Here is a 70701-nt window from a genome sequence, read left to right as displayed (position 1 = left end):
GAGTAGTGGTTGCTTTATGAGGGGATTAGATGGAGGGGGGGGGGGGGGGGGGGGGGGGGGGGGGTTAAGTTCTGGGTTGGCAGTGTGTGTGTGTGTGTGTGTGTGTGTGTGTGTGTGTGTGTGTATGGAGGGGCTTGCAGGGAGCTTCAGTTCTGTCCTGGGGTAACTAGTGTTGAAGAGAACCAACTGCCAGGTGACACAGCCGGCCCTGCCATCGGATTTGGCTGAACCTCACATTACAGGAATGTAACAGCCGTCCGCTACCTTGGCACTCGCGTCACTCTCAGACTGGCCGAGTGTGTGGGGGTGGGAGGAAGGCTGTGACTGAGGCTGAGGTGGTGCGATCTTTTCGTTATGCGTGTGTGTGTGCGCGCGTTTTGAGAACAGCTGCCTGGATGACGACCGGGCTGAGGATGACTCTTCATTCCTCATCATGTGTCAGAGTCTCTTCAGCGTGATATCAGGGAGAATGAGGGATGAAGGCTTTCACTCCCCTCCCGCCCACTCCTCTGTTCTCATGCAGGATAATGATTCTCATTACCTTAGAGCGAATGTGTTGCTGTGGATAGGAGGGTTTGTTTGGGAGCTGTATGTGGATGCAGTCCTATCTCAGAACATCACAGCCATACAGTGTTTGGCCTTGTGCTTAAGCTTAGGCAGTGCTGAGTCACCAGTTTAGGCCTAATCTAACAGCTGACTGCTGGGAACACTGGCTCTTTTACTCATGCTCCCCCATGTCCTTAATTTCTGTTGATGCTAATGTTGTTCCCTCCACATCCTGTACCAAGATGAAAAACACATCAGCCATTTTAGAAACAGCAGCTACCGGTAAACTTCGAAAATAGTTTGCTCTTTTTATTTATTTATTTTTTTGATTTTTTTTTTTTTAAGTACAGTGCACAATGCCGCCACTATGATGTTAATTTTCTGTTTTGCCAGAAGCTCTGTGGGTTGTCTGCCAGCAGAAAGCCCCCTGCGGCTAAGCTTAAACTGGGAGCTTTAAGCTTCTGAGGCCCGTCTTGAATGTGCGGGGCGCAGAGGTGTGCAGACACAGTCCAGACGGCAGACTCCTCGCGCAGGATTAGGGCGGGAATTAGAGCATCACAGGCTTTTGGGGCTTCAAAGGGCTGTAGTGTTGCAACACACACTTCTGCAGCGCATAAACGGAGAGCCGACAAAACATGTTAACATCAGCTGGAAGTGTCAGAGACGCTGAAGGCCTTGAGCTTCGTGTTACAGCTGCAGAGGAGGGGAAGGGCCATAAAAACCACACACCTTAATCTGTGGTATTAGCGTCATGTACGCCGCACCGCAGGGCAAGAGTGGTAAAATAATTAAATAACAGAGTAAGATGGCCGGGGTCCTCCCTCCCACTTCACCGTCTCCTCTGAGCAGCTTCCAGTACACGCAGACGACAAGGGCTGCAGAATTAGAAGCAAAGCTCAAACAAAAATAGACTTGCTGTAATAAATCCCATCTAGAGACGCGGGGAGGTGTTTACATATCAACAACACGCACTCCTCGGCTTTTTTCAGCCTTGCCAGACGCAGTTGTGCTCCGCTGATACTTTACATCGCAGAGCCTGTTTGTTTGAGTATCGCCGGGTGATAGATCGCCCATCAGCAAGTTATAATTAAATGGATTCCCGTCTCGCTGTTATAAAAGATGTTTTCCATTATCCTACATTTTCCCCCTCCCGAGAAACGACGAAAAAAGCAGAGGAAAATATGGTGTCACCTCTCCTCAAAGCCCTCTTGCTTCATTTTGTTGACTGAGCTGTGAAATACTGTCTGTACTGTTGTCAGCAGGACGCGTCTTCAGACATCTGTGCAAAATCTTAAATCACACAATTGCACCATGGGGCACGTAGAAAATAAAAAACACACCGTTTCTCACACACAGAACGGTGTTGTAAGTTTTCTGCTCGCACCCGAGACAGACGGGGTAATTAAGAGCTCATTACAGTGCATGCAGTGACAAGATTCCTGCACGCTGGCAGACGCTTCATTCGCTGCTTGTTTTTGTTCTTCGGTGGCCACAGGTAAGCCTGCTAGACATGTGGAATGATTCTCAGCCAGGGTGGAGGGCTGCGTGCGTGTGTGTGCGTGCGCGCATGTCTGCGTGTTTGAAAATGTGTGGTTCGCCGAGTTCAGCCAAGCAAATCTGACACTCAGACAATCAAGCACTAAATTGTTATACTGGTTTTCAAAACCTCAAGCGAGATACATGTGTAGCCGACTGTGTCTGTGGGTGGCATCGTTTGCTTTTTTCCTCCTCCAGGTTCATGCGAGTTTGACAGCATTTTATAGTGTGTACACAGGTATTTCCAGTCTGTAAGAAAAGCAAAAACCATGATTGAAGAAGTGAGTTAGCTTAAAAAGTGGAAAAAAAAAGAGGAAAACAGATTTCAGTTTTTTTACCTTAATCCAGACAAAAACTCAACCACCTCCTGGCACGAGCTCTAACAGACGGCCGAGAAGAAAGAACGTTTTTTAACTTAAACTCGCTTTAGCAGTTGAGAAAAGGGAAGAAAGGAAACGCAGCACCAATTTAATCATCCAAACAGAAAGTGCTGGCACTTTTGAGGTGGTATCGTTTGACATGTTATTTGTTCCAACACCTGTGTGTTCCCCCTCTGAAGATGAATATCAGACCCAAAGCATAACGTTCCACCATCCAGCGCTCTGAGCTTTGATGAGGGCTCAAAAGCGCCTTTCTGGGTGTCTCACAATGTGCGGTGATGGTTTTAATATCAGCTGCTAAAACTTTACAGAACTGATACATTCTCCCCCCGGTTCCTTTTTTTTCCAAACCATACTCACTTTTTGTCCTTACAATGCCCTGCAAAGAAGACATTTACTCAGGTTTCAACCACAAACCTGAACGTATTTTATTTTCACACAAAATGGTGCATAAATATGAAGTGGTAGGAAAACAAAATGGGTTTCAATGATTTTTCCCTTTTTTTTTACATAAACCTGTAAATGTGGTGTGCATTTATATTTAACCCTTTTTACTCAGGATACTACTAAATAAAATCAACTGGAACCAAATTACTGAACAGACATGGTAGGTCCCAAACTATACAAAACTATATTAACTGGGGAAGTAAAGAATTATTCAGAGATTCACTCAAATCTGACCTTTTAGTAAGAATAGCAGGAAAAAAAAAAAACTCCACCTCACACATGGCCACAAACATCATTACCACAGTTAAACATGGTGGTGGCAGCATCATGCTGTGGGAATGTTTTCCTTCACCTCAAGCAGACACAAATGGTAGATTTAGAAAAGAGTCATTAGAAAAACTTGAAAAGCTATGGAAAATTTCCATGTGTGGTTGAACAAAACCAGCAGAAGTAGGAGAGGCAACAACTCAGGGCGCCTTAATATTAATGTGTCTTTACAGATTTTTATTTGAAACCCATATATAATTTTTCTACCACTTCATAATTTTCAGCTACTTTGTGTTGGTCTATCACATAAAACCCCAATAAATCAGACCAAAGTATTTATATTTTGTAAAGCATTTTACATAAAAAAAAGAGCAAATCCATTCCATGTATGACACTTAATACAAATGTTACTTCTGGCTTCATTTCGCTTAACTGGCATTCATCTGCTGCAGCTGTGCCTTGGCAGTCTCTCTCGGTATCTTAACGTCGTGGCCTCTGGCCTGGACTAAACTTGAGAAGGTTTTTAATGCAGCCGTACCCCCTCCCGGCCCGTCCACAGCGACCACACTGTTTACTCCGCATAAACAAGCCAGCTGGACCCCCTGGTTTGAGGAGGCTGCGCTGCCGCCTCGGCTGGGAGGCGCACAACTAATTCACACTCTGAGAGTGACATGATAAGCCAATTAGAAGCGGTAGCGGGGCAGGAAATTAGCGCCGTCCGGTAGCGGCGGGGATGTTTGAGAGGAGGCGTCATGTTCGTTATGTTTCTGCCAAACCAAAGCAGGAGGCGCTGAGGCTAATACTACAGAAAAGAACAAGGAATCTGGAACAGCCTTTTAGGCGCTCCACTTTACTTCTGCACTTCAATATTTACATAATATGCCAGTGGCTGCCAGAGAGTTTATTTGTCATGGTACCTGAAAGTTTTACTTGTGGTTAGTTTTTTTTTTTGTCACCCAGAAATGAATTTTCAAACTGAAAACGTTTGTCCAAAAGGAAATCTTTTGAAGCCATCAACTTTGTGAAAAACAATGAAAAAGGAGAAGTGAGAGTGAGTGGAATTTTTTTTCTTTTTCTTTTAAACCAGACTCGGCTGTTTGTGTAAGTCATAACTTCACATCAGAGTGAGGCCGAGTTTTACATTTCAGCAATTACAGAAACTACATGTATCCCATGAACAGTCTCTATTGAGTCCGGGGTGAGACGGGAAGGGCGGGCAGACGACCAGCTCTCAAAGAGAACGTAGGATTTTTCAGCCCATGTGTTTGTTTTTGCTCACGTTATAAGTGAGGGCTCAAAAGACATATCAAATGTCCCGCATAGCTGAGCCAAGGCCATGTTCCTCCCCTCAGTAACACGCTCTCTTTCTCTCTCGCGCGCTCTGCTTGCCTCGGTTGGCGTCTTTCTTTCTGTCTTCCTCTCTCCCTCACACACATTCTCTCCCCTGTGTGACGCCTAAGGCCTGAGCGAAACAGGAAGTCAGCACAAGGACCAGTATTCACTGTGTCTCAATGACACGCTTCATTACGCCAAATTCATTACATGTCTCAGAGGCGTTGCTAGATCCGGAGTCATGAGGACGGGACGCCATTTTGGCTCAAGCGACATCTCAGCCAACCCTTTCATCTGCACATAAACTTCAAAAGCAGAAGGGTTTATTCTTGTCATCCCCAAAATTGCACTGGAACCGTCCCAGAGTGGCCTAATTAGTGACGCAGTCAACACTTCACCATTCCCCGCTCCGCAGCTCCTCCTAGGGGGCTGGTCCTCCTATTAACAGGGGTAATCTGTGCCTCTGGTATTGATGTTGTCTGCTGGCCAATCAAAATATTTGAAGGAAATGTTTATTTTCTTGAGCGAATCGCACCAGCTGCTTGCAAGCTTTTCTGAATAAGGCCATTTATGTGTAAGAATTTGCCATTGTGAGGCGTAGTGCGGGACCTCTCGGTGGCTGAGTGCTGATTTGGACATTTGCAAAGGAAGTGAAGGGGCTCCAGGGGAAGCAAAGATCTTACACAAGCTGTGGCTGAAAAACCTAGTGCCACCCCCACCCCATCCCCATCTCTGCCCTTTGGCATCATTCGAAGAACTACTTGTCACATTGAGAGATTGGAAGTGTACTTAATTGTTGCATCAGAGTCATGGCTGATTGCTTGTGCCTTAAAAAGAAAAAAACAGAAAACCATGTGATACATTTGTAAACAGAGCTTCGTGCAGGTTGTCTGGTAGCAAATACGCCATCTCAGACTTTGAATAAATACTAACTGTTTGTCCCAAGTCCGCTGCGGTGTAGCCTACAGGTGTGAAGCCGGGTCCCACGCGTTGGGCCAGCAGGTCCTTGACCTTTCCTTCGCTTCCTGACAGCTCTGCTGGACAGGCTACCGAGTGTCCTATGCAGAGATCTCACCTCCTCCAGTGTCTCGCCTGAAGGGCCCAAAAATACCTCATATGCACCCATGGAGCGTGTTTTTCCAAGCCTGGTCTCACAGTGGTGAGAAACCCACCCCCTTCTCTTCCCAGTCTTCACTGCTCGGTCAGCAGAGGCCAACTTGTGACAGGAACAAACATCTGAAAACCACCAGGTGTCAGGACAGTTTGGACCAGTCAGTCATAAAGAAGGCTATTTGGATTGTGTTTTAGGTTCCCAAGCCAAACACAATGATTTCATTACTATAAACATCAAGTATTTACAACCCATACATGTGTTTGTATATTCAAATTTTAAAATCATCCAGAAATTGCTACAGTTTCTGACAAAGGGCATAAATACCAGTAATTATTTTTAGTTTTTGATTAATACAAAAAAATAGCAAAAAAATAAAAAATTAATTCTATAATTTTACATTGTGAATCTTCTCAAATCTAAGAGAAGATTCCGACTCAAAATTATACATATGGGCTTAATTAAATGGATACACCAGCTAAGTGTGCTGGTGCTTGTTGCAGTCTGACTGGACACATTTTATGCCACCAACTAGATTCTGGTATCATTCTGAATGGATATTTGAGTTGTAGGGAATGTTTGTGTGCACAAGAATTGGGTACTAAAGTGTATATTACTCATATAAGCAGATCCCAGTATTGACCTGCCGGTTCCTTTGTGTTTTGCTGCAGGTCTGTGGCCGGAGCAGATGGATACGCCCACTCTGAAGACCTGTAAGGTGGAGGAGGATCTGAGATCATGGCCAGGTGAGGGACTGATTTCTCCCTTTTCGTGTTTCCATATCAACGCAACTCCTTTGAGATTCTGGATTTGGAAAAACAAGCATGCATGTAACGTAAGGGGTGAGGTCTGTTTTGATTTTGTCTGAAGAGCCTTACTACATCCCATTACATTCCACTAACACCACCACTGAGTCTCCCTCCTTCATCCCCTCCTACTCAGTCTTTCTTTCCTTTGTCTCTGGGTGATGTGGATCTTTGCTGCTTTCTTAGCAGCCCCCACTGCCACTAATCCATGCCTTACCCAGAAACCACCAACCCCACACCAGACGTGCTGAGTCATCCACTCACACTGTAAAGAGGACCCACTTTCAGACACAAAGAAGACTTTCAGGACAGGGTTTAGTAGTCTGACTTATGAAAACAGATATATGACTTTTTAAGCTGCTATTTCCAAGATTTGAAACTAGTCATAGACACAAAAGACCGGTAGTGACTGCAATAAATCACAGGGGAGAATCAGCTCCGAGGAAAGGATTTACTTAACAAATAAACATTGTAATCGTGCCACTGTGCCTGTTGATACATTAGTAAAATCTCAGGTTTTTCTACAATCACAAATTCCACTTCCCATTGCTTGTATTGCATGTCACAAGTGGAGAACATGCAAAGAGGCTGTGCTCTGGCATGATGAAGCGTTACCATAGATGAAGCTTTTGGTGCTGTTGACCGCGGTTCCACAGCAGAGAGGTGATTGTCATTTGCATTCAACTTGAAGCCCCGACTGCAAAGGCTTGATGCTTAAATAAACACCTGGAAGTCATTTGTGTTCATTTGAGTCTCCTATTCTTTGGCATGCATAGCAGCAGCAGCAGCAGCCTTCTCATGCCTGTCTACAGTGACTGCTCATCTTAATGGTATCCACTGTTCAAGTCACCCAAACCAGACAGTGAATCAGAATTGTTCTGATTAATACTGAGACGCAGCGAAGTCCCTTCAGGAATATCACTATAGCACGTAGCTGCACCAGCTGGAGATCTCTTTCCCTTTTTCCTTCCCTCCACCTTATTTGCCTGAGACACCATTCCCTGGGCTCTGCCTGTCACAGTTTGCATCAAGCCTGAGTAAACATTTCACAGGTGAGCGCCTGGATTTGCATCTTCCCATCACCAGCTACCACAGTCGGATAGACACATACACACGTATGCGGCCTGATGCACAATTAAACACACATGGAGGCGATCGCTTCAATCCTGCCCTTATGTTAACAACCAAAATCAGTTTCTCCTGTAGGCAAATGAGACAAACCTCTGGGCCTATCTGGGTTACACGCTTCAGTGTAGACTAGTGGACTTCTTGAGCTATGTAGAAAGGAGGAAGGCTCCGCCCTTAAAAGAGTTTGCAGGACTCGGAAGCAGCGGAGAAAAAGAAGGGGCGCTGGAACACAATGTTCTCAATAAAATCCCTGATTCCCACCTACCCACTTCACAGACTGGGAACATCACAGACGGGAGACGGTGCCAGCGAGCCCTCTGGGTTCCATCCCTTCTCCTCCTGTCCCTGCAATTTAGTCAACACGTTTCAGATGAGTCTAATGGAGATCATGTGTGGGGTTTGTGCCGCAGAGGTTACAGGCAACTACTGCGAAGCTTGGTTGGGAAGACCCTCTCAGTCAAAGATGCACTGCTGTTACCACAGCCACAACAGCAAAGTCTGTACTTACAGTGGGGTGGGGGTGGAGGGTGGAGATGCAAAAAGGTACGCAGGAGAGAGAAAATGCAGACCTCCTCTCAGTTAACGCAGCAGTTTGTTTAGCTCTTTCTCTCCTCCAGAGGGAGCTACTGGACCATGGAGCCTGGAAGGTGTCTGCAGACACCTTGTGGCTCGCAGCCAAGAGCCTGAGCCTGAACAAGCCCATTAAAGTGTTGTGATAAGTGTCCAATCCAGTTTCCCCTGACAGAATGCAGGAGTCAATCCCTGCCACAGTTTAGCCAGCATGTTTCCACCAACTCCAATCAACAGGGAGATCATAAGCAGGGTGGGCACGCAGCAGCCATAGCCTGCATGTCCCCTCCCCAGCTCCACCCTGACGCCTAAATTTAGAGCAGGCAGGGAGAGACGAAGAGACACACACACACACACACGCAGAGAGGGAGCAAAGGCTTTTTGGGAGTCCAGTAGGAAATAATCTGACTCCACTTCACCCGAATCAACAGCAGCTGATGGCTTGGATTTTCCTTCCATGAAATCAGATATGGAGCCGACTGCTGTCCCTGGTAGACTCTGGAAAAAGAAACAGCACCCCCACCATGAACAAACTCTCTGCTTTTACACGAGAAAAGTAAAACAAAATATAAGAATGTGTGAGGAAGAGAAAAAAAAAAAAAACATCACAGAATAGCCGAGCCCATGGAAATTACAAAGGCGTATTTTCTATTTTGTTGCTGAAAATGGATCCTGTTCTCCAGACACACGGAAAAGAGATTTGAAAAAACATTGCAGCACGCAAGCTTGGCATCCCCCCCCCTTAGGGATGTGGCGTGCAAGCGCTTGCCATTTCATAAATACAAGCTCTCTTTTCTCTGCCATCCAAATCACTATTTTACACTTACAGTCATGTGGGCACATTGAGCCCAAGAAAGCCACATTAGGAGAAACAAATAACCAAGAACGGAGCTCTGTTTGGATAAACTAACGTGTGTGCAGGTGGCAGGTGTGGATGCGGTGCTCACTACGCTAACAGCAAATATGAGGAACTTTCTCCAACAACCAAAGACATTAAGAGGGCGTTTTCAGTTCTTCCGTGTTTAAACGTGACTCTTAGTCATCAGACTTTCTTCTGAAATATCCGAATGTCACAGGGACTCAGATGCAGCTTCATAGGTACAGGTGCAATTAAGTAAATTAGAATGTAGAATGAATGTCAAATAGTTTGCTTATTTCAGTAAATAAACAATATTTAATATGCGTCTAATGGTAAATATATTTTTGTAAATTTTAGTACCTTTTTAAGTACAGGCAATGAAAACTCAAAATTCACTCTCATCAAATGGGGACACAATATATTGCCAACAAAGGCTTTTTCACAGTTTGAAAAGTTAAGGAGGAGGAAAAACTGTGGTAGGAAAAAAAGACCATGTAAAACCCAATTAATAATTTTGACAAAATTCACAAAGTGTGAACTACAGGTGGAGTCAATAGTACATGTGTCATAACACAAAAATGAAATTGGTTGTGACCGTTTTAAATCCTCGTTTAACATCACTCTTGAATTAGAAACACCAGAAGCGTCTTATCTGGGTGAAGGAAAAAGAGACAGCTCTTCCTTTCAGATGAATCTTTTAAATTAATTAAAATTTTCAGTGTGACGATTCTACAGATGCTGATCATTTAGGGAGTCATGTTGTCTGAGTGTGCTGCTGTTTTGTCTAGTCCCAAGTCAGTGTTACCGTCTACCAGGAAATTCTAGAGAAATTCATACTTCCCCTAGCTGATGAGCTTTATGGGCATGTGCATTTCATTTTCCAGCAAGACTTGGCACCTGCACAATGTACCAAAACCTGCCTTAATTACCACACTGTCACTGGGATGGAGCCAACAAGCAGATAAGCCAAAGGCAGCTATTAAAGTAGCTGGCATTCCTCAACACCTTAGTAGTCGCCTCCAAGATGATTGACTCCCAGCTATGCCACATTGAATGCAAAGCAAAAGGAACCTCAGACAACCCAGAAACCCATGCATGGGTATATTTTTCAGTCGGCTGACATTTCTGTATTAAAACAAGCTTTTCATTGACTTTTCAGTGATTTATTGTGAACATCATCATATATTTCTTTATAAATAAGGAGGGAACTAAGGAATGAAGACATTTCAAGCCTGCTTAGAGGCTTTCAACTTTATTTATATTTCCCTCCTGGCTGTTAAATTACATGGACCCAGAAGGATTCAGCTTCGTTACCTGTAAGCTCACAGTTAACATTTAACTTTGACAGGATCTGCACTGCGATACACATTTATACATGAACAGAAAACGTCTTTCTTCCTCTCGCTCTCTCTCCGTCTCCAATTGTGAACGTCCGCCTGTTTCACTGAAGTATGATTTATGACATGTTGCACAACAGTGCAACAAGCCGTCAGTGTTTATACAAAGCACCCCTTAGCACCGACAATGCCTCTTTTCATTGCTCAGAGGACAGAGAGCTGTACGTTGATTTCCTTTTGAAGGACCGGTAGGAGGGCGCTGGCGAGGGGGGCCTTTTCATAACTTCGGTCTTGTGCACCAGGCTGTGGGATGATGTGCTGTCAATGCTTGATGACTGTTACCGAGCCAAAAAATGTCTCAGTTCATTACTTTTGAGCAAATATTTCCATAGAGTGGTTTATCGCAAGAAATTTGAGAACAGAACGAAGGTTTAGGAAGGTTTGCTCTGGAAATGTGTAATAGTGCAGAGAATCCTGATGTTTGTAAAAGGGAAATGTTTGAGCCCATTGTTTCATCACGCCGACAGCGGTTTTCCATCATGGATGAATGCTTCTAACGGTTTATTATTTGTCTTTGTGTCTCAAAACAGGGACTACAGACCTCTTCCCACAGAGGAGTACCTTCCCGTCTCTGTCCCCGCTGACAGACCCTCGCTTCTCAGACCCCCGCATGCACTACCCGGGGGCCTTCCCTTACTCTGCCAACACCTCCAGCACCGGCATAAGCGGTCTTAGCATGTCGACCTCCTCTAGATACCACACCTACCTGCCGCCCCCTTACTCAAACAACCAGTCTCAAAACTTCCAGTCCAATTCTTACCTGTATTACGGCACGGGCTCCGGATCCTACCAGTTCTCTATGGTGGCGCCAGGAAACACTGGGGGTGAGCGCTCCCCCACCCGCCTCCTTTCATGCTCCGGGGCCACGGGCACCGGAGGGACCAACAGTCTGATGAACCCGGGCCTGAACACCCAGAGCGAGGGTGTGGAAGCCGACGGCAGCCACAGCAACTCCCCGACGGCTATGAGCGCTTCAGGTCGTTTGGATGAATCCGTCTGGAGACCATATTGACTGGAAGAGAGCTAGAAAATTGGGAGATTGGGAGGAGAGGGTGGAGAGTGAAAAGATTGATGAACAACAAAGCTGAACACTGAAAGAAAAAACAAAACAAAAAAAATGTTGCATGTTTGCCTTTGTTTTCTTGCTTTAAAGACTTTTGCTTTTACTGTTTGAAGACATTTTGTTGTTTCAGAGTGAACTCTTGCACTGCGCTGAAACCTGTACTCTCAAAGACCTTCCAAAGCCATACGAGTCAAGGTGGCACTCAGTGGAGACTGTAAATAATTGTTAGAAACCCATCGCAGTGATGTAGACAGGTACTCGAAGTCAAACGAACAACGGCGCGGAGATGCAAACAATTAGTGCGACTGCTGAGATGAAAGCCACAGCAGACAATCATCAAACAGACTGCTCAGACTGATCCAGCCCACTTGGCAGGTGGAGAAGAAAAGTCAGACTGGTTTTCTGCTCCATGACTGACTCCTCGCTAAGCAAGGCTGCACTGCTGTAGCAATCGGTCCCTTTAAGCTTTCATTTCTGTAAAAAATTTGCATCAGATGTAAAAATGTTTTCAGGAGCATACAGGGCTGTTTCATGTGCTCAGAGTACTTCTGCAGAACCTTTTGGTCTATTTATTATCCACAGAGAGACATTAGCCCTTGGTTAGAGAGGAAATGTCTCCGAACAATTGCTGCATTATCGAGAGACATGCGTTTTCAAGTTTAGGAAATTAATTCTCTGCTGTTTCATCATGTTCCAGCAGGACAATGGATGAATAATGAAGGAATAAGACAAAAACGGTTTGGTTTATTTTCTGCAGATAAGTGGAGTCCTGTTGTCTGTATTCCTTACTTTTCCTACTTCTTTATTCAAGCTTTTTCGTAAGTTTTAAAGTCCTCGCCAGAATTTATTTTTATTTTCATTATTTTAACTGGACAACGTGGTTTACTTTTGATATTTATTTGAGCCAAACCTTGGGGAAATGTATGCAAATACCCCAAATCCTTAAGCATTTCATGTTTCCTTTTTTTTTTTTTTATAAACATTTATACAGTATATTTACCATGTTTGTTAAGTATGAATTTGGAGTTTTTGTAATATATTGCAACTAAATTATGAAAGAAAACCTTTTAATGTAATTTTGTTGCCTTCCAATGTAGCTTTGGTGCACTAAAACCTTTATTCCAAATGGACTATGCCCAAAAAGATCCTAGAGCCATGATCTTTTAGATTACTTACAATTTGCCTTCCTGCGCTTACAAAACAAAAAAAGCTAATTTTTGCACTATTTTTTTGACTTTCCTTATATTTTGCTTGATTTGAAAGTGTGCAGGGCGAAATATGAAATATTCCTGTGCATGTTTAAACACACTTCAAGTGTCCTTTTGAAAAATATTACACAAAGATAATAATCACAATCCTGCAGCACAGGTGTGTCTGCACACTCCCCCCATCCTGAGTGCCTTTTTTTACAGAGACAGAGGGAAGAGGAGGGTCCAGAGTGGGATCTTCTTACCAACTGTCTCTTGTTCTGCACAGGTCCCTTTGTTCCGAGTCATCAGTAGTGCTTTGAAGCATTTGTCTTCTAACTTACTAGCGTTTGTTCACTCGCCTGTACCTCAGCACTCCTGTGCCGAGAGCTGAGGTATTTGCAACAGATATTAGGTGTCTGATGGCTACAAGACTGTAGTCGTGACTCAGAAATGGTTGCCACACAGCTGAGGTTTGATCTCTGCGTGAATAGTGACCCAAACACGCTTGCATTTGGAGCTCAGGTGAAGAAATACACGTATGCAAGACGTTTTCAGCTTTATTCCACAAATGTCTCATTCCTACTAAGGAAAAGCATGTATTTTTAGCCACTCGAACCTCAACTCTGTTAAAAACAGGACAATCATGCAGCTAGAGAAATCACATGATGTTTGTGTGGTTACCTTCTATAAAAACCAAAGATCTACACAACTGCCTGTAAAACTGTTTAAATGTTGAGATTTGTGGAAACATCTGTGTTGAATGAATTGAATTGTCCTTGTTTATGCAAAACTATGAAGCCAAAGCGTACAAGTCAGTCCTATTTTGTATGTTTAATTAAAGAGCACAATGTTCCATCAGTTTTCTTTTTAAAAGAATCCTAGTTTCATTTTAGGTCATTCTTCTCTCTTCGTTGCTCTCTATGCTGAAAGCATGTACATCTGAAACTGATATGTTAATTTAAAAAACGTGTATGTGCTGAAACCATTACTGCTTCCATATGAGTGCTTGTAAAGTTTGCGGATAATGTAGTTTTTAATCATTTTAATTAAAAAAAAGATGCCTCACTTCTGTCTTCAGAATTTTTTTTTTTTTTTAATGGTAAAACTACATATATTGCACCTTACAAAAGTATCAATACCACTTAAAATTTTTCACATTTTGTCATATAATTTTATGTGGTAGACCAACACAAAATAGCACATTCAAAATATTTTTAAAATTAAAATATCTGGAAATGGTGGCATAATGTATGCATATATACCTCAGTTGAGGTCGAAATCATTAGCCTCCCTATGAAATTTATATATTTTTCAAAGATTTTTCAAGAGCTACTAAATTGATAATTTTTCAATACAGCCTTTCTAAGCAACCTTTTTCTCATTTTTGGATGCTTAGATTAATTTACTGAAACACAGAAACTCCATCATTAACACCAAATATTTTTATACCCCTAAATAAGGCCCCACTAAGGCCAATGTCTTTAAAAAAAACAAACAAACAAAAAAAACACTTAATTAATGGCAAAAAATGCAGGTGGGACGCAGTTTGCTTTAAGTGTAAATGGCAATTGGACAATAAAATATAAAAATTAAACATAAATCCATAATAACCTGGATAATCATCGGAATAATCGATGCATTCAAAAATGTAAAAAAAAAATTCTAAGAGGAAAAAAAAGTCCATGAAGAATGGTTAGTCTTTACAGATATTTACAATTTTTCATCATGCAAAATAATTTTTCAATCTGAACTTTTTAAATGACCCACTTAGAAAAATAGTATACATTACTTACAAATACAAGCAGAATTTAACTATTTGGTATGAAAGTCAAGTAAACAATAAATCAGTGCACCAAAGTTAAATTAACAAGGACAATTTTACCCCCTTGATTGTACAAGTCATCTGTGTTTGTGTCCTTCTCTAAAGCCTTTTCATTGTAATATTTATTTTTGTTTTATTTTGAAAATTAACACTCATCCCAGTCTTGGAGGTTATTTTAGTTTAACTGTAGGAGGTGTCAGGACTAAAAAATGCTAAAACAGAGACAGTGTTTGATTCACCTCCACAAAAACCATCAGATGAGACATAAAGATGGGAGGTAAAAAAAAAAAAAGAAATGCCAGAATATTCATGGGACCAATTTCATTCCAGAACATTCTGACCCAACAGTTTGTCGCAGATTTATATTCATACAATAAAAATACCACAAATGTCATTTGTCCCACTCATAACATTAGGAAGTTTGCTGGATTTTTGTCCCCAGTAACTCTCTAATAAAGACCTTCTTTGCCATCAGTGAGCCTCTCGCTGGGACCCCGCAGAGCATTAAAAATGCCTCTGCTGTCAACACAGTGGTACCCAGAACGTGCATAAAAACGCATCCCAGGAATCCAACACTGCCCTGGCAGAGTCCGTGTTAGCACACGTCGGCAAGTTGTCACTTGTTAAAAACAATATGGAGAAGCTTGGAATGTCGGCTGGCTTTCTCACCAGCTATGTGGTTGTCAATTCATGCCAAGATTATGGCATCTGTTTGGATCATCTGAAGCCGAGCCACAAGATTAAACACTTGAGATGCTACCTTGTGGGGTGGTCTGATTTTAGATGTGGTTAACCTGTAACAAAATACTCACAGTTCCTCACTCTTTAAACTAATGCCACCTGTTGGTGTGGCATGAAAAGCCTGTCTAAGCGCTTTGTTCTTCGTCAATTTTCACTGTTATTTTGTGTTTATCCTCTCTTGTATCTGTTCTTTTTATCCTTTCTTCTTATTCAGCTTCTTTTCTTCCCCTTTATGGTTTCTCCTGTGTGCGTGTCTGCATCAGGACTTCTATGGGGGCAGCTTTGGCAAAACAACAAAGACTCAGGAGGAAGCCTTGATACACACTGTATTCAATTAACTCTGCACACTCAGAGCCCTTCCACACTCACACACACTTAAAAAATCCTGTGCTGACAGATCTCATCCCCCCCCAAGCCAGTCCACCCAGACAGTCTGAGCTCCACTTCACACCCTGAGAGTATGACGGTATTCCCTGCAGGTCTCATCCCGGAGTCGTTCTGCATCGCCCCGCCGCTCAGGAAGCACAAAGAAAAGATGATAAGCTTTCAATTAGGCCAGGCTCAGGGGAATTTTCCAGCTGTCTTCACACACTCTTTGAGGCCCGAATCTCGTCGTCCACATGTGGGGAGCACATCAGTTTTTGTTTTGGATGTAAAGAAGTGCTACTTTTTTTTTCCCACCCCATGTCCTTTGTTCCCACTATGTTGCTCCTCTTTCAGAAACTGTAACTCTGCAGGAAAGACAAGAAATCTTTGCCCACATAGTGAGGTTCCCGTCTGGTTGCAGTTGTCATCAACTGTATAACCAGGTTGGCAAACACAATTGTTTAAAGTTGATGAAAAGTACTGGAAGTTACAGCAAAGAAAAAAAGTAAACAACTGGGAAAAGAACAAAGTGTCTTGTTTGTATTACACAAATCATATCCTGTTCCAAATAAATCTCCGAGATAAAAATTAAACCAGCTTTGGAGACAAAAACAAGAATAGACAAGACAGACAGAAGGAGAGAACAGAGAAAAGGGAGTGTTTTGGAACAAACACACAATTGCTAAAACACTCATTTCTCATGAAAACATGATCCCGTGTCGCTTTTGCGGTACCTGCATGCGAAACTCATTAAGGCCCCTTCTGCAGTCGCTGACCTCTTCTCCAGCGGACCCCGTGAGAAGGAGCAGGCAAGAACCGGCTCGGTTTCAGCAACTGGTACGTGAACGCAAGTCTATTTTCTAACCAGGCCGGCGGTGGGAACAGAGGCTACCGCCAAAAATCAGGGTTCCCACAGAATGACCGAGAAATACAGGGGCTAAGAAACCACGAGAGCTGTGATGCAACTGATTTCACACAAATGACTTGTGCTGCCTCGCTGACATGGTGTGGGATTTGAAGAGAGGGCTCTCCCAGTTCAGAGGGATCCCAGTGAAGGTAATTTCTCATCCGTACTGGGTCTACAGAGACTATTGTTTGTTACGATACTCCAGCCAGTTCTCAGTTCCCACAGTGCAGCACATATCCAGCCTAAGAGGAGTTTTAACAAGAAGTGGGTCCACTAAAGCAAAGGGGTGACCAAAAAAGAAGGGCCCTAAAACTGTTATCCAGACTTCTTAGCCAGCTACAAAATTGTTTCAGACACACAAAACATTACACCAGTCCTACATCTCAAATTTCAACTTGATGTAAAAATTAAATGGATTTTTACTACCTTTTTACACTTGCTCTAAAATCACTTTGTTACATATTAGTAGATAATTACCAACCTGGAACTTTTACATGCATCCCTTCTCCCACACACCTGACTCCAATGGTTTGTAAGAAGGCCTCTGCACAGCTGAGATCAAAACGTATTCCTAAGACACATACATTGTCCAAAATAAAAAACAGAACAAGAAGAAGACACAATAAAAATAAAATAAACATCTACTGCCATATAAACTAAGGCGCCAGAAATTCCACAAACTAGAGAAGAACCTAAAGATGCTTTTCCACTAGACTGACTGTAATCGGTGCGGTCCAGGTTCGTCCTAGCCAGATTAATTTTACGTTGGCAAATCCAGTGCGGCTGTAGGTTCTCAGATCTAGGGGTAGTACTAGTTTCACCAAGACGGGTACGACACTGAAACGATTTGACAGCTGACCACATTCAATGATTGGCTCGTGATTTACATCTGAAAACGCCAGACATTATAGTTTAGCTGTGGACCGTTGACATGTCGTCTGCCATCAGAACGCTGCCGAGTATGAAGAAGCAATTATGAGTTTAATCAGGAACAGGAGCAGGAATACATGCAGAAAGTAACGACCATGATTTAACAGTGCTAGCAACAAAGTGTGAATGACGCCGTTTACAGTCCGTCATTAAGCTGTGTTGGAGAGGGGATGCATCTAAAGGTTAGCAGCTGAATGAACCCGATTTAAAATGACAAATACAGAAAATTACCAATAAAAATACCACCATGCTACTTACAGTATATCATTTCAAAGAAATGCCTCAAAGCTCAACACATTCTTTTGTTTTATGATTTATTACATTCCTTGCTAAAGTATTTAAACCCTTAACATGAAACCACAACGGTTATGAATTTTAACACTATTTTTTAGGGATAGGTCAACATAAAATGGTGTAAAACTGTTAAAAAAAAAGAAAAAAGAAAAGATGTGCTGCTTATAAAATTGCATTTATGAGGTAAAGCTTATGCGCAAATACAAGGGAACTTGATACAGATAAGCGTCCATATGACTGAACTCTTCTCACTGTGAATTAGTCAGACACAGACGGTGGCTTTTTGAGAAAGCCAACAGACTGCTGCATGGCGGATCTGTGGCCCCAAACATGGTTAGAGGGTATTCTTGCAAAGACCACAGTGACTAACTTTCATTTGGATGCAATAATGGGCTCAATTTAGATTCTTCTCATTGTATAAAGACCACAGTTATCTGTGTGTAACCAATCTGACCCTAATTTAATTAATCTGTCAAGGAGGAGAGCAAAACGATGAAAAAGGATAATAGTTGGAAGTGATGAAGGATATTTCTTTGCGATAATAAAATGTCATGCTTTTCAGATCCTGATTTGGACACTGCGTTTGCGCTTTACCAATGAACTGAAATATGTTTTTACTAAGTAAATAGGCCAGCTTCCCAGAAAAAATGCTCGCTGTTTCCCATACAGATTCATGAGAATTGACACAAATCTTTTTTTTTAATCCCTTTTTCTCACAGAGAAAATCCGAATAACGATCTGCACACGCAAACCCGGTTTCCTCTATAAAACAGGAAATTAACACACACACACACACACACACACACACGCGCACACACACTGCAGCTCTTGCCAGGCACTCCCCCTTCATGGTGGGGTACTAGGTGGGTGGAGGGGGAAACAAAAAGGCTAGAAGGGGAAACGGGGGATCCCTGTGGACCAGGTCTCCTTTAACTTGAGCAGGGGAACTTGCTAAATAGAAAGTTCACATACACATGTTCTATCTTTCTATCTCCCTCACTGTTTTTCCATCCGAACGCACGAGCGGCAAGTTAAATGAGGATGATTGCTCAAGTCTGGTTTGGATCACGTGGGAATGTGGATGGTCATTAAAATCCACACTGTCCCTTTCTTTTTCCCACTGGCTGCATTGGAAGCAGAAAAGTCAAATATTCTTGCAGTTGTCCAAAGTTTCTATGTGCTGGAAAACGTAAATATTATTCTGGGACTGATTACCAGACTACTTTTATAAAATGTCTATAAAAACCCCACAACTTTGTGGCAGTACCTTATTAAAACCATTTTCAGCACCATCTTCAAAATAAATCTAAATTAATAAAATCTCAAAGAATGTATTTTTTTTTTTAACAAATTTTTTTATTTTTTATATGGCATGCATTAATTTAATCTTAAGTGTTGCTTAAGTGTTTTCTACTTGTAAGTGTAAAGTCATAATTGCGTTCTGGTGAGATGACTGGGTTGAGTTTTGGGTCATGACTGACCTCAGAAAGCATCGTGTCCAAACATCCCAAATTTTCTTGTGCCCAAAGAAGAAAAAGAGAAAAGAAAAGGAAGAAAAAGTTGACAAAGTATATCTGCGTGCCAGGCACAGTTACTATAATATTGGAAACTGTCTCGCATTTGGAAAAATAACCTGCATTAGTTGCCATGGAGACAGACCCAAGCAGGAAAAACTTGACACTAATAACCTAAACTGGACTTGAATTTTCTTAAGACAGAAATCCTGCTTCAGAGAAGAACCCTGGAAACAAGACCACTATTAAAAGATTAACGGTTAAACTTCATATAAATAAGTATATGTTAGGTCTGTTTTTTGAAAGTCTGATTATTTGTTGGTTTATTTTTGATATTGATTTAAAAAAAATAAAAGCATTCCCTGCAATGTTAAGACAAATGTTAAAATTATTACAAATAAAATTTCTTCTATGAACATTTTTTTTTTTTAAATCATTTTCTATTTTGGCTGCCGACTGTTCTCCTCAAACAGGCGCCCGTATAAAATTAGGCTACTTGCATTAAAGTTTGAGCTCTTGTTACTCCCAGACAAACTGAAATGACTCGCAGCCATTTCTTTGGTGTTTCTGTCTCCAGTAGCAGTGTGTGTGTGTGTGTGTGTGGAGTAGTGTCAGACACCCACATGTCTGTCCACGGATGCCCTGTGGGTCTTTAGTAACTAGTTCCCATGGTTCCACTATAGCAACATTGGACTTCCTCAGGGGACACCTCCCACATGCTGGTTTGTTTTCTGCTTTAATGGAGGATCATCTTTCTTACTCCTCATAATGAATGCATGGGAGGTAAACAGATTGCATGATTTTTTTTTTTTTTTTCCCTATGCGCACCTGTGTAACAAAGGCTTTCGGTCCATTGGAGGGCGTGTTTTAGTTTGCACAATATTATGCAACAAAATGATACATTGCATTCGGCTGTAGAAATCAGATACTTTGATTTTGATGTCTGCCTTTTTATTTTTACCCAGGAGGCGGAGAGGAACATAAAGCGAGGGAAATATCTTTCATGCATCTGGATGACTATGATGCTCAGACAGAGGAATAATTGCTGAAATTTAAAAGCCAAATGGGCCACAGAACAAAGACAGACTCCGAGGTGATGGAAAATGAAGAACTTAGATTTGAGAGCTGGTAATGAGGGGGTTTTCCTGAAAGATGACAGTGAGGAGGAGGATCACAGGCAGACAGTGAAGGAGGGAGAGTTAAAAGGGGCAAATACATTAGATCAGGAGACAGCAATTACCCAACTTTTTTTTTTCTTTTGGCTGTCATGACTGGCTGAAGGTGCACACACAAGAGACATGATTCATTCTGGAAGGCAACAGGTGTTTGTGCTTTAAAAAGGAGATTTTATAACACCTCAGCAGGAGCTGCTGCAGCAGAGTGAGCACACCAGGATTTGGGCGTATAGGATGTTTTTGCACATTTCTTTCACACAAGTCCTTCTGACAGGCCACTCTCAGCAGGCACATCAGATCTAATCATAAACATAATCTGTCTTTAAAATCCATCCTTCAAACAGATCCACCAGGGATCAAACACCATCAATCTCTCTGCAAACATTGACACAGAAACAGATTGTTACAGACAAAGTAATGAACTATAGAAGGTTTTTGACATGTGGTTGGCTGGTAAAAGTACAGTATCTAATAAAAGTAGTCATGCCCCTTGAACTTTTGTGCATCGTCAAATTAAAACCAAAAGATTTCAGCCCCTTAAAAAAACCTGAAAAAGCGTCAAACAACATGAGGGCCAAGAAATGCAGAAGGCAAGTCAGAGGAAAAGTTAGAGAAATTTAAAATGGGGAGAGGTTATAAAAGACTATCCCAAACTTCAGACAACAACTCAGTAAACTTGTAGTAAAGCTGCAAACCAAGACATGGCCATCAACTTTAACAGGCCAGCAAGGTGAGTAAAGTCATGTAGAATATTGATCCTTTTCTGGACCAGCACACCAGTAAAATGGTTAAGTGCCATTCCCGTCAAGCAATAAAGTTCTACAGGTCCCTAGTAATGACGTAATTTTTTGTTTTAAGTGTGTGAAGGCAAAAACGTATATAACGGTAGCAGACACTTTCCACACCTGAAAAATGGAGTTTGAGACTCCTGGTTTAGATCAAAACATACATGAAGAATGGGTAAAAATGTCACTCAATGTACAAAGCTTTTAGAGGGTTTGAAAAACGCATACCTCTGTTTGAAGCACAAGGTGATTATAGAAAGTATCAGCTTTGCTGAATACCACACTTTTCAGATTTTGGTAGCTAAACCCACAGAAAAACATTTATTCTAATTTTTCCAATTCACAGTTTTGCACTTAAAACCCCCATTAACTGCATTGAGACTGTGGTTGTAACATGGAAAAATAAAAGAATCTCAATGGGTAGAAATCCCTTTTACTTGATTTATATGTATAATTAAGATAAAATCTCAAAATAACCCTTCAAACAATATCTTTCTCCCAGAGTTTTCTGAATTTGCCTCTGCCCCAGTCAAAAGTGTTTTGCAAAAGAGTGGCCCTGCAGTTTTCTTTTTGTGTTTTTTGGAAATGCCCCCACTTTTCCGGCCCTGCTCCAATTTTCTTTAAATACGACCGTAATTGGTTTGATTTCCTACCTCCGGCCTCGTGGTGAAGAGGAGGGGGGTGACGAACGGTGGCGGGAGCTGCAGCGAATCTAAATAAAGGGAACCCAGCTTTCAGCTGGCGAGCTGCTCGCTTGGGTGGCGATGGAGTTTGACCCGCACTCCTATTCCCCCAGTTAAAAGCTGTTTAAGAGTAAAGCTTGGAAACCCATTAGGGGAAACTATCTTAAATCCACATGGCAACACACTTCTACACACAAAGCCACAAAACACTCAGATATTTCTGGTACCTGAATGTGAGTCTCAGTTCATTTTTTCCAGAAAACCTTGTTGAATTTTTACAAAGGCATACCAACCGCCAAATCAAAACCAGTCTCAAACAACAAAAAAGTATTTTTTTTTTCTCTCATTGGCTGGCTGACAGAGGAGTGGGAGTGTGGCACTCATCATCCAGGCGTGAGTAATCAAAGAGGAAATAAGACATAGTGTCTGGATGAAGCCAAGTGGGCCTCCACTGATCTGCAGCCAGCTCATTGTTCCTCACTTCCATTGTTTCCATGCTCGGTTAGCAGAGGGCACCAATCCAACAAAAGGCCAGTCTAGATACACCCTTGTCAATTTCTTAGATTGCGAGGATAATAAAGGACAATCCTAGGAAATCACAGCCAGAGAACAAGGGAACAAAGTATTGTACAAATTTGTGAATCTTATTTCTTCATTATGCTTCCAATGAGACTTTTTTCTAACATCTTAAAGTTCTCTTGATCTAAATCTGTTCTAAATTTTTAAATGACTTAAATATTTATTTTCTGCTTAACCCTTCTCATATTTGGTTGCTTAACTGTGACCTATTCTATACAAAGTCTTCTGACAAATAAAACTCCTAACTTCAAACTGTGTTAAAGTTGTTTAAAACCAGCAACTTGTCACAAACACAATCAGATCCAATTACTTTAGCTGGATCCATTAATTATGCTAAAGTTCCAATAGTTTTGACACATATGAAACATGGCCAGCTTTTCTCAGATTTCAGCTTTCACCTACAAAACTTATTTTCCTCCAGAAATATCCACAGGTCTCATCAAAACAATGAGCGACAGCATGGGATCTTCAAAATATGAGAAGCTTGTGACCCAAGTTGTTATGCTCAAATTTGTTTTTTTTTTTTATTTTTTGCTAAATGCATTTCAAAAGACTTTTCTTTGAACCCCAAATTATTGAAACTTCTGGCAGATTTGGGCTATAAATAATTCTTTAATTTGATAATTTTTTCAAGCATTAAGCAATTAACATTTTGGAGTGGCCTGATATAAATCAACTGGAGGAAGCAGATGAGGCCTTCTAATGTCCAAGACTTGAAGATTATCACCAAGTAGGTCATTAAAATATACCAGTGGCAACAAGTAAAAGGTTGGTCAGCAATTAAAAGAAAGATGTATTGCTGTAATGCCAATAATAATCTTGGCTGTGACAATTAATTTAGAAATTAAGGAAAAGTTCCAATTAACTTATGACCTTCAGTATTGTTGATGGGGTCAACTACTGATTGTGAATATGTCTTTAAAGTGAAAAAGAAAATTCTGGATATTCTGTAGCAAAATACACTGATCAGCCATAACATTAAGACCACTAAGAGTTGAATAACACTATGTCTTCCTCATTGCACCGGTTAGTGGGTTTGACATATTAAATGTGCTTTATCCTAAGAGAGAAGAATGTGTTAGAACTGAGGTCACCATGTGTCTGTGTGAGATATATATATATATATATATATATATATATATATAGACTTTAGACTTTAGACTTTAGACTTAGACTTTATTATCATTTTGCATGCACAAAGGTGTATACAGAACGAAATTTCGTTGCATTTATACATATATACACACACATATATTTCTGATGGGATAGCTATGCTAGTGATGGTGATATCAACTGTAATAGAGATGACTGAAGTGCAGATGTGTGTAAAGTGTCTTTGCAGGAAAGAAGTTGAAGGCAGAGATTTACATTTTTCAAAATAAAACACTCCACAAACTGCAGGTAAAATGAACAGTCAAGTAGATACGAGCCACACAGGAGAGAGAAAAGAGCCGCATGTGGCCACTCCTGCTGTCACGTGTCCCCACAACATTACAAACGCTTCTGACGCCCCTTCTGTCATTCATGCGAATGTTACGTTTTATATGTACCACCAACCTAAGTAATGTTGCAAATCACCTACATCTCCTGATACAAGAGGAGATCCCTTGTTTTTATTGCCTAATGGTGGTGGTCTCTTTCAGTGGGATAATGCAGCCATTCACAAAACAATTGTTTGAAAACCACAACAAGATTGCGCTGTTGATTTGGCACCCAAACTCCCCAAATTTCAATTAAATCAATCATCTGTGCTCATTGGCATGTAAAGAAATAAGGCACGTCTGAAAATGCAAGCGCACTAAATAAGTAAAGAAGACTGGACACATTTTAACAGTAACTTAAAATTAAGTCAAAGAGAGTATGAGCATCAAATTATTTACTTTTTTTTTCGTAAAAAGGTACAAGTTCTTATCAGTAACAGCTTCTGATGTCTGTGTTGGCCACGTGCACATAGCTGAAACTAAATCCGCCTGTTGAAAAGTCTCCATCTGAAGTAGTTGAGGTGTTGATTTATACTGTATCCAGAAGCAGTATAGAAGGAACCCGTTATGGTTAAGGTCAGGGCCAAACACAGCCTGTTAACATCGGATGGGGAGACAGTAGGCGAGTTTGTCTTCATATGATGGCTGGAAAAAACAACAGATGCATTTCCAACCAAAGCAGGATTCTGGGGTATGTGGTGCAGCCCGCAGAAGAAATAGGCCCAGGAGGCTTCCGTAGCCCAAGCACTGATGCAGAGAGAACACAGGGACTCGTCCAAAAATGGCACAAGACCATGCATGCATGCACATACACACAATGGAGCGCTTTCCCGGCAAGCGACAAGTCATCCTGGTGGAAAAGCAGGGTAACGAACGCATTAAAGCCTGGGACTTTGAGAGATTGCAGGCATGCGGTGGCGTTAAGGACACACAGACTAAGCAGAACATGCCATGTAAGATCCAAAGAAGAAAGACGTTTTCAGGAATTGGTGCAGCAGTGAGACTGCACACACAGAATATGGAAAAAGTACCAATAATGTTGGTTCTGTTTGCATGTGCATGTATATTATCAGCAGCCAGAGTGTGCAACATCAAAGGTAGGCCTAAACAGGTTCAGGCCACAGAATCTTTTTCCCAGAAATTGGTTTAAAAGAAGTAAACATCTGACCACCACAAAAAAAAAAAATATTATATATATATATGTATATATATATATATATATATATATATATATATATATATATATATAATGAATCTGTTGCTGCCATCCAACACCAAATCTCATTTAAAATTGAGCTTTCTATTCCAGTATCAGGCTATAATTCTCTCCTCATCAAATGAGTCGTACAAACAGTAGAGCTCCTGGCAGCGTTTCACTCGTCAGAGTGAGACTAAGCTTTTACTGTACATAAGTTTTATGGGGTGAGCAGCCCATTTCTTTAACAGCTCAACTGAACAAATTCCCAGAAGTCTATGCTTTAACACGCCTCATGGCTAAACAATACAAACCAAAACAAAGGTTGCCCAAACTCAGATCTCTTTAGGCAACGTAATCCAAACTTGTGCATTCCTGATGAGCTGGCAGAGTAGAGAAATAACACAGGCCATCCTATTAATGCTTAAAGCGCTCTGACAGAGCATTTTGTTACTTACTTAAACCACACTGCTACAGCAACCCAGCAACCTAATGGAAGACTAAAAGCCATTAGAGGAGAAGGCTTAGCCAATATAAACTAGGCACACAAACTATGAAAGGTGAAGATTAGGGCAATCAATATCTTCCTTTATTTTCTTCTTCCTGCTCTTGCTTTTTTCCTCCAGTGTTAAAACTGAATGTCAAAGTATCTTTATCTGCTGAGTAAAGGAGGCCCCCGTTTACACAAGGAGCATGGACAGAGGGTACATCAGATGCAGATATAAGGCATCTCCATTTACGCAAGCTGCAGCTTTCACCCTCGGCTTCTTATTCAGGTATACTGTACACCAACTGGCCACTTTACTTAGTCATACTAGGTACACTCACTAGGTAACACTGCTAGAAATGAATGAGGCCCAATTTGCCTGCAGAAGTTCCCCATTGCATTCACTTTTTGATCCATATTGATATGACAGTATCACACAGTCCATCTATGATATAAAATCTCTTGTTTCGTCTACATCCAACAAAAAGGAGATCTGCTGGGTGAAGATCTGATAGATAATTTGAATCTCTTGGCCTGGAAGTAGCCATTAGATGATGGGTGCAGAGTGGTCACCAAGGGATGGACATGATAAGCAACAATATTCAACTGTATTAAGCATTACCTACTCCTTTACATTGCCCCGACCACCAGGAAGCATTGTTACTACCCAGGATGGCTCAAAGCTTTCATGTAGTTACACCAAATTCTGACCAAACAATTTGATTGTTGCAGCTGAAATTGAGACTGATCGACCAAATTTCATTTCTCCAATTTCTTTGTCACATTTTGGTTAAATTCTGTAAATTGTAGGCTTCGTTTCCAGTTCTTAGCTGCAAAGAATGATACTCAATATAGTCTTCTACAACCATATCTTTGTTGTACTGAGGGGTTATTAACCAAGGTTATCTACCATTTCAAACAAATATGATCATTCTTACTTTCCTACTTTATCAACCCTCCAGAACCATCTTTGAAAACATTTTATGGATAGCTAATAAAGTATACCGAGTACAGAGTTTAATTGATTGATTAGGTTGTTGCCATGTGAATGAATGACTAAGGTCTACACAAGTAAACAATTCAGCAAGTGTACCCAATAAATTGGCCAGTGTGCGTGTCTGTTGGACATCTTGCCTTTCATGTCAGGAAAAGCAGAAAAGCTCTTGTGAGACAGGACGCATGAGTGTAGTCTGCAGTCATGTTTGCATGGCGACAAAGCAGGGAGGAGCATGCTGAGGGAAGGCACAGTGTGTCTTTTTACAGGCCTGCTGAGGCTGGCATGAAAAGAAAGCCAGAGAGTCGAAGACGGATGGTAAAACCAAAACTTCAAAGACCTCTTCTCTTCCTCTCCTTTAGATGTGCTGTACAGTAGAACACTGAAAGGGAACCTGCTGGTTCACTTTAACACAAAGACACATAGAGCCATGTTGTCTGATACTCCCACAAACACACCTGGAACCATCAAGATAGACGTTTCCTAATTCTACAAGAACTATTGTGCATTTAGAAAACTACACAGAGTACCAGACTTATGATGTTCGACACATTTCTACCTGTAAAGCCAGCAATAATCCAGCACATACAGACAAATGCTCCAGGCTCTGGCACCGCAAGGTAAAAGGTTCGGGTGTGTTTGCTGAGAGGACACAACTCTTTCATGTCTACTAGTATTTTTTTTCCTTTTTTTTGTTGTCACAGACAAAATAAAAACAAACCACTTTTGTCGTCTTACAAAGAGACTAAACAGCTTGGAAAAGGGTGGCTAGAGGCATCGGAGCTGGCGTCACAAGTTGTCCTTCAATAACATCCTTTTCCTCACTATTATATACTCGTTTATGTTCAAGACGATTTCAATTGCATTATCTTGAGGAACTTTACAAAGAACATGTTTGTGCCCAATTAAATACATTAAATTCCATTTCAGTTCGTTAAAATGAGGACAATCCGGTCTAAATCAATTCAATTATACCCTATAATGACATCTCATCTCCCATAAAAACAACAGCTCTAATGCTTCTTGTAAAGAAAATGAGCCGACTGTGTGCAGGAGGCAAGAAGACGCCTCCATAAAAACAGTCCCAGCTCCCACTTACGTCTTCCTGTGACTTACTGCCCTCTTGTGGCTCAGGAGAGAAGCAGCATTCGTGTTTGAATCCCAGAACCCTCACAGTGCCTCATCACCAGCCAGCAGCTGCAGCAAACCACAACTCTGCCACAGGGTGTGACTGCAGGACCCAGATGGAGTGAGCGGCAAGGCAGAGGGAGGAAAAGAGTATGGCTTATTTTTACCCCCCTTTTTTCTGTGGGTCGCCCAAGGGGGTCTGCCACAGCCCCCTATCTTCCCACCACAGTAGCCACCAAGCCCTGGAGAGAGAAAGCCAAGGCACCACATATTAACAGGGGCTAAAATAAACAATGTGAGCACACACACAAAATAAATCCACCCTGACTGGTTGACTGCAGGCACTGGAGCGCAGCAGATAAGCCGGTGCTGTTGCTTGGTGGTCTGTGGGGTTGATGTGGCTGCTGGTGATGCCACAGTAATCTCCCCCTTCCATATGCAAACGTTGGGCCCTCATAACGAGGAGGCAGTGTTGCATGTTCAGGCTGAATACACACTCTGCAAACAGCTGAAGTCAAAGGATACATTTGCACAAATACTTCACATACCTGTGGTGGGATACTGCCATGCACATAGTTAGTGGCAAGTTTCGAGACATCTGGATATCTGCCCCAAACACACAAAAAAAGGGAGGTGAGTGGAAGGTTAAATGCTTCAACGTTTATATGTACATATAGTGAGATTACTGAAACCACTAGAACTTTCTCACATTTTTTTTTAAATGGCAACAAAACTGCTCATAACTGCCAAGTGAAAAAAGCGACACATGATTTTTAAACTTTTTTTTTTACAAATACAAAATTTAAAACTGTATTAAGACCCTTCACCTCCATAATAAAAACAGTTCCTTTCAAAATTCACCTAATTATTAAATACAGTCCACTTTCTGTTAATTTAATGCTCTGCTCAAGTGAAAACAATATTGGCATTTTTAGCCAACTTGCAAAACGTTGAGTGTAACAGAAAACATTTTTAAATAATATCAACCGGAACAAACCATTTCTGCAGTGAAGCATACTAGGGATGCTTCTATTGAGCAGGAACTGATTTGGACTTTAACAAAAATGTAAATTAAATTCTACTTTTTGTAAATTGATACTCCATCTTACATTTTTCACCATCTTCTTGGAGATGATCGTCTCATTTATGATCAGAAACAAACTTTCTTGATTTAATTTTAAAAAATTATAATAATCATTTTAAAACCAAGACTTCTAGGGGTATGGATAATTTTGGCCTCAAATAAGATTTTCTTCCAGCTGTTACACTCCCATCTTCTTCGAGTAATACAATATATTTCACAAGAGATATGAAACTTGAGAGGTGTAACTTTGGTGAATAAAGCCCTCAAGATCTCCTCCTAAAGTTTTTATTACACTTTCCAATGGATAAATGTGAACACTGAAAGACAAAATTCGAGAACATTCTGGAGATTTAGGTCCCCCCTTCACGTATTAATGGGTATTTTACTCCACCTCATTCGACAAAAAAATAAAAAATAAATAAAAAAAGACATTTTGATGGGGCAGTGACAGCTTTCACAACCAGAAGCTTGGCAAGAAATACACCTTGTTGGATTTGCAGTTTACTGAATTGGTGCCAACATTTTCTCTCTGCACATAGCTCGATATTACTGCAGATGTAAGGAGCAGATACTGAGTATGGGAAGCTATGCGGCCTGTAAGTCTAAATGCCTAAACCTCACCTCTGTCCAACAACAACAGCGCTGCGGTCTACAACAAACTGGCAGCTGCTCCTGCTGCCACAGGCCTCCAACATGCTCATTAGTTGATGAGAAATAGATTTAGCCTCATATTACTGAGTGTTTACCGAGTAGCTCCTCGAGAAACATTCAGGCGAGAGCAGTCAACTTCCAGCTGGATCTTCTCACAGGTGGACGAGGCAGAGCTGGCGCAGGTGGAAGCGATTAACTTAATTATGGTTTAGTCCCATTTAGTTTTGCCCGCGTCATGCTACTGGCCTTATAAGACTGCTTTTCTCCTTCTGTTAAACAATTTGTCTAGACTCTAGACAGTAAAGTAGATTTATTTTGGTGTGGCCAGTGTTGTAACACCCACCAATAACAAAAAGCAGCAAAGACTAAGGATGGTTTGTTACAAAAAGTAGCTAATTTGTATTGGCCAAAGTTGTATCACTAGCTGGCACAACGCTATATTGTAAAATAAGTGTCCCATTAACCATCTTTGTCAAGTGTAAGAGGAGAAAAAAAACCCACACAAAATATCTCCAAAGAATGGTTTAAGTTTAATTACTTTTTTTAAATGACTAAGTATTGTCACTATAAAAAGTAGTTGTATAAATCAGTTTTTTGTCATTTTATTTGTCAAAAAAGTTGTGCTCTGTTGCTCGTGATTGATTTGTAAAAGCAATAAACAGGATAAAACATCCAAGCGAGTGAATATTTTTATAAGCACTGTAATTATTTGGACTTCAAAAGCCACCGTAACACTGAAAAGCAAATACTGCAGTTCATTTTAAGTGTAAAAGAAAAGAGGTAAAGTAAAAGAATAAATAATCCCCTTCTTAAACTGATTACAATATGTGACTGCATGTGGCTGCTCCAAATAAGTTTGTTTTGAGGAATCACTTGAAACTAAAAAGTACTTTTTAAAAAAAACAAAACATTGTTCTAGTTTCTGTTGTCTGAACCGTAGTATAAACAGCTCTTGACTCAGATGTTCAGTGACTCATTCTGCCTGTTTTTTCCTACTGAAAAGCTTTAAATACGTCCTTTATAACACTCTTTACTGTCACAACAGAAACCAGACGATGTATTTACATGGCATATTATGCGCATGAAAATGATCGCTAATACTTTCTTGAGCGTCACAATGGTGTTATTGTTTCGCTCTGCTAAGTCCTGTGCACTGTCAATCAGCGTGCTAAATCAAATACAAGCAGCCCCCTAACCACATCAAATGTCAGGTGCACAGAGTTCATATGAAAAGAAAGTTTTTCGCACATTGTACGTCCAAAACCCAGTCGGGATATCGCTGTGTACCCTTGAGCGAGCTACTTTACCAGAGTAAATATTTGGTCAGCTGTATAAATGGGTGTTGTGTAAAAAGCTGCAAAGTGAGCTGGCAGTGCTGGGAAAGAGTCAATGCCAAAGAGAAACGCCTCCACTCAACTATTGAGTGATGAAAATACATGTGTGATTAAATTACACTGTAAAGAGAAAAAAAGAAGAAGAAGAAAGCAGAATAAAAAAAATTATTTAGATTGAAGAGGCAGTTTTATGTATTTTTCAGGCCATTCTATAGCACAATCATGTTAACTTCAGTTGGCATACAAATGCTGTACATATCAAACATGACTTAAAATAAATTTGACATTGTAATCTTTCGCCTTGAAATTGGATCTTTGTGTCTTTAAGAAGCTCCTACTCTTTCGAACACTCCACCTTCAGCACATCGTCCCAACACTTTTTTCTGAATCACCCTAAACAGTTAGGCTCAAAATAGATTTGGTTTGGATGCCTCTCACAACACATAGAATTATTTCTTGTATTAAAAATTTTATTGACCTGATTTAAATATTCAGAAAGCTTTGACAATTTTCATTCATGATTTCTTGTAGTTGTCGCATTAGCTATTTGTATTTATTATTGAGTGAATGAAAATGCATTAGGGTTAGGAATAACAATTCATGTCCTTTCTTCAAAAGAATGATGTCTAAAGCTTTGAATGTGAAAACAACCTTAATCGTGTGATTGTATTTTAAATTTAAGGATAGTTTTGTTAGGTTTCCCCATCGCTTAAGGAATGTAGGTTAGAAAAAGGAAATCGTAGAATACAGCCTACACTTAATTTAACCTTTGGCTTATCAGGCCTTTGTGATATCTCCTCTCCTGGCAGCAGAAATCCTGTGCTATCGGAGAGTTTACACTCTCTTCAATTTTTGTGCACACGTTGTTTTTTGGGGAGCAGAGAGTGAGGGGAGGTTGCTTAATGTCACTTTCTTTAAACGTGTCACTCAGTTTCAAATGCAAAGTAAAGAACCACAAAGAGATCTGAGGCAGAGTGTGAAGATTGTTCTTTAGATTTATTTTAAGTCCTCCAGTGTCTTTTTATTTAATTAAATACATAATAAATATATCTGAGATAGATTATCAATAATGGTAATTCTTGACTGATTTCCAATTTCATAATTTTTCTTATAAATTCAGATTTTTTTTTTTAAATTAAAGTGAATTTTTAAAGCTGATGAAAAATAAATCTTAATCTTAAGAAATACACAGAAATCTCACTGCTTCGGTTATTTGTAATAGAGTTTGCTCATTAGATAAGTAAATAATTAATTATTCAAACTAGTTGTAATGGATTGAGTCTGATTTATTTATGAACATAAATGTGAATTAACACAGCGCCTCAAAGCTATTTTACACTCCTTTTAATGGTGTAAAATAGCCATGATATGTATTTTTTATCCTTTACTAAACTTTAACCAAGATGTCACCCATCATATAGTCTAAACATAAACCAGTAAAAATCATTTTAGTTCTTAGGAGTCTAAGCTTCAACATTTCTGGAAAAAAAAAAAACAAAAACACATAAGCACACACACACACGCAGTCAACATGTTTATGAAACAACACTCGGCCCTCCTGGCTCCACCTCTATTACCCAATTACACTCGCCCTGCTTGTAATGATTGTGTGGTCTGAATGATAGCCAGCCTGTTTTGTTGTTTCTTACCACATTCCCTCTCTCACACACACACACTCTCACGCATGCACACAGTCTGTTTGCGTCTGGATGGATTTCCTCTAGAAGAATTACAAGTAAAGGCAGCGTCTCAGTTAGTAGGGAGTAGGGAATGTCTGAGGCTGAAACACGAGACTTTAATGATCTGGAGGAAATCCAAAAAACTCTTCGCCCCCACACCTCTTTTTTTTTTTCCTTTTCCTTTCTCTTCACCCTCTCTTGTGAAACTTTGGCTGCCATAAGCCCTGTAGAATAGACTTGTTTGTGTGCCGAAGTAGCTGAGAAACAGAGTCAAGACTCACTGTAAAGCGGGTGTCTCGGGGCGGAGGTGGAAGCCACAGTGGGAGGACACCCACACGAGACATTCCTGACTGACAGTGAGCTGTAAACAAACATGTCTTGGCTGAAGGGTTTTCTTCAGAAGCAGAACGGAAAACATTAAAAATATGGATGGTATTGTGAGGTACTGACCACCAGCATTGTTGATTTTGGAATGGAGTTTCTACAACTCTGAGAAGTGGGGTATGTTGGGTTTTTTTTTTTAGTCAGTCACCCAGAAAATAATAAAATGACTGTGTTAAAAAAAAGGTAAAACATTTGCATTGAAGCATTCAGATCAGACATAACAACCTTTGAAAAGTAGTAATATGGAGTTATGGGAAAAAGAAAGTACAACCTCTTTTAGTTTTTACATATTAGCATTGGTCAGTATCAGGGATAAGTGTCTTGTAAATATCTGTTGATATTTCTAACTGCAAGGGTGCAAATATACATAGCCATTTCAGGATAATTATATATTGAACAGAGATAAAACTAAAATAGGAAAAAAAAAAAAAAAAAACCTGGAGCAGCAACCCCCAGTAGACATTTTCTCATGGTTGAATTGTAACCCAGTCTACTTTACAACAGTTTATAACTCTCTTAAAGTCCCACCAAAGCTTTTGATTCAGGCCAAGTTTCAGATAACTGAACCAATAAACATCTTCTTGTCTTTCTATACTCGAACCCATGACTGCAAGGCATCTAGTTCTTAAAGCTGCGAGCAGGCCTAATGCCTCCGCCACCATGCTTAAGAGGTGTTTGTGCTGATTTGCCAAGTTTACTTTTTGGACAACAGTTTAAGATTTTAATCTTTTTCAGCTCATGTCTGAAATAAACACAATAAGAGTTGCTTAAGTGGAGAGATAAAGAGAATGAATCAGATGATTAAATGTGATTCATTCTCAGCTTGGATAATTACAGCTGTTATCCAAATTGTAATTAAGAAGAGTCCAAGGATTTTAATATTTTTCCATACTTTGCTTTTTTTCTATACTTATATTAATAAAAGATATAAAATAATAAATTTCATACATTAAAACTGTGTAGTAACCCTGCTGAAAATGAATGTATGGAATCTGTCATTCCTTTACACTTAAAGTTAGATTTAACCATTTTTAAACCAGAGATGGTTTATAACAAACCATCTCTGCATCAGATCCCTGATTGTCCCGATTAAACCCTAAAAAACAAAGTAAAAAGTGTACTTTCTTTTAGTCTGTAGGGTCAGCCAGCATCTTAAACATCCAGATAAACTGTTATTTATCCCCTCTGCCACCTCATCCTTCCCAAAGAAAAATCTTTGATGAATGTTCCTTGGATATCTAGAGGGAAGTTGTTTGAGTTGGCGTTGGACATTGTTTGGGCCTATGCACAGTAATTTGAGACAGCTGCAGAGAGCAGACCTCAGCACCAGAGGCAAACTGTTTCTATTATTGTTAACAACTATTCAGATGTGAAAGAAAACACACAAGTCTAAGTGCCAATAAGAAGTTTATTTAAATTCAGTCAATATTGTTAAAAAAAAAAAAGCCGTGAAATACCTTTGATATTTCTTTATACAAACTCTAGTTGCTTGTAGATCTAAAAAAAAAAAAAAAAAAACCTTCCTGCTAAACAACTGCAGAGAAAACTAGTAAGGCAAACTGGAAAATGTTTCCTCAGAATTCAAACCAGGTGAGAAACGGGCCTGTTTTTCCTCAGAATTCTGATGATATGCAGTAAATTTACATATTGAAATCAGAGCAATGAAAAAAACGAAACAATATTTACAATTCCTTTTTAAATCAGATTTGTTTCGTAACAAAAGTCTGAAGAGAAAAAAACAAAACAAAAAAAACAAAAAACGTGACAAACGGGAGAAAAGCATTTTGTTTCATCCACATTAAAGCACTTTCCGGAGCTACTGTATCGATGCGTACATTTGCTACTTCAGATATGCCTTCATACCGGAGGGAACGTGAAATGTGACCAGGTTCTATTTATTCCAACGCTCCTCAGTTTCCTTTTTTACTTCATAAATATCTTCGGTTTTGCTCGATTGCAGTGTTGTCTCCTTCACCGTGTACGTTATGAAGCAGCTGCTAATCTGCCTCTTTTTGGTTCAATGTGCATCACCTACATCAAGAAAAAAAATCAAGAGGTTTCTTTGCTTTGACAAGAGCTTTTTTGAATTACTGCAGCAACGAGGCAATAAAAATACTTTACTATGAGCTACATGTGTTTGGATATTTGTAAATCTCAGGGTTTATTAGTCCTGAGACGTTTCCTACAATTCTGAGCTGAGCTACTCTCCCCCAAGCATTTGAGGCAACGAGGGGGAAAAAAAAAAATCAAAGTTTGTTTGCCAGTCTGTTACAATTTTTTTTTTAATATATATATTTATAACAAACCATCTCTGCATTCCGGTTTGTATTATTTTCAGCTTCTAGTCTAACCCTGTTAAATACTGTAGGCAGAAACACTGAAGCTTCAACACTGTTCACAAGATCTCTGAATCAGCCGAAAAAGAAAGGAAAAAGTTTTCAGTTACAATCCAAGAAGAATCCAATTTAATATTCCAGAAACAAAGGCTTGTGACATTTCCTCTGCTGGCAGAGACAAAGTCAACCGAAAGGTCACTTATCTAACTCTGAACATTGATAAGCTCCGCTATAACATGTCACACATACAATAGTGAGTGAAGAACAGAAGCGATTAAATGATCAATGTGGAACAAGGGTGACCTCTACTGATTCAACTAAGAGAGACCTTCATAAGACCAGAGGGGGGAAACGACAACAGGATGAGCAGAGAAGGAAAAGAAGTCCAGAGTTTGTTTTTTTTTGCTTCTGTCTCAAAAATGAGGCACATCAGTCCAGATGCTGAGGAGTGGGAGGTGTAAGGAAATGAGAGAGGACGGCGGAATGGGTTAGGATTTTAGTGGGCAATGTGGACCGTGAAGAGACGTTTATTTGACCAGCCTCTTGGCTACATCTCCATAGGCGATCTCTATCTCCTTGTCGCTGGGGCAGGTGTTGGTAAACTCCTCACGTGTGTAGGCGTTATTCAGGTACTTCCAGATGGACGTCATCTCTTTGGGAATGTCAAAGCCTCGGTACTTCTTAGTCACAACCTAAAAGAGAAAGTTCAAAGTTCTCTTGAACAACCTGTAACACGCGACAAAGAACTGCAGGCAACTGAGATGAAGATGCAACTGTCTGGGGGCATTTTCAGTCTTCATAAAAACCTTTCATCACAGTCTGTTTAAAGTTAAAAGTTACGATATACACGGCTGTGTGAGGAAAAATTCCATCTTACTCCCGAGAGGTTGAATCAGGTTCAGTAAAATTCATCTAATTTGACTCAAACTTGCTTAAACCATCATCAACGTTTACCTTCACTATGTGCAGTTTGGGCAGCAGGTTGCAGTCCGCCAGGGTCATTTCATCCCCGTCCAGGAACTTGCGGCTGGAGAACTTGATGTCCTCGATGCTGTTGTGGTCGATCTCGTCGGGCAGCGGGGAGCGAAGGTAGTCGTCCAGCTTCTGCAACGTCTTCAGCAGCCCACGCTCCAGAGCTGAACACAGCGACAGCAAACGGAGATCATTTCACTGAAGCTGCTTAGGCTGTATGCTTTGCAACCACACGGGGGCAGCATTTATCAAGTAATATACAATATGTACATTAATTAAAAAAAAAAAAATAGCTTTTATTGTATGTATTTTTGATTATAAAATTTTTTTAAACAATATTCTGCATTCTGTTAGGATGGAAGGCAAATTCTACACACAACACATTTTATCATCTGTGATTGTTTAAGAGATTTTATTGTTAGAAAAAATGCAATGAATTTGAGGGAATGAAAGCTTCAGGGGTTCAACAGCTGCTATGTTTTAGAGCGCTTATCAGTGAACTGTGAGATTCAGCCTCTCATTGTTGACACAGCCAAGGCCCTCGTCTAAACTCACTGTGGATCAATATTTCCCCAAGGCGGAGCACAGGCACCTGAAGCGAGATATGGACTTCTCCATAAAGAGCCATAACAAGAAGCCTAACCTAGATTAGGTAACACCTAAAAGACTTGATATTCTAATCTGTAGTCTTACTGAGAGATGCTTTACTTTGCAGGGTTAAGGTAGAACAGGAGCAGACTGTGAGCACTGGCTGCTGAGAGGTTTTTTCTGGAAAGCTCCAGGTGAGATGAGGAGCGACACAAGAGGAGGCAGCAGAACAAAAGAGCTGTGTTCCTGAATCAGGGCAGAATCCGCCAATCAGGGCAGGGCTACAAAGGTTGCCTAGTGACCAGACAGCACTCCCTTCACAGCTGAAAGGTATCCATGATGCAGTTAATCTTACACACCTGTGTGAGAATGCGAGTGTGAAAGACAAATGCAGGTAATTTACCCTCGTTTGCGTCTGGCTTGGAGTTCTTGATGTAGGCAGAAAACTTGGCGAAGATGTCCATGCCGGCTGTGTTAGACTCGGGGTGTTTGGCACCAAGCTTGACGTATCTAAAAAAAAAAACAATAGATAAAACAAAGTCTGTGCTTTACCAAAGGAGAATATTTTTGTCGTTATGGCAATCACAACTGACAGCAAAGAAATAATCTTCAATTGCCCAAAAATACCCACAATTCTGAGTAAGGCAATGTAATCTAGAGTCTAAAAGTAATGTACCCATGTAGAGCATAAAACTAACTGCACATCATCCTGGTGAAATTAAGGTGGTTTCTTCAATGGTAACAGGCCAGATGGATGCAGCCAAATACAAAGCAACTCAAGAGAAAAGCTGAGAAAGACTTCAGACAAATGTAGGATTATCACAAAACAAGACAAACCCCAACATGTAACCAGATCAAAGATATGATGTAGATTAAAGCAGATCCAGGTGTTGAAATGACTTCCTTGAAATCTAAACTTAAATCCAGTAGAGAACCAGTGACCAGACTTGAGAAATGCTGATCAAACACACCCACACAGACACACACACTACATACAGCTAACTGAGGTTGTTTCTTTGCAAAGAAGAATGGTGAAACACTTCTGTCTATAAACAAGCTGATAAATATACAGACTCAGGGAAGTTGTGATTTTACTAGTAAATTATGTTTTACAGCTTGTATAGTTTTATTTTTATTTCACAATTATGGACTATTTTGTATTTGTGTATCACATGAAATCTTATCCAGGGGCTTTTACTCAAGAACAGACTGGTGCAACAAAATTTGCTTTCAAATTTATTCATTCAACTTAATGCAGTGAGCGCTCTCAAATAAATAGTGACCCAAACTTTGTTCTTATAGCTGAAAAAAAAAAAAAGAGCCCTTTTCTTCTGTTTTTCAAATCGAGCCCAAAATAATTTGCAAACTTGTTTCCCCCTTTTTAACCCTTGTGCGTGCGAGGACTGAGGCAAATGATACAAGTTTTATGGGTGCGGGGTCGGTTGGACCCCATTTGTAAACACAAGGGTTAGATAAAAGGCAAGCATTCAAAAATAAACCTTTTATTTTTTTTAATGTAGTGATTTACATTTCCTACAAATAAGTCCAACGACTTGTTTTAATAAAATACTGCAAGCCTAATTTATTGTTGATGCCAAAACATTTGGACACCACTGGTGCAAATCCCTTTTCCTAGACATGTTGTGGCATAATTCTCCAAATGACTTAAGTTGAGGTCTCCACTCCCGTTTTATGCTCAGTGTTTTGACTATAATGAGTTACATTTGGTGCATAGGTGTGGTGTGCTATTATAGTATGGGTTAAAAAGGACTCACTTGGGTGGGCTGAGAACATCCTCCAGGAACTCCTCGATCTTGTTGACATCAGTTTTGACCTCGCCATTAAACGTGATGAAAGGCGGGTGCGTGCCGGGAGCCAGGTTCTGGAGGTCTGCGGGCTTCCTGTGAAAACAAGGCCATTCGATTCAGTCAAAGCCGTTTTTTTTTTAAACCAAGTCGTCCAGGCTTTTCTCCCACTGCAGCTCCAGCTGCTGTCTCTCTAACCGAGTGTTGTGCTCTTGTGTGCGTCCTCCGTTCTGCGGCCTTCGCAGCCAGCACATTCTGTACCAGATGGCAGGCAGATGAGGCCGAGACACAAACAGAAATGAGCATGTGCTGAATGAGGAGTGTGAACACAAGTGAGTGGTCAAACACAAACAGCCCGTTAAATCCTCTCGCTAGAAAAGCAACACGAAACACAGCAACGATGTTGCTGTGGGCTACAAAAACAAACGTCCACAGATCCTCAATGTTTTTATTGCGACGACGACGGCGGCCGCAGTTTGAGAAAAGCCATTTAAGGGCAAAGAAAAAAGGGGAAATGACCTCAACTCTTTGGCATGTTAATGGGGTGTGGTACAGTCCCCGAGAGATATCACTGAGGAGCGGGTACAGAGGTGCCCTCACAGTCCAGGAGAGCAAAGACATGTCAACCAATCAGAAGATTAAGAAATTCCAAAGAATTATTATTAATAGATGTAAAACATGTTTTTCCAGGGAAACGAGCTCAACACGGCCTCCACTTCTGGTTAAATTCTACAGTAAAACCACCATAAACAAAAACATGCATTTCATGTTGACTTCAAAGGCTCCCAATGACAAAGAAAAAGGCAAATATGAGTTATTCATTCAAAAAACTAAAATATAGCAACAAGAAAGAATTACAACTGGATGAAGGGAGAGAAGGAGGTAAAGAAAAATAGTGAGCAACATCAACTGCTTTACACGGCTGAAATTTATAGCATCCTTGCAGGAGCCACACAGGGAAATATATGTAAATACATCTAAACCTCTGAACTAATTATGAATACGCAGGCATGCGAGTAAAACCTGACAACTAGCAAAATAGGCATGGCTTTAATTTCCAGCACACTTATTGAGACTCAAATTCCAGGTTTTGGTTGAACTTTTGAGTTAAATTATATGAATGATAAAATGGTGGATGAATAGAAGAATAAATTGATGGAAAGGTGGAGGAATGAATTGACAATCTGAACAGACAGGTAGATACAGGGATGGATGGAAAAAAATGGATAGATTTGTTTAGGAAGCAAGAGGAATGTGACTCAAAGTTACATTGTTGTTTTTTTCTTTCTTTTTTTTTAGGGGGTAGCCCAATCATATTTCTATTGCCATATAAGCAAACAATGTTTCAAAACAAAGTGGCAAAAATTACGTAGAAGACGTAAATCATCCATCAGAACCCTGGATGGAGGTGCAGATCATCGGGCCCCTGGAAAAAGTACATGTTCCTGAAGCTGGTAGGCAAAACTAAAGAAAAATTCTGAAGATCACAGTTTTCTTATCCAAGTGGTTGGAAAACATGTTCCGCACCAAACAGGAAGGGAGTCGAGTCAAGGAGCTTTAAATAGTTTCTCTGGAGCCTGCATGTTTATTTTTCTCTCATTTTCTACAGCTTGGGAAGGAGTCATGGGAAAACCAAACAAGGAGTGGGGAAGCAGCGAGCGTGTTAAAGGGTGGAGCTGGATCAAAGGGCTACAGCACAGCTCCACCCAGGAAGAAATCAAAAAGATGCATTTTGTCTGAAATTAAGCAAGGTTTAAAAACAAGCAGGCCTCACCTTTTCAGGTCCACTGTGGTGACGTTAAAGACGACTCCTTTAAGCCAGAGTATCATGAAGAGCCTCTGAGAGAAGGGGCAGTTTCCGATGCTCTCGCCGTCGCTTCCCGCCTTCAACAAACAGAGTGAGAGTTAGAGAAGCAAAAGAATAACCAAAGAACTTCACGTATCTTTCTTTAGAAACAAGGGGACAAAATGGGTAAAAAAAAAGAAAACAAAACAGATTTCATCACTAGAACCATGGAAACCCTAACAGTCAAGATCTAAACATCTCTGAATGCAGTCGGCTTGCATTTTAGGGCTGCAATAATTCAACAAGTAGAGATCATATCTCTCTTACACAACCTTTACAAAGTTCACAGCTTTTCACTTCACTCCCCAAGTGAGGGTCTGTTTCAGACAATGACTCTTTCAGGCTCTCCGCCTCAAAAAAGATAAGTAGGAGTGAAACGCTGGACACCGACTCTAAAGTCCTAAAGACTTCAGCACATTTTCCTCTTCATCAATCTGGAAAAACACTTCAGAGTAACGGGAAACTTAAGAACAAGACTTTTCTTAAGTAAGCCTGCACAAACAAGCTGAGCAGGGTGATTAATCGACACAAACTCTTCCAGTCTGATGAATACTGTTTAACGACGTGATCAAAACAAACCGGGGGCTTGAGAAAATCAAAGCTAGCCAGTCACAAAGAGTTTGTTTCCTTTGAAATAAATGTCTGAGTGATCCGCCCTACTACAAAAGAGAAAAGTTAAAAGCAGTGATTCGTTTTCTCCTTCACACCGAACAATAATCACAAATAGACAAACCGTCAGAGCAGTAAGAACTTTACCCGAGGTATCCCAATAAAATCTTCTTAAATGCACATTTAGATAAATACCAATATCAAATTTAACAGCCTGAAATTACATTAGTCTTAAAAAAAAACTTGTATAACTCCAGAACAATTAAAAAAAAAAAAGTAATCTAAAAAAGGTTTTTAATATGTTTTAATGATGTAAAGCCCCTCACCCCGGAAAACGTCCCAGTTAAACGACATTTACCTAAAATCCTACGGGGTTTAGAGTCCTTGTCAAACGGTGCCCAGAGGGTTAGAGACTCAGTTAAACTATGTTTAACTGAAGTCCTAAAAGGGGCGCAGGTTTTAATGTTTTTATCTTTTTAAATCTTTTTTTTTTTTCAAAATCTCTTTCTCACTGTTTATTCAATGTCACATGCTGTTTTTATTTTAATTATGTAAAGCAATTTGAAATGCCTTGCTGCTGAAATATGCTATACAAATAAAATTTGATTGACTGATTAATACAAAAATGCGAGCCTAAATATTCCCGAGGAAGACTGATGACTCTCTCTACAAGGAGGGTAAGCAACAGATCACCATTGCTCTTTTCAGAGTGCTGCATTCAAGCATGTCAATGGAAAGTTAAGTGGAAGGAAGAAAAGTGGTGGGAAAAGATGCACTTAGTAGCAGTCAGTTCTTCAAGAGAGCACAGAGTTTGATGTTGGACATGGGCTTGACCGGTCACATGTTAAGGATCCAGTTCTTGCTTGGCAGTTCAAACTCTATTCAGATGAATGTAAATTGTGCATTTCACTTGGAAGTCAAGGAAGATGAGTCTTAATAAGCACTTTGAAAGTTTTCTGTATTCACAACATAAAGGCTGATTTCCTTTTACAGCAGGACTCGTGCTGCTGAATGTACCAACACCTGCGTTAATGATCGTCTCATCATGGTTCTTGTTCGACAAGAAAATTTCTCCGATTTAAACGAGACACAGGAAATCCATAGAGCATTGTGGAGAGGAACATAAGGCGCTACACTCAACAATGCTGACAAGCTGGGAGCGCTATAAAAGCAACCTGATCTTCCTGAACACCTCAGCTGAGCCACAGCGGCAACACCTCCAAATCAGGCCGAACTGATAAAGGAAAATCATGCAGAACCAAGTACAACGTGCCTTTACTCTTTTCTTTTAACCAATTTAGAAAATGTCATATTTAAACCGATTAAAATTAATAACGTCCCATTTTTAAAGTTGAACAACATAAAGGTGAAAGTTTCATATTTATTTTGCGGGCCCCTGGATGTGTTTGTGCATGTAAAGCAGTCCATCAGTTCTGCAGAGCACAAGCTGAGGTCATTTGAATGCTGATGCCCCGGAATATATTCATTACGGTAGAGCTGCAGAACTCTGCATTCCTCTCTCTCTCTGTGCAGTTCTCCTTAAGGCGGTTTCACGTTTTCAAGAAACTGCACAGATCATGCAAAGTGGGCCAAAAGATAAGACTCATAGTTACTATAGGACAGATTTGGAGCGAGCATTGTGACCGATTAAAATCAGTTGACATCTTAGATAAACACTTTCCTATCAGAGATGCAGGTCTGATCTGTGGACAATAGAGGACTTTGTTCCAACCAAACCCAGCATTTTCTTGCTCATGTGGACAGACTTGCTGCTGTTGTCCTCTGTGTGACGCCCTGTGGGATGGCTCTGTTTGATCTGTCTGCTGGCTCCCATTGTACAGCGGCTGTCCTCTCCCTTTCCCTTTCTTTGAACTCAATATCTGAAACGCTGGGATTAAATCCCACAGCCATTATTTGGTAAATGAAATTCCCCTCGAGCGTTTGCATGATCAGCTCCAGAATAAAGCTCCGGCCTCGGGGCAGTCGGACCTGCGTCAGGATCAGAAGGACATCAGCGGGATGATTATCTCCCAGCGCAGCGCCTACAGAGGAGCATTCAGGTCTAGATCAAGGGTGGAAACGCGACACAGCAACTGTTCCCATAGCAATGGCTGGAACATATGACATGGAAAGGAGAGCTTACAGCATGCAGAGGAAGAATAACGCAGGTGAACTGTCTGAAGTGCGCTCTCTGTCAGCGGTGATAAAATGCAAAGCGCATGACAAAATGGCATTTGTAAATCAAAAGAGGGTTTACTGTAATTCAAGATAGAGAGCAGCTTTAAAATAGAGTTCATATGAGCCACTGTGATCGAGAAAGAGGGCACCGTTTTCGTCCTTGTTCCCAGAGCAGTGGCAGACAGCAGCTCTCTGCCAGGAGAGATCGGCAGCATGACGAGAGCCAGAGACGTTACAGGAAGCTAGGAGGAAATTAAGGATCAAATGTTTTGATAAACATGAAGGAGTGTGAGAGGTAATGGATGCCTTAAGTGGGAATGAAAGGAAAAGGTTAGATAGCAAGCTCTGCAAGCAATGTGCTCTTTGGCTTACAGCCCTCTTCTTCCTCCTTCTCTTCCCTTTTAATTCCTTCTCCCCTCATCCTGGGCCCCTCTGTGGAGTTGGGGGGGGTTGGGCATTTGGAAAAAAGGGGGAAAATATTCCAAAAATGTCCCATTTCCCCCCCCCCCCCCCCAACCAGGATGCCTTCCTTAGTTTAGGAGGTGATCCTGGGAGAATGATATTCTCCTCAGCGTTGCCATTAAAAGGTGAAAATTCATAACCCAGAAGAGGTTTGGGACAGCCTCGTAAACAGTGTCCGCCTTCGTCCTACTAACACTTTCCAGAGTTTGACATTTAGGAGAAGGTTTCTGGAGAAACTTCTGTAACACACCAGCACAAAGCATGGCTTGTTTGTCAAGTTTTAGGTCATATTTTAGCAAGAGGAAGGAAAAAAAAACACAAATAAAACTCATGCACAAGAACAAGCTATGTAACCATAAAAGGCAAAACACATGAGTTGGCAAAGGTGTAGCTTTTCCAAATAGGGCTGTTATTCTGATGATTATTAGGGAAAAAAAAAATCTTAGCATGTTATGCTGATTTTTTTTTACTTGTTATGCAATATTAGAAATGCATTAAACATGTAAATAAATCCATACATTGCTACTGATCTGATCTGTTGATTATGTTTTAGATTAACCGATAAATAATTGGATAGCAATAGGTTCTTAATAGATTTTTTTTTTTTTTTTTTTTGCAGAATTTAAACTGGGTAAGGCTAAAACTATGCCACTCAAGGAGTTCACAGAAGATAAGATAGATAGTTGCATTTGTTTTAAAATGTATATTTTTGAACAGTTTTGCCTTAGCTGTTGCTGTGTGTGTGTGTGTGTGTTTAAGCAAATTGGCATTTTCAGCTGATGATTAATTGATTATTAAACTCGTTGCTGATTATTTCAATAATAAATTCATCACAATTAATCATTTCAGTCCCATTTCCAATTAATTCCTTAAAGAATGTAGAAACATTTACTAGTGACAACTGTACTCATTTGTTTTCCCCAGTATTAGAAATGTCCAGCAGCTGCACACATATTTAAGTCATTTGGATAAATTTTTTTTTATCTGAAACAGGAAGTAAGCATCAGCTGACTTTTGCAAACAGCAGAGAGAAAAATCAACAGATTCCAAACACACACACACACACACCGTTGCAGTGGAGGGCGTGAGTGTGGTGTATCTAGGAGACGATGACCCGGACAGTGAGGCCAAACAAAAGTATTCAGGATGTGGCTGGGTATGCACTCCCAGGCACAAGCCCATAACATTTTCCAAGCATAAGACGCAAGCTCGACATTCCGTTTCTGGAACGGTGACGCGACAATTCTCTACAATAATGAATCCTGTTCATGCAGGGCACAGTCCGCTCAGCCTCTGGTATAGAAAGCTAATTTTAGTAACGTGGCGGCCCGTGCAGCTCCCCTCCCCGACACACTTCTTTTTCTAAATTGGTCGGACTGCTCTGAAGGTTCAAGCCGCACTTGACCGAATAAGGAACTGACGATGCAACGAACGCCACTGCTTCCCTCCTGATGCTTTCACACAGTAGGAATGCAGCCATGGAAACCTGAGGGCAACGCCTCTCGAGGCTTTCTGGAAAAGTCTCCAGAGTTGGTGGGTGACTAAAATAAACCCTGACTACATATGAAATGAACAACTCTGACATAATTACAGAGCTTGTACTGGAATTTTGTTCACTTTATAGATATATATATATAAAAAAAAGCTAAGTGTAATAATTACTCATGGGCCATATTGTTTAATCATTCGGCGCCTTGCAAAGTTATGCACACCTCTTTGAATGTTTTCATACTTTGTGAAGATGGGATTTTATATATGATACACCAACATAACGTAGTGCATGTTAAGATCACTAAGCTGCTCCCGTGTGTTAACAGATTCTCCCACCTGTACTGTAGATATTTTATTTTATTTTCAATTATTTCAATGATAGAAAGCTAAATACAGTTTGGATTTGTTACCTAAAAACTGTTCCACATTAAAACAACATTTTAATTTTCACTTATCATAAAACTGAAATACATAGAAATTTCTGATTACAGTGTAAGAAAATCTGAAACGTTTAAGGGCTGTGCCTACTTTTTCCAAGACATTAAAGACAAAAAAGCTAAAAAATAAAAAAATCCTTAAGGGTAAAAAAAGTGAGGTTTGGCCTTATGAGTGAATGACTCAGACTGGATCGGGTGGGTAATGAGTCCTGACCACAGTCAGAAAGATGAGTGTACAGAGGAGTCATTTTCAGAGGGAATATGGGAAAACCAACACATCTTTAGTCCGGCTCTGACTCAGGCTGCCGTCACTCTGTGGAAAACTCAGAACTTTCCAGTCAGTTGTCTGACTACTGTGCTGGATTAGTCCATGAAAACCAGTGGATTTGTGTGGAAACTTTGACCCTGAAGACTAAAAAAAGCCTTGAACAGAAATGAAGGGAAGATAAAGGTAAAACAGGAGGTAAATGTTTCACCTTTACAGCTGGAAACCAGTCCCTAATTCCAGAGCTGGCGTGCCGATCAGTGCCAAAGAAACCCTGGTTTTATCAGCCCCGCTGAACAAACAGAGGCCAAACTGACGTGCCAAAGATTTGCCTCCCAGGTCGTCTACTACATCTTGCTTTTCCCTAGAACACTATAAATAATCAAATATGCAAAGCAACACCTCGTGCTCCAGTTTGCGAGTTTGAATAGGTCAGTACATAGACTATTTTTATGCATCTTACTGCCCTTTCCTTTCAACAGGTGTTGTATTTCTAATTTCCATACAGTATGAAAATACTTCATTTCAAGCCTATCAAAAGGTCTCAAAGATATGAATGTTGTCTTTAATAAGGATAACTTTCTTTTTAAAACATGATCTTGCAGAAGTGAAAATTGAAAAGCTTAATAAAAATGGCAATAAACAACCAATCAACGTACTATTATTAGTAGTGCACGGAATGTGTGTTCAGGTTGCATATTTGAAGGAGTCAGCACACACCACATGAAATACAAGAGAGCACAACTTCAGTCTTAAGTTACTCGTCTATATGAACAACATTCTTTGTTAAAAAAAACAAAAAAAAAAAAAAACACACATATATATATATATATATATATATATGAATTCCTTTTTTAACCCCATTTCTTTTCAGTAGATGAATTGAAATGGAAAAACAACACAAGTTACTCTCACATTAAGCTTATTATTTCACGAGAATGCTCTGATCCTAAATGTTTTATCTCCAGATGTTGAACTTACAAAAATGCAGGCTAAAAGTTTGCGTTTTGGTCATTTTTGTTTCTCTTCCACATGTCTGTGGTTACAATCAACATTCTCTTTAGCTGTATAACATTTCTACTAAGTTTTCCTCTTTGTGTTTTACTACCACAGGAAACGGCCATAAAGTAATAACTAAGGGTGTAGTGGGAATCTCATGGCACGAGATGCAACATAGGAGGCAGGAAAACCCATCAACAGCACCTTATTACCACATAATTAAAATATTCTTTATTGCCCGCCATGTACCAATTTTTATGTCGTGTGACGAGGATGATGAAATTTTGTCCAATCATACATAACAAAATAAGCACAGAGCAGCTTTGTATGAAATAAATGAAATGGAAGATTTTTTTTTCTTCTGAGACCAAACTAAGCAGTCAACCATGTCCAAGTCCAACTCTGTCGCTTTCTACCGCAAAACAGTGAGTTGGTGCATCTTTGGGATTAGAAAGTGAAAACAGGGTCCAGCTAAAAACCAACAAAAAAAACTGCCAACAAATCAGAAAAGGAGAGGCTACATTTATTTCCTTAAGCCCGGCCGAGTGGCTTGGACAGAGCCACTCATCCTCAGAAAAGCCGATGAAATGTAAAAGGATGGAAATAAGTTTTAAACTTAAAGCTTCAAAATTGATTACGGATTGACTATACATTTGAAAAGTTTATGAAAAATCTTGACAAAACTCATGCATCAAACTGGCTGCATCGTGCATCAAATGGTAAACAGAAAATGGTAGACCCAAATACTTCGTACAATGAAGCTAAACTGTTTAGATATTGTACATCTATTGTCTATTCCTTCATTAAAACAATCTCTTTTGTTGGTATCCAAATAACACCAGATCTTATTTCACAGGCAGAATTACTAACCTTGTTTGATGTGGTCAAGAAGAAGGTGCGTTTTTTAAGGACCTGGACACAAATTAGTTTTGGTTTAATAGAAATTAAAGGGACTTGCTTCTGCAGCACCTGTTCAAATTGGTGTAATAACACACCAGCAGATCGATTAGGCCAGCAGCCAGAGACTCAGTCAACCAGACAGAAGCAGCAGCTCAGGGCCGTGCTGCAGAGGCAAATTCACAAAGCGTAAACAACACACAGCAAAACTCTGCGGCTAAACTGTGAGACAAGACATTAGCCTTTGTCCTCTAACTCACAATGCTGACAGATGACTAAACCGCTTTATTGATTTACTAATAAGTAGAAATGGTTGCTCAAAAGGAGATGAAGAACAGCTTAAAACAGAAAAATAAGACACCATTCGGCCTTGGATGTCTCACTGAAGAAGAAGATCTTTGTGTTTCCATAAAACCGTCAAATCACAAGGCACGTCTGACCGTCACATGCTGCAACAGATAGCACAGCAACTGTCCCTCAGGCCTCACAGTAAATCTCACAGGACAGGGACTGTGCGAGCATTAATGTTTACCATGAGGTTCATGAATAGAGACGAGAAAATAAAACCCGACTGGGAGCCCCGTCCCCGTCGACGGCAACAGAAACGCTAAGCTGTCGTCAGCTTCAATGGTTCCCATGGGACCGTCCCGGAGGACACGCACAAACACAGATGGGCTCTTCTGCCATCCAGACCTAAAAGCACTTCTTAGAGCACATTTACTGGCAGCAGGCTGGAAGTCTGGAGGCAGCAGCAGAAGGCTTTGCAACCATAATGTGTGACCCTGGCACGGTCTCGGCGTGCAGACGGAGATAAGGACTGCCTGTTTCCCAGACTCATCAGTATTCTGCTAATTTCCATTCAGTCAGGTCGGATGGAGGCGGAGAGCGTTTCAGTAACTGATAGAAATATGCTTATGGTACCCTTTGAACTTTTCTTTTTTAAATACATATTTTGTCCCATTACAAACTTTTATCTATATCATTAGGGCTGCGCGTGACAGACAAAATAGCACATAAATGGGGGGGGGGAATAAAAATTATCCACGGTTTTGTAAAAACTGAGTGTCATTCATTTAGCCTCTTAAATCAACACTGATAAATAAACCAAATTCACCACAAGTCATAGTAAATATCGTCCACCTGTGTGTAGTTTCTCTGAATCCATATTCAAGTCGTATGCATCCACATAAACTGACAGGATGGGCAAAGGGGAATAGTAAAAAACAAAAAGCCAAACATTTAGAAGTTTATAGTTGTAACAGGACCACATTAGACACATGCTACATTTAACACATGGAGTCCATCACCACGTAAAGTGACACTTGATGAAGGTTATCTACTTGACGTTTCGATGAGTGGAGGTGCCAAGTAAAACAGACGAGCGGACGACAGGAAGTCAAAGTCCAGCACCAGGATGCTACTGAAAACAAAATGTTATCTAATCTTTTGATGAGGTCAACATTGGACCGTCCCACTTACAAAGCCATTATGTCATAGCCATGTGCAATTCGACGCTATAAAAACAAGCAATCATGAGAACCGTGTGAAATGCTGCCATGGCAATGCGAACATTGTTGCTATAAACATGGGCAGGTAGAAAGAAATGCGAGATCATCCAAAATATCTCAGATCTGGGGCCGTCAGATTCTTCTAAAAAAGGTAAAAGGAGTTTGAGGAGAGTCTTTTTTTCTGGAAAGATTATTAGTCAGCTTGGAAATTTCACAGTAATGTGACAGATATGACATCGCACTGCGTGGAGAACTTACTGAACCCCACCTCACAGTAATGTGCCTGCGTGTCTCTGCTATTGTCTCCCATTACTGGGTTTAACGCAGCAAACTGAGAACGACGACATCAATAATACATGTGAGCCACTGCAGCTCCGAAAAACAAAACAAACAAAAAAAAAGATACACATTGCACAAAAAAATGTTTGGACTGCATGAAGCAAGGAGGGAGAGGCAGATGACAAAAGTTAGCCACAGTTCTAAACCTTTGAGACCAGGGGATGATGCAACCTCTACTGCAAGATGTGAAATCAGAAAGAAAGAGAGGGTTAAGTTTGTTGCTTAGTTCCAATAACACAGACTTGTCTTTAGACAGTTTTTCCTCAATGTTGCCATGGAAGTCTGCCACCTCAGTAAACACTAATGCTTAAAAGTATGGACATACTGGCAGGTAATTAAAACAGGCTTGGACTTTTTTCAACCTGAACTGCTTTGTCATTCAAAAAAAAAAAAAAAAAAAAAACATCCATCAATTCATGTTGCCAAAGCAACATGAATTGATGGATGGTCAATGCAAAACATTCACAGTAAGCATCTGAGAAGAGTCAAGTATGAAATGTACAAGAGATGAAATGAGCATCACCTGGTCAATTTGGATTTGATGGCATGTTGTGATCATATTCTTAGTTCATTGTAATAAGTTTCAGTTTAAATATTTCCTACTGAACGTTTGGAAGATTATTATTATGGGAACCTCCCTTTGGAGGTTTTACAGATGCTGGAGAGAGCACTTACTCTTTCTGAGCTGGGAATGCCAGCAATCCCCCAGAATGAACTGGAGTGTGTGATGGAGGTGGCTGGGGAACTGTTCACCCTCAAATAAGCGTAAGAAAATGGATGGGTGGATACATTTCTGTTTTGATTAGCCTCTGTTTGAAGCAGAAAACATTTCTCATGTAAAGTTATTTATTTGATGCTTTACCGTTCACCCTGCATGTGGTTGGTACAAGAGTTGCAATGCTGCAGAAACTAAATAAAAAGAACCACTGTAACAGGAGATTTCATAAAGTTGCAAACCTTTTGGTATGTCCATCCCTTCCAAATATTTGTGCTCTCAAACCAACAACCTCTCCCTCAATGCAGGACCACCTCCCACTACCCTTCCCCCCCTCCCATTTACTATTTTCCCGCCCTGGAAAGGAACACATGCTAAAGAAAGAAAACAGCCATTCACAAGTCCTCACCATCATCATGGTCCCTGATGAGGCAGAGCTGCATGAACTGACCTAAACGCAGTAGGCCCTAACAACTAGAATAGTATAATGTAGAAAATACGTATTCAAATAGACAGGCTGCATTGAAACAAAAACACACAATTTCACCAATTTTGTGTTGAAACAAAAACCAGCATACCTTTAAACAAAACAAGCTGGGGACTTCACAGGCTACTTGATGCCCACAATCCCAAAACATTTAACTAACACAACTGATTTCCAAGACAATCAGCTGCTTTAGAACACGACACCTTTCAGGAACAAACGCAGCACAATGAAAATGGTACAATGAAAATGGCACAAAAGCATAATTCCCATTGTTTGATCAAACCAGACTGACCGCAGTGAGCCTTTGTTAAGCGCCCCGTTTCCAATTTACCTCCCCTGCCCCCCAACCTTTGCGGGTAAAACCTACATCCACCCTGGCTAACACTCTGCAGACTCCACCTGGTTCCAGTTATTTAACATGAATATGTATTTAAGAGGCAAAAACACTTGGCATATCACAACAATAAAAAGTCCTCCAACCGAGACGTAGCTAAAATAAAACGTTTGAACTACAAAAAAAAAAAAACACTTGAATGTATTAGTACGATTTTTGCTTCCAAAGGCGTTAATGAGACTTAAATAATCAAATTACTCACTGAAATTACTGTAGCAATGAGTCTTCGCAATAATAATAATAATAAAAAAAAACTTCTACGACTTGTGCTGCAGTCTTACCTTGACAAAAAGCTCGATGACGGGTTCGTTGTCCGCCTTTACTCCGTTCTGTGGCACGGATAACGACATTGTGGCTGCTTCTCTCAAGTTTTAGGGCAAAAATGACTTTTTTTCCCCCCTTGCTACCACGCCCGAATCAGTTCGGTTCTTTCCCCCCACCACTTCTATTTTTTCCCCCCTCTTTCTTTTGGTAATTTTAGCACCAAAACCTCGTGGATATTTTCTTCCCCTCCGAGGAGGAGCGGCAGTTAGAAGCAGACAAAAGCGAACAAGGAGGAAAAAGGGCAGCGGGGTCTACCAAGTACAACTGTTTCAATGTCCACTACGCTAGCGTAGCTACAAAACTATCGTTAAAGCGCGAAGCTATCTCTGCTGGTCTTGTGTGGAGAACAGTGATGGCTCAGGGTGGGAAGAAGCATCGGGAATACTTAGCAGCGTGATGTCATTGGAATTGTGGGAGGGAGGTGAAGCTTGTGCTGAAGATGGTGATCCCTCGGAGCCGCTTGGTGGCTGACTGCAGAGGAACGATGGGTATGGCAAGCTAATTTACGACATAATAGTTATTCATATTACTTTAAACCCTGGGAAAAGCAAAGTCCAGAATTCCCCATATCCTTGACATTTTGACTTTAAATTACTTTTTCAAAAATTAAGTTACTTTTTTTTTTTTTAAACGGCATGTCAATAATTATCTATACTCTTGCACAATCAGTAGAAAAATCTTCATTGACATTACAGCAATGAAACCTTGCTGACAAGTTTTTATCACCTGAGAACCAAAACCTTCCAGGAACGGATGTAATTTGTTCAAAATGCTTCTTTTGCTGACTTAAAGAGCTCTTTGTGGACAAGGACCAGGGTATCTGAGGACTACTGCATCAAATCAGGGACTGCTGCTGAATGATCCCCCAGACTAATCTGAAAAACAGATCATTCTGTTTCTCCAGACTCTGGAGCTCTCTTCCTTTCAACTCTGTGATCTCTAAAAAGTTGCAAACTTATCTTTTTAAATATATTTGATTTTACAAATAACTTGTTTTATGCATTGTTGGCTCAAGCTGTTGTACCATCTTACTGAGAAGCGCTTTGCAATGTTTCTCTTGAAAGATGGTATATAGTTTTACTTACATTTGATCAAAAGTGAGCAAGTAAAAAAAAAAAAAAAAAAAAAGGGCACTGTGATGACTGGATGGCCACTCCATGAATCACCCTGCTGGGCGCCATGACTCTATCAGACCTCTGCTGGGAGATGCTGTGCCTTTTCTTTACTTGTTATCAGATCAATACCAATACATCTTTGTGCTATAACTTTTCAAAACTTTTGGAGCTGTGCTTTGCTTTACACTTTGCCAATCATACTTCTTTAGTAGATAAACATGAGTGAAAAAATTCAGTTTTAAACAGAAAAGTTTACGCTGTGTCTTAAAAAAAGGTTTAATTCTGAAAGGATGACAGGATGATGAGAGAAAAGGTTACTAAATACAAATCATACACTATAGCAGTCCCACAGAAATTAGCACAGGTCAGGGGCATCAACATAAATTGCATATCAATCAATTTAGAAAAAAAAATAATAATAAAGCATGTTTCACATCAAATTGCTTTCATTTTCAAATAAGACAATTTCAAAGTCAGAATAAAGCAGGTTAAATAATCCAACACCTCAGTTAAGTTAGAATATGAAACAGGATATTTTATTAAAGACTCTTCAGCTGCACGACATTGACGCAGCTTCCACTGTGAAAAGACATTAGTAACAGTTTCTTATTGTATGGTGTTATTTCCCTACGCTCTTCATATGGTCAGTGGTCCATGCACATCAGAGGTAATCACTGAACATGCAATCGCTTCTTAAATGATCTACTGTACATCAACATATCATTAACCTGCCCAACTCAAACCTATGAAATTAAAAATTTCTCCTGTTTAACAATCTCAAAGTATTGACAACACAAGTTTTACAGTTTAGATAAACTATCTAATGGATCCATTTTTTTTTTTCTTAAAGAAACTCACTTTCCAGAATGTACCAAACCTGTAAAAAGAAACAAGATTCAAGAATCAACAATTTGTACATTCTAAAGCTGAACCTAGGATGATGACAAACATCAAAAGTGAAAGGAAAACTCAAAAGCTTCATGTTTCAGGACATCTCTGAAGGAGACATCTGGGCCTTCCTCATTGAGCGCAGTGCCTTTTCTCGGAGGTGCTTTTCCAGATCGTCTAAGGCGTCATCGACTTCACTCTCCGATTCCTGCACAAAGATTAATGTATCTTCTTTTAAATTTACCAAAAATAATTTTGATATCATGCCCTCATCGGCGCAAAAAAAAAAAAACTACAAAAGAATCCTTTACCTTTCTCGAATCGCCGTCTTCCTCTGCAGGTCGACTCTCTTGGACGTCTCCGGTCGCAGCAGCACTGCTTTTCTCCTTCTTATGCTTCTTGTGCTTTTTGTGCTTCTTATCTTTCTTGTGTTTCTTTTCCTTCTTCTTCTTCTTTTTCTTTCCACCACCATCAACATCTGAATTCTGAAAAAAAAAACCAAATGGATGTTTACATTATGATTAATGTAAATGTAACCTCGCTTACGTCATAGAATTGAACTTTGTCAAAGTCATGAGCTCCTTTTTCTGTCATAAATTTAAGGACAGGTGCATCTGAGAAAATTAAAAAGTATCAAAATGTGAAATTACTTTAGTATTTAAAAATTTAATTTTTACACAGAAAATTAGATATGAAATACCAAAAAAAAAAAAAAAAAAAAAAATCAAAGATACAAACTTGGCTAAACAGACAACTAAACCATGCCGCCATTTGCCGAGGCTCGTCCAAACTATCAGTTTAATTGTGAAGTTTAAAAATCCACTAACATGGCGAGTTTATCTGGAGATGACTGATCTGAAGTATTTTGTCTATGAGGTCTACATTGTAAAAGGAAAAAAAAAATCTATTTCCTAGATAAAATAATTACAGTGTATTAGCAGCACAGTAAGCATATTGTTACACATCTTAAGTAACAGTTTACAACCCTTTGCTCTTTATTAGAAAGAATCCTACGACTTCAGAAAAGGTTACTTCAGTATCTAAAATGGTGGAGTATCAAATTTTGTGACAACCGTATTCAATACTGGCCTTCAGTTCATCCGCATCACTAACTCTGGTGTCTTATCTTCCTTTTAAGACTTAGTAAACTCTCTATGGGGTTTAATTCAGATCAGAAGGCTGAAAAATTAAGCTAGATGACATCATAGTCATTAAAGCAGGCATCAGGACTCCAGTTCCTGCTGGAGAATGAAATCAGAATCCTCACAAAACTCAGCAGAGAGGCACGAAGTCCTTTAAATATTTTGGTGGTGCAGTTGTGGTTTTGATCAAAGAATTCAGACAAATACCAGCAGATGACATGGCTCCTCAAATCAGAACAGACTGTGGAGGATTAACATTTGTCATCAAGCAGCTCAAATTCAGAGACTCTCCATTTAGTTTTAAGAAACTGGTCTTCATACTTCTAAAAACTTTTCATTAGCTGTTAATCAAAATGACTAGAAATACACACATGGCATTTCTGATGCTGCATAAAATAAATGAGCTTTGATGACATTCTAGTTTATTGAGAAGCGACTGTACTGGACAAACCTTGCTGGGAGACTGACTGCCAGAACCACTGGTAGCCTTTTTGGCCGGGGGAGGAGGAGGTGGAGACCCGCTGGCGGAGCGGGAAGGTGACGGGGAAGCTGAGGCCGGGGCCAGAGCCGGGGCCGGACGTTTCTGAGCTGCCGGTTGAGGGGAAAGCGATCGGGATCTGGACGAAGCTCTTCTTATAGGCTTCGGACTGGGAGAGATTCTATCAAAGAAAAAAAAGAAAAGAAAGAAATTTAGAGGCTATTGAAAAGCGACATTAAATCTGCATCTGATGGAAACATGTCCTAAACTCACCTTTTGTTACGCGGCTCTGGGGTGCGAGACACCCTACGGATGAGCTTACTGCTATGTGGAGGGGACTGCTGTCTTCGTTGGGCGGAGGGGGACGTGCTGGACGAATCAAAGCGTCTCTGGGGACTAGTGGACCGCCGAACAGGGCGACCTCGGTTAGCAGGGGAGGGGGATAGGCGTCTAGCAGACATGACCGGGGATCGGGTGTCCCTGTTCGGCCTGGCAGACAGTGGGCTCCTTCTATGTCTCGGGGGAGACGAGGAGGAAGGAGGCGAGCGTCGCCGCTGTACAGGAGAGCTTCTACGTTTAGGTGATCTGGAGGAGCGTCGCTTAGGGCCTGGAGAAAAGCGCTTCGTGGGAGAACTGGACAGCTTCCTCTTCTGTGGAGGCAAAGGTGAGGGGCTGTAGCGGCGCTGGATAGGGGGAGAATATCGTCTGGGGGACAGAGAGCGACGGCGGGGAGGAGGGGAAGGAGACCTGGGAAGAAAAGCATTTATAAAGCAAACCAGTTTTTCAAATATTAAATGCTAGCGTTCTTCATCAGTAGCAAGATCATACCTGCGTCTGGGAGGGGAGGGAGATCTACGACGTCGAGGGGGAGAAGGAGAGCGACGTCTGCGTCCAGGAGATGGAGAACGTCTCCTCCTGAAGGTACAAGCGTCAAACAATTGTTTTTTTTGTTTTTTTTACTTCACATTAGGAAAAATATGAAAATTATATGCGGAACAAATCACTATCAAATAATCTAGTTGTTTAAAAATCAAGTTGTCTGACCTCGGGGAGGGATCTCTATGTCGCCTACGAGGTGAAGGCGTACGGCTGCGTTTCCTCCTTACTTCACCATTTCTGGCGCCTGGCCCTGCTGCTGACCTCTTAGGTCCTTCATCTTCTGAGGAGGAAGATCCTGAATCTGAAAGAAAGAAAACAAAAATCTAACTTTTTTTTTTCTCTCATGGCTTTACGAGTTGCTGAAAAGACAAAAACAACAACACCAAGGTTGGGACAAGGACACAGCTTCTAAAGTCCATGAGACGATGGAGGCAAGATGACAGAAGGAGACTCGGTTAGAAAGAAGGGTGAAAAAAATAACGTAGAAAAACAAAAACGCTTCTTAACCTGAAGAGGACTGTTGATTCTGCCTGCGATATTGACGTCGCTGCTGCACCGAATCTGCTGTTGCCCCTTTTTCATTTTTATCCTCCTCTGAAATGTAAAGCATTGAGCGTCTGATCAGTGTGAGCAAGGCCATGGACAGAGTGCCAAGGAAGAGTTACAGAAAGTACTTAACAGCGTTCACAGTTGGCTTTGTCAGAATATGGTGCAATATAACAATATGGGAGGTGCTGGACTCATTTATGGAGTTATGCCGTATGACTGGATCTATTTTTGTTCAATAAACCAACTTTGTAACTTTGTAAATTCACTGCTTTACAAAAGTGTTCATACTCCTTGACCTTTTTCCCATTTTGACACATTACTACCAGAAACTATGAAGGATTTTATGAAACATATAAGTTAGTTAAGAATTGTAAAGGGGAATTCTTAAACAGATTTGTTCACCAGTCATGAATCTCTGCAGGTCCTCCAGCATTACCAAGGGCCTAGGAAATCCATTTTGGATCATTTACTGCCACAGTGACAATTTTTAATTTCTTATGATAGGAATCTGGATTTTTTTTAAATAAAAATAAATTCAAACCGATAGATTTTTACAATTTTCTGCATGAGAGCATTCAATGAAAAAATTAAAGGTCCATACCGCCCACCCCTTCTCTCACTGTCTTAAAGCTGGGCCATAATTTCCATTCCAATTAAATAGTGCTTTATGAGATGCTCAGAGCTTGGAATATTATTTTATAATCTAACTCAATTTTAAATTTCTACATCTAAAAAGAGATCAAATATCACACTTGTGTAGTCTATTTAGATGTAAATAAGAATACCTCAGTAAAGAAGAGGGATGAATATTAAAACACACTAAACTTTTTATATCTATATTTATAAAAATTGAAGATCATGAATCGTTATTTTTTCTTTACAATACTGCACTGCTCTGCATTTGTTTATCCCAACCAAAAAAAGAAAAAAAAAAAAAAAAAAAAAAACCCAGAAGATTGTGGTTGCAAAATATGATAAGGGTCAAGATGTATTAAACTTCGACACATTTCTGTATACTCACAACAAAACTTGGATCAAGTTAGCAAATTAAAACTTTACAAAAAATATTCTTAAGTAAACCTTTACTAAATCTTCTGCTATATATTTGCTATTTTTTGGACCTAAAGCTCTCCAACACCTGGACAGTTTCTTTGGTGTGACAATTGTCATTTATGTTCTCTACTGATGACGATTTGCAACTTTATACAGCATTTTCACAACTCACCTTTTCAAACTGTATTATTGTACATTATCATGATTTATTATTGAGGTAAACAGCAGTAGAGGTGTACATTAAATCAAGGTAACATAGCATGTTTGCCATTTTTAGACAAATTGTATTTTTTCCCCACCAGTGCTAAACTGGTCCTAGTGATATCTCAGTACCACCATTTGTGTTAGAAGCTAGAGGTGTGGCCGTAGTAACCAAAAACCAATCCAAAATGTTTTAGCACCATTTTTTGGAACCAATATTAAAATTTTCCTTCACTCTAGTTTAAGATAAGAATCACTGGGCTTCAATAGAAATAAAAAAAATATTCATAAATTACAGAATATGTTTGAAGGAACACTTGTTTAGTAGAACTGTCAGAAGATCAGCAATTTAGTATACAGACATGTAAAAAAATATACTCAATGACTTTCCACACCAGTCCTTTCTTAAAAACCCATTTATAGTCCAGGGCTGGTCGTTGTATTTTTTTTTTTCTTAAAGACGACAAACTCTTACCTGACTCAGACCCCTCAGAGGTTCTGGCCTTTACAAAGTCAGATGGAGAATCTCCCCTTCCTCCAGGTTTTCGCTTAACACCTGAAAGTGACAGATTCAAATCTCAACATGCATTCACTGTAACTGAAACCTGAAGATGTTTGGATGAAATAGTCTGACTGTAGTAAAAAAAAGTTTGCTCAGCAGAACAAGAGGTGAAGGTCTTACCTGATGATCTTGGCGGGGAAGCGGAGCCCCGGCCTCTCCTGGCTCGGGGAGACGGCGAGCGTTTGTCCTTCCCAACGGGGCTTACAGAAGCACCAGGACGATGGAGCTGTTTCCGGGGCGGCGTGGTAGATATTCTCTTCACAGGTTTCTTAGGTGAACGTGACCCTGAGGAGCTGCTACCAGAAGATGAAGCAGAACGGGAACGCCTCCTAAAATTAACATATTTCCAGTAATTTAGGGAAACCTAATCAAATGAGATCAAATCTAATTAAGTTAATCTTCGGGGACTTTAAATATCCAATGTGTCTGTGAAGGTGTGACTGACCTGCGAACAGGAGACCGCCGGTGTCTGTGCCTGGAGCCGGTGGGGCCACGTCTAGGGGGACTCCTCCGACGGGGAGACATTCTCCTTCTGGGACTTTGTCTTCTACGAGGGGAGTAAGATCTGATATAGTAGAGAGAACACAATTTTATTACACGTTTTCGACATTTGTTTCTGTGATATTTTTGCAAAAAAAGAGAAAGCATCACCTAGACCGGGAGCGTCGCCTGCGAGAACGAGAGTGAGAACGTGAGCGAGAGCGGTGGTGGGGTCTTTCCTTCCTTGTTTCCTTTTCTCTTTCACGAGACCTCGGTCTTTCCTCTTTTTTGAGGGATTTCTCTGGGGACGGTTCTTTGACTTCGGTCAAAGAGTCTGCTTTAACTGACTCTACAACTGTGTCACTATAAAAAAAAAATAAAAAAAAGACAAATGAATCAATACATTTTAAGTATGCAAGAAGAAAGAAGAAAGAAGCCAAATCTAGTTGACACAAAACAGGGAGTTTTACATTAACCCAGTAGACGAAGCTTCTTGGATAACGGTTTCTGGCAGGCCTGTTCCTGATGTGTCTGGCTCCTCAGGCTGCTGCTGAGACATTTTAGTGTTGGACTGCATCAGAGGTGGAGGGGGGGAGTCTCCAACAACTGGACTGGGTTTGCGCACTGGGGATCGCGACGGACTACGCTTCCTTTCACGCTTCCCTGGAGACCTCGTCTTCCACCTTATCAGACACGCAGTAACATTAGATTCAATACAGAGACAAATCCACATGTTTAAATTCAGATACCTTTCATTACAACAACAACAACAAAAAACTGTCTGCAAATTCACACACAAAGCAAAAGAAGCCCAAAGAAGGAAAAGGGAAAACAAATACCTTCTTGGGCTCTTTGATCGAGTCCTTTCTCTTGTGTCCTTGTCCTTCTTATCCTGGTCAACCTTTTTCAAAGAAGCAAGCTTCTCCTGTTCAATCTGCCAGATATGAATCACATGTAAAATGATGTATAAGATTTTTAATAATATTGTCAGTGTAAAATACTGAGGTAAACTGGATCACCTCTGTCCAGATTTCTACAGGAATGTTTTAATCAGATAAGCGTAACATAAAAAAACTAGCTTTAATGTGACGTGTTAAGATATTTATTCAAATTTGAGATTCCCCACAACACCGAGCTGTTCCGTTGTGAAGATAATCACCTGTCTCTGTCGGATTTCTTCTTTCTTCTGCTCCAGAAAAGCAGAGGGGATGCCAGCGATGTTCTCCTGTGCGCTCAGCAGCAGGGGCCAAAGGTCCCTCATGAACTCCCGGGCGTTCTTCCCATTCAGGAACCCCGTCAGGTTAATCTGCATCATCTTGCTGTCGGGGTGCTGCAACACAAACATGAAGGGGAGAGAGAAACAAATATGGCCATTTAAATAATTGAAAAGAAAACATCTAGAGGGAGGCAGGGCCCCAGAATTGGGGTGACCTACCTTCTAACCCTGTCTAAGCTAATCCTGAGTTATAATTAGCCTTATCAAAAACATGTACAGCTCTGAAAGCAAAACTTAACATCTCAGAGTTTCACTATTAGAATTGTACACAAAAAAAACTAAGATTAACTCAGATACTGTATTGTACTCAATCTCTTGGCACTGACAATGTGAGTTAGCTGAGGGGAGACATATCTAGTAATAAAAATGCATGCAAAAAAATGTTTTAAAACCCCAGTTACATCCCAGTAAACCCTATCGCAATCTTTTGAGAGATTATTTGTATTCCTCAGAGCTACCCCGCTACTTTTCATCCCTGTGCCACTAACCACCCCCAGTTCTTCCAGTCTCCCCACAGTCTATAGTTCTGAGGTTAAACAAGTAAGCACAATACAGAGTGCATCAAAACCCAACACAGCAAGTACAGTTCCGGTGTCTTCAGTGAGTCCCGTGGGATCAGTGGGCACGGAGCTCCATTGGCTGGCTTCCGCCTCCCTACTGCTTGAGACTCAACCACCTTGAGCATAATGTTATATCATTTATCTAAATTGCAAGAGACGAACAAGCAATAATGAGTACACAGTTACACAAAAAAATATATTTTTATTCAAACTAGATAAAATTGAGACATATCATAATCTCAACTCTATTACAGTACAATTTCTTTCCACAATGCAAACATAATTATCTTACAGTTAGCTTTTAGCACAACCCCTGCAAATAAAAAAAACTAGGGCAAGCTAAAATTTAAAGTAGAACATTAGCTGAAAGCTATGTTGCTGTCAAAACAAACATCATGTGAAATAAATACCTAAGAATTTGAACACAGTAGAAAAATTAAAGTCCTAACCAAGGCTAGTATCCATAGATGCTTGCAAAGGGTATTCCATGGTGTAAGAAAAATATTTAGGATTTTTTTATTTAATGACTTGAGTTTCTGCTTCACACTGGCCTTCTATTACTAAAAGCAAATGTGTGTGCAATGATAACCAGCCAATAGTAGACTTCACAAGAGATTTGTGTTATACGGAAAAAAAAAAACGTCTGTTTTATTTTCTTGTTTTAAACAAAAAAAAAAAACGTATGAGGGGAATAAAAGGAGATAGCTTATTCTGACAGGAGTGCAAATCAGGTTATTTCAGACTAAACTTCTTAGACTAAAGTTTGTTATGTAACAGATAAACAGTTTTTAATGAATGTGTGCATTGGTAAGCTGATATGTAGCTGAAAAGTATTGTTTCTAGTAGTTAAAATTGTTTTTTGCTGACCTCCAGTGGTTGAAGTTATCAACTTGCAAATGTAAAACACTCTCCTTTTATCTTTAAACAAGGAGAGTTTTGGGATTTAAAGATGTGCAATAAAAAGTTCATTGAAAAAAGTGATCAAAAAAAATTTAAGAACTTAAAAAAGGAAAGCAAGTAAACTTGAATAGGTAGTAAAGGTTTTAGTAAAAATTTGAGCTAGAAAAAAATTTAAGGCACCAGTTTGTCATTGGTTACTATGGCCTTAACACCATTTTACAAACAGTTTCACTTTCAGTTTTTCTCCAATTAATGACTAAGGTGAGAAGATCTGTTTTTTTTTTCCTCCCTTAACATTGTTTTATAGTTTTTAACAACTTATGGCTACTCATAGCGATCCCTATTGGCCCTAGCAACACTGCTTCACACTTTATTTAGCAACTTTTAAAGGCTTATGTTCTTTTTCACAATTAGATGGAAACAAAGCTATGGAAGGGTGTAGGTAAAAGTGCAACTTCAGACCCCACCCTAAAAAGCTAAATGTGAAACTTGCAATCAGGGGGGGTCAGTGAGACAATACTTTTCAGTTTAGGATTTGAAAAGTAAAGAAATAATTATACCAAGAAACAAGCTACAGATTTTTTTTTTTTACTTTTTCTGTATTATCTTTTATCATCTGCAACATTGTTAAATATAAACTTAGCAGCCTAATTATAAACTATATATGTACATACGGACAGTATGATTATGGTACTGTTCAGTTTTGTCTTTCACTGGCATGATATGGATGATCCCTATATACAACTCACCTCAAAACACACACTGCACCATGAAGGGAGAGTTGGGCTCAGAGACTTTGGGCTCAGGAGAGAGCTAATTAGATGTTGGTGCTATACTTCTGATGCAAGGTATAACATCCATATTGGTTCAGGCCTTTTAAATCATAAATCACATCATCATTAGAAGACTGCTGAATAAAGGCATGTTGTCACAAAACAGCAAAACATGGAAATTTAACACAAGTCAGATTTAAACCAATTTTTACTTTACCCATTCAATTTCAGTGTCACTAGGATCTGCAAATATTTGTTCATGTCCCTTCTCACTGGCTTAACAATACCCTCAAATTAACAACAGTTCTTTCAATAAAAAAAAAAACAACAACAAAATATTAAGACAATGACTTTACCTTCTCTTCAAGTTGGTTGAATATGAACTCTATGACCACATCATCCTCAAATCCCAGAATCTCAGTCACACGTTGAGTGATCCATGGTTTGATGACTTCTAGGTTCACTTTGGTCATGTCCACCTACGGAAAGAACAAGCAACAGTTGTGGAAATGTAAACATACAGCAAATATGTTAATAAAATATATAAATACTATAAAAGTAAACTTATGTCAGCATACATATTTTTCAACAATAAGGTAAATGGCTCACTCTGCGCTTCACTAAATAACTCATTTGAACCAATGTTCAAGTGAATGTAAGCATAACAGATAAATTCAGCTGATGTCCAAATGGCATGCACACATCTCTACACGTTATAAAATTCAACTTGGAGGAATCTCAATGATGATTAGGGATTTTTTTTTTTTTTTAAACTGCACATGCTGCATTCATGTACAGCTGGAACACTAGGATGTCCCAGCTTAAATATTAACTTCAAAGTAGGGCTGGGAGATATGGCTGAAAAACCTAAGATGCAAGTGTTTCACATCAGTCAACATCAATAATAGTTGATTTCTGTTTTAAATATCTGAAATACTGCCAAATTGGGGGTGGGACCATTCCTGTTCTATAACCACACCGTGTTTTTTTTTTTTTTTAATTTTTTATTTATAAGTAGTTATGAGGCAAAGTGGTGAAACCTGAAACTGCAAGTTACTCAACAGGTTGTTGCTATGTAACCAAAGAGTGAGTTAGCCGATGCCACCAACCTTGCTAATGGGTTGTATTGGTGGCATCTGTGTAGTTCTGGATTGGAGTTCAGCGAATATTCTATCAGATGTATCATCTATATTGATCACATGTCTATCGCAAATTAGATTGTTATTGATTTATTGTCCAACCCTACTCTAAATATGTTTAAAAGTCATTTAAACATATTTAATTATCAAATATGGGCAGTTGCTTTTAAAAATGTCTTAAATTTAACACTAATTGTTTTCAATTGGTTAATCTCCAGTCAGTTCTAAGCTTTTCCATTCTGAAAGCTTAGAATAGAAAATCTAATTAAGTTTAAAAACTGAAAAAGATTATTTGCTTACTGCAGAACAAGATGAAAAAATATACATGTAAATATTTTTAATTTACTTGTACCGAAAATGTAACAAGAAGAGATTTTTGCCCACTGCTACAGTCCTACAACAATCTCCTATAAGGAAATTTGGCAATGCAGCTATTAAGACTTAGCAGCAGTAGGTCACTCAAAGAGTTATTTTGGGCTGATTAGAGGTCAAAATTGCTTATATTTTTTTAAACGTCAACTTGCTTATATGGGCCACAAGTGCCGCAATAAAAAAAACTGTACCAAAAAAGAAGATAACATGCAATTTATTCAGCATAATATAAAATATAAAAGATTTGTTTGTTTTCTTTATCTCAGAGAATTTTTAAATTACATAAAAATGTAATGCTTTTAGTAAACTACGTTAATATGATGTTCTGAAATGATGCATATACTAATATATAATATAACCTTATGCATACTGGACAAGAAAGTCCAGTATGCACATATTTCCAGAAGTAACTTCGGTTTAATCATTTTCGTGTAACCAATACTTGAGGAATTTTAATGCAACAAGTTTGTGTTTTAGAATATAAACATCCACGTTAATAATAAAGCTCGTTGTCAGACATAGCCCACCTTCTTGTCGAGACATTCTGCAAATTTCAGCTGCTTCAGCAATTTTTTCTGCTTGTTGCTGAAACGGTTGTCTTGCTCCGCACTCGTGCCCTAAAATAAAAACAGGCAAACATTTTTCAGTCAATCTGGGTCACACATGATGATCAGTTGCTAAGTCACCAGCAGGAAGATAAAGGTTTCGTAGTAGTCGCCACATTACAAACAAGATAGGAACATTAGGGGACATTAGTAAGCAAGAAGTCAACAAACCCCGGTGTAACATTTCTAATTGTGTAACATTTCTAATTAACATCGGCGCAAACGTGTTCGCGAATAGCTTGTCGAAACATTAGCGACGCACCGGCCAGGCGCCATCTTAAGCCAAGGTCTGGTCTAATTCCTGCAATATTACCCACGAATAAGCCAAAAACATTTTAAACCGGCAAAGTAACATTTAATGATGAAGTACTATAATAAACACTTGTTATATAAACACTAATTCATTCCTAAAATGCCTCAGTTCAAAGAAACCCCATAACGAAATCCCGAATTATTTGACATCAGTTGATAGACGAAGCCACGACCGCACTGCTTCTAACAGTATGGCCTCCTACCTAAACACACACGCCATATTCACGACAAATATCAACAATATATGAACATGCAACCAACCAAAACGGCGATAACGCATTAGCTATTTGCTTAAAGCACTTACGCGGAAAAATCCCGCGTCCATTTTTGTTGAAATATGATTGTTTCAGGCGCAGTGGAGAAGGACGTGCGTCGGCCCGGTTGAACTCTTGAGTGGGAAGCCGGATGAAACGTGCGTCCCGTGAGGAAGGAACCGGTACTGCAGCTGGAGGAGTAGTTCCTATTCTGTCAAATGGTTTTGGAGAACGAAAGTTACGAAAGCAAATCTACGTAAATTCACACTGTTTACTACGAGTATCGTTTCACAGCAAGACAACAAGAATCTTAGATTAGGAGCCTGATCACATAGTACCTTGTGGGACTTTTTAAAAAAATATTTATGTATATAAACACACTTTCCCGACTCTAAAACGTGGTAATGGCACCATAATAATGTGGGGATATTTTTGTTTATCACAGACGGTGAAGCTTGCCAGAGTTGTTGGAAAGATAGGTGGAGCTAAAAACAGAGCATTCTGTGAGAAAACCTATCCCTCTTAAATGTATGACTATAATTAAAGTATAAAAGTATAAAAAAAAGTATAATTAAAGAATAACATATATTGTTTGGATTTTGAAGAGTTTACAAATTCAAATGTTCAAATTATTATTTTTTTTATATAATTTACATCTGAATGTGAAGCGTAATTCTCATTTTTATAGATAGAGTAAAACACAATTTTGTTTTATCCGTCCATGCTATATGGTAACTGTTCAGCGTACACCACATTTCCATGCACTATTCTCCAAAGTGATTAAAGGTTGATGATGGTCATTCAAACACAACTCTGGCAAAAAATCAAATAAATAAATAATGACCTCCTGTCAGATTCTACATCAAGTAGCTTTATTTTTGATATCATAAGAGTGTTTTAAAGGCAGCCAGAATGAACAATGTGGTAAGCAGTCCAGAGTTAGGTGAGTGGCCATACCAGAATATTCTGGCAAACAACAGTTTTGTAACTCTAAAGGTTGCCTCTGGTCTATTGTAAAAAAGATATATATATTGAAATAGAATATTGTGTTGTTGCATGCAGGAAACATAACATTTAGAGATTTCTGTTCCTTAAAAATAACAATGTGTGTGGTTTTTTTTTCCTTTCTGTTATTTATGGCAACTTTCTGATGTGTAAAGTGATGCTTATGACAAGACAAAAAACAAATGTGAAAAAGCTTCAACAGTGTATGATTCCCTGAAGTAGACTGAGCAAGTTTTACTATAAACTAAAAGGTTCTGACTAAAAGAGTTCACTGATGCTTTGTTGCTGTATCAACAACTTGTAAAAGAAAGTTGTTGATAAATGCAGGTTGAAAAAGCCAGTGGTGAAGTATTTGTCTATCAGCTGCCAAAAAGGAACTGCTAGCTGACAGGAAATCCCTCTCTGGTCCTCTTGTCTCTGACGCAGCGCAGCATGTCTTCCACCAGCTCCTCGAGCCCGAAGGCTGGTGCCCAACCCCAATCCCTCCTGGCGTTGGAGTCGTCAAATCTCACAGGCCAGCTGTCAGCTGCAAAAGTTACACAAAATGATTTCATCAGCAAGAATATGTTAGCAGTAGGAGTTCACTCTTTAACTTCACAGAGCTTGGGAGACGGTGTAAATAAAATTAAGTGCTATCCAGGACTGAAAACCCTGTTGGTTCAGAAACCGTCACACTAGTTAACACGTCACCTGGAATGCAATAAATGATTTAACCTTCTTGCTTTGTTTCTCTTATCTCATAGCAAATCGTGTATAATGGAGCTGTTGGTGCCATTAACTTTGTGCACCTTCCAGCATTTGGCATTGTGGTTCTGTTGGAGTGTCCTTTGTATATTTCCTCAGGATTAGGATCTGCTAATGCCTGGAAATGGCATTTGTTGTGACATATGTTGTGATTCATTTAACATAACTTGTCAAAAATAAATTAAATCAACACATCAATGAGTTACACAAATTACTTTTTGTATGCAATATAAATACAGAACTGCTTTTCTATGTTACATTATGTTTGCATAGCAGTAAAAAGAAATCATACCAATTGTTTGGCGCACTGAGTCTGGATTGTAGGTGACTTTAAGGTGTGGGAGATGCTTGCGAATTTCTTGGGCCAACTCCTCCGGTGTGAAGCTCATGGCGGCTATGTTGTAAGTGCGCAGAGACAGCTGGCACTCTGGAGTTTGCATAAACTCTACCGTGGCGCGGTGGCAGTCAGAGATATGCATCATGGGAAGACGGGTGTCAGGTCGCAAGTAGCACTCATGGTGACCTGTGCTGAGAGCGTCGTGGAAGATCTGAACTGCGTAGTCTGTAATAACATAAGCCCAAAGGTTTTAGTCAGCCATCTAGCTTATCGCCATGGAACTACGCTGAATATGACTTCTTGTGAGGTGAGTAATACCTGTTGTTCCTCCACCAGGAGGAGTGTTGACTGATATTACACCAGGGTAACGCAGGCAGCGAAAGTCCAAGCCATATTTATGATGGAGATACTAGAGAAAAATAATGTGTTAGTGGGTTTTTACCATTAGCGGGTTGTACAAGTATTCAGACATCTGCGTCCTGAAATTAGAACGTTTCCACCTTTTGTTGCAATATAGCCAAAAACTCCAATCTCACTGGAACCTTAAATGATAGATCAACAAAAAGTAGTGCATAAGAAAATGATATATACATTTGCAATGTAAAAAAAAATGTAAACCATCCTGTTACCTAAAACATTTTGAAAAGTGCGGCATGCATTTGTATTCTGCCTTCTTGTATCAATACCTTGTAGAACCACTCCATTCTGCAATTGCAGTTGTAAATCTTTAGAGATTTCTGTCTACCAGTTTCATCTAGAAACTAACATTTTTGCATAACACTTTTCATTTATAGATGATGGACTAAACAGAGCTCTATGAGATATCTGAAGCTTTAGATACTGTTTAATAATCTAACCTTGCTCTCAACAACCTCATCCTCTCTGTGTCAGCTGAGTTTGTTGATCTTCATGATACTGTTTGTTCACTAAGCCTTCACAAACGGTTATATCCATACTGATATTAAATTACATACCTTATTTAAGAGGTAACTAAAGGCAATTGGTTGCACACTCAATTTTATTTGGGGGTCTCAAAATAAAGTGGGCTGAATACAAATGCACAGCACCTGTTTAAAATTTTTATTCGCAAAAGTCTTTTACACTGTTACATCATTTTCTTTCCATGTCATGGTGATGCATTACTTTTTGTTGGTGTTTCACAGAAACAGCAACGTGACAAAATGTGAAAAAGTTGTATCAGCATAAATGCTTACGTAAGACTCTGTATTTCCTCACTATGAGGTTCAATCTATGCCTGTGTTTTTAAACCTTACCTCCCCCATCAGTTCGCCATGCACTTTAGAGACACCGTAGATGGTTCTAGGACGCTGTACACAAAGGTCAGGGGCGGGGTCACGGGGAGAAGAAGGACCGAATGCCCCAATGGTACTGGGGACGAAGAGGCGAAGGCAGTTCTCCAGGGCCAAATCCAGAACGTTGTGTAGACCTGGAAGTGGCAACAGAAACTCAGAGAGGGGTAGCTTAAAACCTGGACAGACGGAAAACCGCGGCCATCAAAACCGACCTGTGATGTTAATCTTTCGTGCTAATGCTACGTTAGCCTCACCCACAGCGCTAAGCAAAGCGCTGTAGTGAACCAGCCAAGTAATGCGGTTATTTATGATCAGTTCTCTGAGGTGCTTGTAGTCCAGCACATCGGCATACACAAATGGCCCTACAAAAATAATCAGAAAGTGGAAACTAAGAAACAAGTCAAGGATAAAAACATATCAGAAAAAGGGGAAAACTGAATTACTTTTTCCTTACCACTGGTGTAAACATGAGCCGGGGGCTTCTTGATGTCAGACAAGATCACACTCTCCGGCCCATACTGGTTCCTGGATATTAATACACTCCTTGTGAAATTTCAAACATTTTAATTTTGAGATACAAAACGTTTGTGGAGAACTTACCTAAGCATTTGAGCAAGCCCCACTCCCAATTGCCCCAAACCACCTGCACAGAGATATTTGTATATTTTACCTCTTCAAGAAAACAATAACAAACATATAGAGACATTGGTACATCGATGATCAACTGGCTGTAAATGCATTTAGAAGACACACAAGAACCGATGGCAAAAAAAGGGTTTCGTTTGTCCCAAGGCTTTGTTACAGAACAAAAAGTCACCCAAGCCTATTATTCTCCTCCCTTTCATCTCACAAACACTGTCTGTTTCCACTCTTTTGTGATGAGTCAAAACAGGGTCCTGCTGCAAGCGCAGAATGAAAACAAAGTCCACATGTCTCTCGTGTTCTGCTTTTGACAACAATCCCTCAACAACACCAGCCCTTCATCCTTAAACCACCACAATTCTTCACGTGACTGCTCGAATTTGCTTAGAAAAGATCCGGGGAATTCTTCCTTTTACTTCGCTCGCTAGCTGCTCATCAGCACAGCTCTCTGGTCTCACTGTAACAACTCATGTCCAACGACAGAGGACAGTGGAATGGTGTGCAAAACATATTTAAATTCAGAGATGTTCAATGTCCACCAGATATAAGTAATTGTGAGCAAATGAAGGCTGGAAATCGTCTTCACCTGTGATGAGCACACGCGGGTTTTCCTGAGGTGCATCAGCATTGCAGGACTCCTGACTGTTCCACCTAGTCATCTTTCTGGGCAGAGAGCTGAAGCTGCGACTGGGTCGACTCTGCGCCCTGCTGAGGCAGCCTCGGCACAGCAGGCCCAGCAACCCAGTGGTGGGCATACACACCTGAAGGCCAGGCTGCATGTTCAGTACCAGTCCTTAGGAAGGTTAAAATACCAAATTCATTACTGTGATGATCATAGTTAAGTTACTTACACATCAGAAACAGAAGACAGAAATTACCTTTACGCAGATAAACTCAGAAATCCCCGACAGGTGACTTTTGGTTTCAAAATCAGCTGATGCAACTCAGTAAATCCACAACAGTTCCTGACGACAAAACTAGAAGTCGAAAGATTGCAAGACTGCATTTGTGTGTTCTAGAATATCGGTTTTAAATCTCCTAGTAACCACTGGGTAAGCGTGCAGGTGAGGGGAGACATGCTGGGCGATGTGGTTCTGGTCCACCTTTGTGTAATCACAGCGGCCTGTGCCTCCCGACTGCACAGGACTACAGTCTCCAGCCTGCAAAGCTCCATGTGGACAAACATGCTGACTTGCTGCGCACAGGGATTTGCATTGTGAAGACTGTTTAGCTGAGCTTAACAGGACTGCGAGGTGTGTCTCTCATATATCCTTCTACTATATAATGTGTGTGGTTATATATCCTTTTTATGAATGAACTGTGATAACCTCACTTACGTTTCTCTCCCTATTTTTTTTATTTGTCTTTTGGGATAATAAAAGTGGAATACATGTATTGTTATTTGTTATGCATGTTTCCAACTGGCTCTTCATGTCCACCTAAGTTCATAACATGAATTTAGAAAAGTTTTATTAAGGGGTAGAAGAACTCTAAAATAATACAAATCACCACATTTCTTACATTCCACTGTTGTTACTTTTAATTCAGCTTTAATTCACTTCTAGGCATTAATGTGGCATTAATTTCAATGTTACTGAGCATTTAGGTCATATAAATAAAACATA

At 40.0% G+C, this 70701-nt stretch overlaps 4 protein-coding genes across 10 annotated transcripts in view; 1 reads left to right on the top strand and 3 right to left on the bottom strand.

Moving 5' to 3' along the window:
• The window catches only part of runx3 (RUNX family transcription factor 3), a 59651-nt gene extending 47000 nt beyond the window's left edge, over positions 1-12651 (top strand). For both annotated transcript variants that reach the window (XM_015034024.1, XM_015034025.1), the window contains 2 exons: positions 6291-6365; positions 10910-12651. In XM_015034024.1, the coding sequence (XP_014889510.1) occupies positions 6291-6365; positions 10910-11391 (557 nt within the window). In that variant the 3' untranslated portion in view covers positions 11392-12651. The remainder of the gene's footprint in view (positions 1-6290; positions 6366-10909) is intronic.
• A 22925-nt stretch (positions 12652-35576) lies between these two features.
• Positions 35577-51967, bottom strand: clic4 (chloride intracellular channel 4). Its single transcript, XM_015034023.1, has 6 exons — positions 51455-51967; positions 40321-40430; positions 38517-38642; positions 37145-37251; positions 36136-36317; positions 35577-35873 (listed from the first exon to the last, which is right to left on the bottom strand). Exons 1-6 carry the CDS (start codon positions 51521-51523, stop codon positions 35709-35711), a joined length of 759 nt encoding a protein of 252 aa, XP_014889509.1. The 5' UTR covers positions 51524-51967; the 3' UTR covers positions 35577-35708.
• A 1409-nt stretch (positions 51968-53376) lies between these two features.
• Positions 53377-65200, bottom strand: LOC106948390 (serine/arginine repetitive matrix protein 1). 6 transcript variants are annotated; one of them, XM_015034017.1, is made up of 17 exons: positions 65086-65199; positions 64392-64481; positions 62710-62832; positions 60004-60174; positions 59684-59778; positions 59315-59527; positions 59016-59207; positions 58810-58929; positions 58485-58693; positions 58278-58358; positions 56507-56593; positions 56165-56300; positions 55949-56035; positions 55394-55867; positions 55094-55301; positions 53812-53985; positions 53377-53708 (listed from the first exon to the last, which is right to left on the bottom strand). In XM_015034017.1, the coding sequence occupies exons 1-17, from the start codon at positions 65104-65106 to the stop codon at positions 53598-53600; spliced, it is 2592 nt and encodes an 863-aa protein (XP_014889503.1). In that variant the 5' UTR covers positions 65107-65199; the 3' UTR covers positions 53377-53597. The 6 variants fall into 6 exon arrangements, with proteins under 6 accessions (XP_014889503.1, XP_014889504.1, XP_014889505.1 ...); XM_015034018.1 differs by having other exon boundaries at positions 58485-58660; XM_015034019.1 differs by having other exon boundaries at positions 58485-58657.
• Positions 65201-65885: 685 nt separating this feature from the next.
• LOC106948388 (L-threonine 3-dehydrogenase, mitochondrial-like) lies at positions 65886-70688 on the bottom strand. The gene is made up of 9 exons (XM_015034016.1): positions 69955-70688; positions 69663-69869; positions 69035-69077; positions 68889-68959; positions 68647-68796; positions 68396-68568; positions 67440-67530; positions 67077-67346; positions 65886-66566 (listed from the first exon to the last, which is right to left on the bottom strand). Exons 2-9 carry the CDS (start codon positions 69853-69855, stop codon positions 66421-66423), a joined length of 1137 nt encoding a protein of 378 aa, XP_014889502.1. The 5' UTR covers positions 69856-69869; positions 69955-70688; the 3' UTR covers positions 65886-66420.
• Between the last annotated feature and the right edge of the window lie 13 nt (positions 70689-70701).

Source organism: Poecilia latipinna, unplaced genomic scaffold (assembly GCF_001443285.1).
Source record: "Poecilia latipinna isolate Pla-1442-1.1 unplaced genomic scaffold, P_latipinna-1.0 Scaffold285, whole genome shotgun sequence".
NCBI lineage: Eukaryota > Metazoa > Chordata > Actinopteri > Cyprinodontiformes > Poeciliidae > Poecilia > Poecilia latipinna.
This window is presented reverse-complemented; position numbering and strand designations above follow the sequence as displayed.

Coding starts and splice junctions, on each gene's coding strand:
- clic4 (XM_015034023.1), bottom strand. CDS start 51,523: ATGTCGTTATCCGTGCCACAGAACGGAGTAAAGGCGGACAACGAACCC. Junction 37,252..38,516: donor GATGTTCTCAGCCCACCCAA/GTGAGTCCTTTT, acceptor TTTTTTTTTTAG/ATACGTCAAGCTTGGTGCCA. Junction 35,874..36,135: donor CCAAACTGCACATAGTGAAG/GTAAACGTTGAT, acceptor TTTCTCTTTTAG/GTTGTGACTAAGAAGTACCG.
- LOC106948390 (XM_015034017.1), bottom strand. CDS start 65,106: ATGGACGCGGGATTTTTCCGC. Junction 60,175..62,709: donor TCAACCAACTTGAAGAGAAG/GTAAAGTCATTG, acceptor TTTGTGTTGCAG/CACCCCGACAGCAAGATGAT. Junction 56,301..56,506: donor GAATCAACAGTCCTCTTCAG/GTTAAGAAGCGT, acceptor TCTTTCTTTCAG/ATTCAGGATCTTCCTCCTCA.
- LOC106948388 (XM_015034016.1), bottom strand. CDS start 69,855: ATGCAGCCTGGCCTTCAGGTGTGTATGCCCACCACTGGGTTGCTGGGC. Junction 69,078..69,662: donor CCCGCGTGTGCTCATCACAG/GTGAAGACGATT, acceptor ATCTCTGTGCAG/GTGGTTTGGGGCAATTGGGA. Junction 66,567..67,076: donor CTCAGTGCGCCAAACAATTG/GTATGATTTCTT, acceptor TAACTTTTGCAG/CTGACAGCTGGCCTGTGAGA.